General features: G+C 44.4%; 1 protein-coding gene and 2 long non-coding RNA genes across 4 annotated transcripts; 1 reads left to right on the top strand and 2 right to left on the bottom strand.

Moving 5' to 3' along the window:
- Positions 1–12,241: 12,241 nt before the first annotated feature.
- Positions 12,242–49,248, bottom strand: PKDCC (protein kinase domain containing, cytoplasmic). Its single transcript, XM_075089008.1, has 7 exons — positions 48,217–49,248; positions 34,310–34,432; positions 30,998–31,269; positions 27,283–27,362; positions 26,466–26,573; positions 16,311–16,484; positions 12,242–13,504 (listed from the first exon to the last, which is right to left on the bottom strand). The coding sequence occupies exons 1-7, from the start codon at positions 48,862–48,864 to the stop codon at positions 13,419–13,421; spliced, it is 1,491 nt and encodes a 496-aa protein (XP_074945109.1). The 5' UTR covers positions 48,865–49,248; the 3' UTR covers positions 12,242–13,418.
- A 357-nt stretch (positions 49,249–49,605) lies between these two features.
- LOC142055269 (uncharacterized) lies at positions 49,606–55,496 on the top strand. Its single transcript, XR_012659861.1, has 3 exons — positions 49,606–49,952; positions 51,033–51,105; positions 51,667–55,496. It is a non-coding gene; the product is annotated as an uncharacterized LOC142055269 (long non-coding RNA).
- LOC142055268 (uncharacterized) lies at positions 53,341–71,150 on the bottom strand. Of its 2 annotated transcripts, none has more exons than XR_012659860.1 (4): positions 70,999–71,150; positions 57,684–57,839; positions 55,230–57,462; positions 53,341–53,425 (listed from the first exon to the last, which is right to left on the bottom strand). It is a non-coding gene; the product is annotated as an uncharacterized LOC142055268 (long non-coding RNA). The 2 variants fall into 2 exon arrangements; XR_012659859.1 differs by lacking the exon at positions 53,341–53,425 and adding an exon at positions 54,487–54,566.
- Positions 71,151–72,089: the final 939 nt, after the last annotated feature.

Below are 72,089 nucleotides of genomic sequence, written 5' to 3'. Positions count from 1 at the left end.
CTTCAGCCTTAGTCAGGGTTGCAGCAAGTCCATAAGAGTGAGTTTGATGAAATTTGCCTTTTTTCTCAATACATGCAAGTCGGTCACAACTCAGTCCACTTATTCAGATACACTTTTAAATTTTGGCTGGAGTCACCGATAAGTGCATTTGAGTTGTGCTGCTTAGAGGAGATTGGCCAAAAGGCCTCGGATCTATTTGGCTCTGTTTCTGCACCAAATGTGTGAACAAATACATCCGGAAAGAATCACTTCATGTTTACGTTGAAATGTGTTTCCTCAAGTTTCCCAGTAATCCACTTTCTGCAAATATTTGAGCCAGTAAAGTCTGATCACACAAACATTTTGGAAAGCAACCACCAAACAGCTGTGAGCCAAATAAATTAATTTAAAATCTGGGGAGGACATTTGCAGAATTCAACTGATACCATTATATATAGCTCCCGAGAAAAAGAAATCTCAGTTCCTCTTGCTCAATGTGTGCTATTATTCTGTGTAATTAACTAAGAAGTTGATGGATCAAGGATTTGAGCCCCAAGGCTGGGATATGCTGTAAGGGGTGAGTAGTGAGGAATATTTCTGTCTACTTAAGCTTGGGCTTAGCCTGCAGTGCAACTGTAGTCTCACAGGGCTTTTGTGTGTAGGCGCTGTGCTGAATCTAGAGTGAGCAATTATAAAAATATCATTATACAATCATTTAAATGTGGGTAATTTAAACTAGGCCTCCTGCATTTGGTGGTTCCTACACTTTTCCCTTTCTTTTTTTAATTTTATCGATTTAGTTATTTTCTATTAGAATTCTGGAATGTAATCAGCTGGAAAACCAGGCACACAGAAAACAGTGTTGTGGGGCTTCCAGCCAGGTCCGGCGCTGCCCCAGGAAGCACTGGGGCGCCTTGACTTTGCCTGGTATCACGAGGCACTCAGCACCTAGCATGACTGGCCAATGTAAATGAATGCTGGCAGGAGACTGATACACTGGGATTAAAGGTGATACACAATTAGTCCATATGACTTTTTTCGATAATAGGTGCAGGTAACTGACTGCATTCTGCTAATCCAAATGACTATCACTGTGCGCTGAGGGCACATGTTATCTGCAAAGGTTTCATATTTCATTTCAAACACGGATAGCCATTAATAAAACAGAGAGCGATTGATTACATTAATGTGCTCTCTGCCAAGATTGCCTAGCAAAACACACGCGGAGCTTTTTGCCTGTTCTTCCCTGCTGAGCAGCACTGCCCCTGCGTCTCCCCGCTGCAGCACAGTCAGGCACAGGAGGGCTCCCAGGGAATGGTAGAAACGCCTGAGTAATTCACTGCACGGAAACGCAACAAGTAAATACTTGAGCTGTGTTATCCAGTGAAAAGGAAACAAGACCATCTTGCGGTGGGAGAAGGGGCATGAAAAGATGTTAATCGCATGAGCGGTAATCTCTGCGGCTGTTCACTGTGCCACACTTGGGCTTTGTTTGCCTTGACTTATCTGGCTTACTTATCCCAATCTGTGTGATCATGGAGGTGGTGGAGGGCCTCTTTAAGTGTGCACGAGATCAGCTACTGCAGAAGGGCAATGAAACGTTAAGGAGAAAAGGTGGTATCATTAAAAAAAGCAACCTTCAAGGCCACCTATCTAGACAAAAGGGCTCAGACAGGCAATAAAAGCAGAAAATCATTGAGACGGCAATGAATTATGAAGGCTACTAAAACCCACAACTGAATTTACAGAATCAGCTTCCCCTGATGTATTATAAAAATGCTTTTCCCCAGGAATTGGAGATACCAAAATTCGTATTGCAGATTAATTACGGCTTTATTTAGCAGAACCGGGGAGGGGGACTTCAGCTCAGTCAAAATAGCATGGAAATATTAATAGTGTTAAACTTTCTGAATCTCAAATACTGCCAGGAAATCATTAACATTACATTTAACAAATTCAGGTACTTCTGGTTTTGAACTCCAATTTTATTATTTATGGAATCTTGATTGCAGAAAAAAACGTACCCAGCTCTTGTATTTAGATTCTGTTTACAAAGGAGCTCTGTGTTCTCCCTGGAACTTGCATAAGAACAGAAAAGTAGATTATGTGGTTTCTTAATAGCTCTTCACAAAGAGTCTTCTGTTTCTGACAAATGGTTTATGCAAATGTATTCTCTGCACTGCTTCAAGCAGTGCTCATGGAAAAATGACATTTTGCAATAGTGAACAATGAATATTCAATGTGTCATTTCTTAGGTGAGCTAATGGACGGCTTGTATTCCATGGCCGCTGCCATTCTCTAATTTTGAAATTTTGACAGAGGGCAGGGAAGTGTCAACTGGCAGTGGGAAATGAAAAGCGCTGGCTTTCAGGCCTTCCAACGGTATTCCAAGAAAGGCAGTTTGGGACTTTAGCTTGCAGACTGGAAGAAAAATTTAAGTTTCTGCATAATAAACTAAAGGGCTGATTTACAAAAGGGCAGTACAGATAAAATGTAGCTGCAACCTTGAAGTCACAGCTACTGCTGGACTGTGGAAGGGCAAGAGGGTGAAGGCTTCAACAAAAGCCTCCCACAGATATTAACCCCTGGTGTGAATGGCACAAAAAGGAGGCGATTTGGAATGTACAGGCCCTATCTTACAGGTCTTATTCATACAAGCAGGCACACTGAAGTCAATGGCTTTGTTTGTATTGGGGTAGGAGTAGCCTGAGAGCAAAGGCTGCATGAGGAGCACCCATTTTGCAGTCCAGTTCAGAAAGGATGGCTTGGCAATGGGAATCTGACCTTTTTATGACAAAATAGACTTAGCCTTCAGTTCACATACAACTGTTATATATGAATGATAGTGTAACATGACAGATAGCAAGAAACCAAAAGGAGTAAGAAAGGCAAGTTAAAGTAGCTATAATGTAAATGGTTTAAGCTGCCTTTCCCTCTCATGCACCTCACTTGACAGCTTTAAACTTTTTGAGTTGAGTCCCATGAGTGACCATAACAGTTTAGGGAAAATGGACAGGCTTCACTCTCTCCTCCTCTCTGTTCTGCACTCCTGCAGTCTTTTGCAAACATTTTTCTGGTTATAGGAGATAGGACACGAGATATTCTCAAGAGTAAGGGAATCTCAGCTTTTCCAATTCCTTAGCCATTTGTATTTTGTTCTTAGTAGTCCTCTACAGTTACCAGAAAGCTGGATAACTATATCTTTGAAACTTAGACATTTGGAGATAAAGAGTCATTCATAAAATCTTCATGCAGATTGAAGAGGATCAGATCTCTTATGTTCATTTACAGCAAAGGTATTCAATGTATGAAACAGAGTAATTAATATCTTTGATCACTGGGCTTTTCAAGTTTATCACATTAAGTGCAACTGGAGACTGGAAAACAATTTCATGCATATAAATGTCTCCTATTAAGTACATTTGATTAACAGGTGACCTCAAAAGAGAGATTTTGGACATGCTTTAAAACTTGCATTCCAAGCAGTGAATTTAACAGCAGTGTTGTAAAAAAATAGAGACATTAGATATTTCATGTCCACACAGTCATCTGAAGTTAATAGCCCAAACTCAGTGTTCAGTTACCTAACCACAATTCCTGAATTAGTTCAACCTATAATCCATACATTCAACAAGGTAACTGTGGACCAGAACCCAGCAACGGAGATTGGAGATCCTGCACTGCAGGATCAGATAACACTGAATCTGCCTCAGTTGTTTTCACAAACTATATCCAGAAAAAAAGAGAAACTTATTGTTTAGGCCAGATCTATGTAATAGTAATATATGTCAAAAAGAATGCAGTATTGCATATTTTTAGTTCCATCAGCAGAGGTACTTTAAGAAACTTCCCTAACTGTTCAAGTGGTGAGGAACAAAAAAGTCCAATCTACACCAAGCAATATAATCCGCTCCTAGAGGTATACATTAATTTTCAAGGATGGTGAAAAGCTCTACCTTCTTTGTGGAGTGGAGGTTTTGTTAAATATGTGTTTTTAATGGCCTTACGTGGACTGGATGTGCTAATATCAAGATTCTAAGTTAAGCATTGTTTCTAACTTCCCTTGGACCACATTTCTGGCTGATGAACAAACAAAAATGGAAAGTAATTCACAGAGGAAAAAAATTCCTGAAAACACCAAAGACACGTTCCATTTGTAGATTTAATTAAGATATCATGTCAATAGAAAAGCACTCAGTAACAAAATAACGATTTCCTGCTGCTGTATATGCACCAAGCCAAAGCTGAGGAAGTTAGTTTCAGAGTAGGAGATACTGGTTCTGCCACAGTTGCCAAGACAAGTGATATGACACTCTTATAGATAATGGCTGGAGTTGGTTTAATAATTTAACCTCATGGAAATCCTGAACTGCTACGTGACAGAGAGGAGGACAGTGTCAGAAGAAGGGTCAGGTCTGTACTTTTTCCCTTGGGGCCAGTTGCTTGCCACTGTAAGACATCGCAGCCAGGGTGACTGGCTTTTTGGTCAGACCCATCAGGGTCGTTTTGGAGCAGATGAAAGTTGCCTGGGTGACAGACTCTATGTGTGACCACAGTTTTGGGTACCTAACTTTACATGATCCTTTGAAAGCCAGCAGGGCCTTTTGAAAGCTAATGGCTGCTTAGTGTGGGGGAAGGTACAGGAGTTTATGTCATCTGCCCAGTTTGCTTACCTGGCACCATTCAGGAGATGTCCAACCTACCTCCAAATATAATTTGCATGGTGAAGCCGGGGCGTTCTCACAATATATAAAACCATGGCCAAGAAGCTGCACCGCTTGCTATGGGTCACAGCTGGGAAAAAGAGGAAATTAGAGAGGTTGGATCACTCCAAAAACCTCCCAGGCACCTACAGTCTTCCGAGATCTCTACAGAGCCCTAACAGGTAAGGAAGGCCTTTTGCAACATGTAGATAGGGCCAGACCAAAACAGAGATTCAGGATGCCAAATCCAGACCTGGTCACTCTTTCCCTCACTGGCGCATTCAGCTCAGGCTATGCACAGCAGAGGCTTTAGAGCAGCTAATCTGTTTTGAGCAAGTCAAAGGCAAGCTAGCTTATTTTCAGCAAATAAAATTTCCGGGGACTATTCCTTTCTGATGAATAAAGAAATAGGTATGCATGCATCTTAAGCACTAAACAAAAGCCCTCAGTTTGCCCAAATTATTGCATGTCACATTGCAGCTAAAAAGGCAGTATCCTCATCTCTCCATCAGGCTACTTGATTTGTTATAAATCAAACCTTGATGCAGACAAAGCCAAAAAACACTGTGTCCCGATAACTTTCCCCAGGCAGGCACAAATAGGTATTATTAAATTTGCAAATCATATTTCTGACACTGAGCCTAACATAAAGAGAAAATGGCTTAAAACTTGACCAGAATCAATACCAAGACTGTAACAGAAATTGGAGTGTAAACTCAGGCTCCTATTATTGCAACCTCAAATTTTCTCTCAAATTCCTTCTTGGAAGTCATGCTTGCCCTTCTTAGAAAGATACTAAAATACTTGCATAACTGCCTATGAAAAGCTGTACATAGGAAATAAACTACTGAGCTGGCATTATTTTCATTTTATTCCAGTGTTCTGCAGTATGACATATTTTACATTAGCTCCACTGCATAAGTTCTTCTATCAACTTAGAGAGAAAAGTTTCACGTTAAATTTATTTCTTGGATAATATACTGGATGCTTCTGAAGCCTACACTGAAGCATGAAGTGATAGTGTCTGTTGAAGCCATCAGTTCTTATTGACAAGTCTGGTTAAATTATCAGGTTGTATGTAATTTTATTTGAGTGTAGGAAAATGAAGGTTATAGCCAAGAGCTTGGTGGGGTTTTCTTTCCTGAGATGATGATTTATTCATTTTGGCTTCAATAGCTACGGTGTCAGGCGTATTTTATATTTTTCCAACTTTGACACTTCAAACATTTGATTTCCCTTTGCAACTTCCAACCTAAAACATGTTTCCCATTATAGATATTCAAGTGACTGCCTTGCACACACTGACTCATGAGGCTGGTTTTTATTTTCACAAAATATATAACCCTATTTGAATAAAATACAGATGGTGTCCAATACATTAAACACAGCAAATTTGCCATTCCCTCCTTCATCCCTTCTGTGTTCCGTTTCCCAGATTTTCTGTGGCTGTATGAAATCTTATCAGCCTCAACAGCTCCAAGGGGACATGGCAACAGAAATTTGATGCCATTCATATTTGGTTTGCTACAATAAATTAAGTGCAGTTCTTTTAATTATTAGTATTTTTCTGTAGGACTCTGCATTCAGAACTCTGCTTTAAAGTGAGATGCATGTCCCTTGGAAGGTACTAAATAGCCAGCTTCACATGGTTCTGTGGTAGAGTTTGAGTTAAGGGCATTCATCATGGAATATGGCACCAAATAACTTTCCTTCCCAGGTGACAGCTGGAGCAGATTCAATGGCCTCTTACATTGCCAAACAATTCGGAAGGAACAAAAATGCAATATACTAATAGTATAGTAAATGAACTGATTAAATTAGCAAAAACTGCTGAAATCAGTTGAAGAAAAAGTCTTCTGGGTTTTCTATGAAAGCATAAGGATCGTAGTATACACACGCATAAAAGTTACTTGGAATGCATAAGATTCAGGTTTTTGAATAAGATTCTATAAGTATCACTAGATGGCATTGGAGGGTGTTTTATCTCATCATACAAGAAAGGTAACTTTTGTCAGCAGTCCACAGTAATTTTTACTAGGAACACTAGCAGTTAAGGAATTTATTCCAAGCAAGCTGAAGGCATGGTCTATGCAACTTTGGTGGGGGAGTTGCAACACGAAGCAAGAACCAAGGCTGGCTGAGCAGTCACTGCAGTGCTGCAATTTCCTCCTGTTACACACAAGGAGTACACCATCTCTGAGCTAGAACTGGAAGACTGAAATTTGGGCAGAAATAAATTGCAGAGAGTACTGAAGAAACTGAGAATTGATATTACACGTGCTGGTGACTTCAGAGAGGTAAGAGTTAATCTGTTCCTGAGATTTTGGGTGAAATTTTTGGTACTGCATATTTCTTTTCCCCCCACAGCAAATTATACAAAATAATTATAACGTAACTGGTATCTCTGCTTTTCTTACACCTTTTTAACTGTATAGTTCTCACATCCCTTTCCTATTACTTTTAGAATGAAATACGTTTGCCATCCTGCATTGTTTTTGTTTAGCATCAACATCCGCTTTGGAATTACTGCTAACTTTCATCATCTACTCTTGCCCATTGATTGGTACTGCAAAGAAGCTATGCAGAATCAGTTGCACCACAACTACAGTGGTTTCTGAATTGCAAGATTATTATTATTACACTTATAGAATTCTCTTTCATTCATATTCTTCAGTAGTTGGCAAAAGAAGGAAAGAGGAGTTTGTTCCCATATAAACACATGATTCTAGAACTGTGTATCAGAATAATTATAGGTCACAGAACATATGTTGCAACATAAGGCAGCAAAATGGTGATTTCTTTTCAAATCTGCCACCTTGACCCACAGTCTAAGTCATTAAACTTTTCAATTTTCCAGATACTCTGTGTAGAGTCTGTTTGCAAATTCATTGCCTATACGACAAAATGGGCATTATTTTTTGCCTCTGTAATATTCACTCTGCTTGAGAGCTGTCTTTTACCTAAATTCTGTAATGAATCATAAATCAGAGCCATATACAGGTGAAAACCTGACGTTTAGTTGAAGTGTTCCCATTCTTCAAACAGGCTTTAGGTTGGTCTGAACTAACTAGAGGACAGGATGGTAAAACATGCAGAAATAGTAGTGTTCATGGTGGTCAACCGCTTGTGTCAAAGAATGAGGTAGGACCTGCTAGTAAGTCATATAAGGTTTTTAATAGGCCATGAACTTGCATAAAGCCAAGGTCTTGTACAAAACATTAAGTACACCCTCTTCTAAAAGTGCCACTGTGTCCCTGGTCATCCATTTGCCTGACTGGCTGCTCACGTTCCTTCTAGTGTATTTATAGAAAGATGCAATGTGTAAATACCAATTTGTACCATTATCTTCATACAGGCCAGGTACCTGTAATATTGAAAACTGGATATTGCTCTTAGGGCATACCTGAAGTCAGCAGAAGAATGATAAATAAGAATGGTATTATACCTGTTAAACAGTAAGTAAGTTCAGATTCTGGCTTTATCATTTCAAGTAGCCACCGGATAGTTTAGTTTTCCTTCTTAGCCTCACAGTCATTTGCTGAAAAACTGTGGTTAGCAGGGATATTTTGTTTACAAGCCACAATTTCTAATAAATGTGGTGTTTGCCCCCTGGCTTGACATCAAAGACAGTTTCATAACGAGGGTGGCTCCTACTGAATTATATCTCCCTTCAGTTTGCATGGGGAAGTGGAGCACCTACTACACAAAGGCAACTGTTGACTGCATGCAGCTACAAAGGAAGGAGATACTACCTTTTGTTGCCTTTGTATTTTTAAAATGCAGCTCTTAAAAGTATCCATAGCAACATAAAAAGAAAAAAAGCCTTGTACTTACTTGTAAAAAACTTACTCATTATAGTTAACATGCCAAGGTCCATGTCTGTGCTGAAGGATGGATACAGACCCTACATGCCCTGGGAGCTCTCAGAGGCAGTCAGCCTGAGTCAGCCCAATGTGTCTTGCTCCTGCTTAAAACTCAGAGAAAGAAAAAAAAGTTTTCTTTAAAAAAGGATCAAATGAATACATCTCAAAAATCATTACGCAGAGTATGATTGTAAAGTCTTTATATACCGCCTGCTTTTCTCAAATCTTCCTCTTCTTCTCTGAGCCATATTTTCTTCTTTCTGCAGTCGATTGATGAAAACTTCACTTGTGTCTTTTCAACCCAAATCTGTTTGACTTCTTTTAACAATGTTTCACATTTTGACCAAAAGGTTAGGGATATATTTTCCTGGAAAAACTTGTGAACAGTCATGCCACTCCATTTTTCCTTTTTTCTTTTTTTTTCTCCTGGTAGTAGGTTTTAGTTAGTCTTCAAAGAATTTAGTGCTAAGGAATACAAGGCTCTCCCTACCAAAGTTTGAACATCCCTGTATTCATATATCTCTTTCTGACAGGCAACATAACACGATCTCTGGATGTTCACTATCACCTTCCATACGCTTTGAATTACAAGTCCTCTAAATCATTTGCTTAATCTAAATTATTATCAACAAGAGTGTCTTTTTCTCTAAATAGCAACAGCACATGAAGGCACAGGGACTCATAAACATTAATAAGGTCAGCACCCCGCATCCACCAGTAGAAGTGGAATAACGATATACATTTTCCCTCTCTCTAGTTCTCCTTGTAACTCATGTCTCCCTCATGTCCCCAGGTGTCTGTTCCAGCAGGCTGTGGGAAAGCGGCCGGGCAGGGCAGTCCCACGGGGAGCTGCTGGGGCTCTGCTCTCCAAAACCATGGCAGAGAGAGCCCACGTGGGTAGCTATGTTTTTCAGGATGCTTGTCTCTGATTGACTGAGCAGTCAATAACTTTTCCTTTGCTCACCTGGTATGAACACAAGGTTGCATTGACTTATCATGAGCTGTGGTACAAGTCGTTACGGTGAATTTCAGAGGCAGGGACAAGGTCTTCACTATGCACTGTGCACCCACCATGGTCAGGTCTTGCTCCAGGACAATGATCCCCAGCAGTTACCACACCACATATAGTAACTGGTAACAGGAAGACCTGCCTTCACTCCGAGCTGTTGTCCTCCCTGCACCCCACTCTGCCACCTTTCTCACAAATCTTATGGGAAACTTGGTGGTCATGGCTGACAGAGCTACTGAGAAAAATGCCTCAGCGAAGCAGGGAGAAGCAGGGCAAAGCACATTAGGAATAGCAGTACTTACACGTAACTTCTTTACCTCACGTTGAAAGAACTTCTGTCTGAAATTCTTCACCAGTGTCTCACTGCCCGTCCAACCCCCTTCACTCTCTGTACAAACTTACCTGAGCTCCTCAGCTGGCAACAGGGCCCACTTGTTTTCAGGCTTTCTCTCAGGGCGATGAATGCTTATGGCGATATCACTAATTTCACCACAGCTTTCTTTTAGATGTGATGTGAGTTGTACAACCTGTCCCTGGAGCTGAATGCACGAGACCTCAGCTTTCCACTTAAAAAGACACATCAAAGTTGGGTAAAAAGCTTTGAAAAATGACCAGAGAGAAAACAGTAGGCTCACACAAGATACAGAAAAAACAGAAGAACCCATTTTTATTTTGGTCTAAGCAAAGACCAAAGCTCTCAGCATGTCTCCACTACATCCCTGGGGGTGTCGTGCCAGAGGTGATGCTGAGCAGTGCCCACTTCATTGCCTGGCACCTGTTCCCAGCGGTGGGGCTGGTGTCACCCCTTCACCAAAGAGTCATGGAGACAGAGGGTGGCTCTTGGAGGTGCTCTGAGGCGCAGCCCAGTCAGGGCCGTCGTGGCGCTGGTCGGGTCCGAACACTCAGCACAGTCCCTTGCAGAGCTGCAGCACCCGCTGCTTCACACAGCTCTCACTTCTCCAGATGAACTCAACATCCTGTTTAGCACTTCATTTTGTGCACAGCCAATTGGTTTTTCACTGAGGAAATAAGCTCTCCCTGTTCAGCGTGACACATACATAAATATATATACACATACACACACGTGCATGCGCGCACGCAGACGTCAGTTGTTTAAAGCCCTGTGGGTGTCTTCTTTCACATTTCTACCTTGTGGCTTGAGGAAGCCAGGAAATGTAAAAAGCAGTCAAAATGTTAGGGTGAAAAAAACAGATAGAAATGCCTTTTCCACAGAAAACGTGGAGCAGCTCCTAAGGTGACTGGCCCAGACCTGCCAGCTCACTTTGTGCCTTTCTTTCTTCTCCTCCTCCTCCTCCTCCTCCTCGTCTGCGGCTTCTCAGGGGTTTCCGTGCCACAAGCGCCAGGCAGGGACTTTGCTGAATCAGGCCCACTGCTGCCAAAGACATTTTCTCTCCGTAAATTCAGACTTTTGCCAGTGCTTATTACAGCTATTAAGTTAACTTATTGTAATATCACACCTCTCTTATTAAGATTTTAATCAGCATTTCCATTCGAAAGCCTTAGTCTCAAAGAGTTATAAAACTGCCTGTATAAAGTTGATTACAGCTGATATTTAGAATCCAGCTTATTGGCTCACGGCTACGTTTCTTTCTTGCTTACTTGATCTCTGTTTGCAAAAGCTGATGTAAATTCGTTTGGCAAGTTTGTTTAATGGCAGGGATAAACAATTCCTGACTTAAGAGGCATTTTTTCACAGTGTATGGAAAGTGATGGAATGAAATTATCCTAAGTTACCTGCCTACAACATTAAAGAATTACCTTGGCTATCTTTTTTTTTTTTTTTTTTAATTTAAATGGTGATATTTTTTCCCAAGGAATACAACTAAAGAATTTAAACATTCACATTGTTTTTACATGCTGAGTATTTTTCGAGCGGTGTACAGTGCTTAATGGTAAGGCAATCACAGGATGTTAAAGACTTTCAAAATACCTACCAGCACCTCAGTGCCAACAACCCATATCACTTCAATGAACTGTGCAGTATGTGTTGGCATGATTTATGTAGCAATTTAAAAAGAATCTGTAGTGTTTGTTTATTACCACAGCATGATTGATGGGTTTCTAAGTGCAGGGCGACACAATCAGCCGAGCTATTACGGCTGGAGTTTGATAATTTGTGAGTTACAGCCGTTATAGCATGTCATTTCAGTCAATTGCCAGAAGTCGTTAGGGTATCAGTGACCTCAGAGAAACCGCGGTGAGTCGAGATCCGCTGCCGGTGGTGTCACCGTCTCTCCTGTGTAGTTACACAGGCTATGAGCACTTCTGTCCAGCTTCCCTGGCTCTCCTGCTCTCCTTCTCAGACCCTCCTTGGTAAAGCCCGGTAAGAAAATCTACCATTTAGCCCAATGAATAATTCCTTCAGGTTCTCCGCTCATCCTCACCTTTTCCAAATGTTAAAAGACTGGTACTGTTGTGACTCAAACTACAGAGAAAGAAAGGCTGCTCGAGCCTTGTCTTCTACCAGTCACTTGCTTTGCAACAGGCAACCACACAGACAAAGCCACTGCACACACCCAGAAACACATCCCTTACTGGGAGCCACTGGAACAACCTCAGTTCCTAGCTGGAAAAAATATTCCAGACTTAAGTTTACATACAATACATTATGTCTAAGTCTTGGGATGTAGGCATTTATTTGCAACACAAAAAAATTGAGTATGAAAGAAATTGTTATTTATCTTTTATTTTTTTTTACAAAAATAAACAATTTGAGAAACAAAAGCACATTTTTTTTTTCCTGACTGTACAAACTACAAAACAGTATGACATTGGTCACTTTAGCATTTACTTTATTGCTTTCACTGAAAGCAAATTCTCTAGACACACCATGCCTGTAAAATGCATTTTATATAGAATTAAGGCTAGCATTCATTTGCCGTTATTAAGGTCATTTACTTCATTCATTCTAAGAATTAGCAAGCGGTGCCTTAGAAAGCTGAGGATTTGATGATAAAAAATACGAATAACTGCAAGATAGTCATTAAACTAGTACTGTTCCACCAGCTGGATTGCTTTGCCAGTCTGTCAAAGATGTGGCTTCCTGAACAATTCAAACTCGATTCAACAAAAGTCTTAAGCACAGGCTTAATTGTAAGCATATGCTTAGGCCTATCCCTATTCAACAAAGCACTCGGCACTTGGGTAAGTCCCTACCCTTTCAGTGGGACTATTCATATGCTTATGTGATTTGCTAGACCCACAAAATGGCTCTTTTAAATTAAAAATGAAACTTTATGATAACATTGGAAGCAAAAATGAAAATTAGCTACAGTCTTGCAATTCTAAACATAACCAATTCCTTCCTTTTGACAAATACACTGGCATTGCATATTTGATAGCTTTAACACAAATGCTGATTGTCTTCAGAAACGTTTGCTATTCGGCTTACAAACTGATATGCTTCAGTTACTCTGTTGTGATTGTACGTGCCCAAATAAATATCAGCGCAGAGGATACAGACTTTCCATAGAAATGATCAACTTTCATCCCTGTGCACACATGCACGGGTCAGAAACATTATGCTAACCTTGGTTAGAAAAGCCAGGGCTGACTTACAACCAAAATTATACCCTAACAGTGTATCATATCTTGTATTTTGCTTTGCTGGTTTTTTTTTTGGTTTTTTTTTTTTTAAATCACATTTTCAAAATGTTGGTTTATTGCACATTCATCCTGGTCATGCAGGTTATTTCTTTAAAGTTTTGTTTAGCACTCTATAGATTAGAATGAGTAATAGTGCAATTATCTCTCCAGCCACAGCCACCTTATACCTAACAGCTGCCTATATTTATACAGAAACAGCTCTTGTCACTCACATGTCAGACTGAGCCACTTTAGGTGTCAGTCTGTCACCTTCACATATGTTATCTTGTCAGGATCAGGCATGATATGATTTGAGGCCATCTTGAAGAAGACAAGCTGCCGACCTGCACCGAATAGGAAAAGGGAGGAGGAAAGTTTAAAAAAATACTTAAACATGGTGAGCAAAAGGTTGCAAACTTTAAAATATTGACATTTCATATTCTTCTTCAATTTATGCATTCTTTGGGCAATCCAAGAGTGAACTCTTTCTTAACTTCACCTGGTATAAAACTGAAACGCTTTCATCTAAAATGACACTGAATCTCCCCAGCTTTCAGTAGGTTTACTTTTATCTAATTATGGTCAAGAGACGGCTGTGCACAGCTACCACAGTAAATAAGGGAAAGGTCTGAAGAGTTTAATAAAAATTTCACATGACCTTTAAAAAACGTATTGAAAGACTCTCCCACTGATAAAAACAGGTCAGGTTCAGGGCATTCGATTGTACGGCAGCAGAATCATCTTTGCATGCTTGAATCTTTGCAAAACTCATCAGTGCAATGCATGTTAAACATGACTTTCTCTGAAATAGTGCTGGGTGATCACTTCGTAGCTTCGGGTTTTAAACAAGCTGGAACAAGGTTTCTACTCCTTATACAAAAAGCACCAGCAAGTGCTAACAGCCTGGGCAGTGTAAAGCACAAACCACATACACCTCCGAGGCCAGTAGGGACTGAATTTGGTGAAGTTTCACCCAGAACTATTCGTGCGAGCCGCAGCTCATTTCTTGTATCTCCCCATGCATACTGACCTGGCACCTTATTCACATCCCTGCCTCTCGATGACTACCTGTCATCCCATGGACCCGCACTGTCGTTGCCTTTCCTTGGAGCAGAGGTCATGGAGAGATCTTCCACAGCTATTCAACCTCTGCCTTCCCTCTCTCTAAATTTCAGAAAACCAAACGCTATTTACTTCCAGCCTGCTTGTCTACGGGGCTCCCATAACACTATTTTCTTAAAAAGTATCACATGGCAACTGGGATGCCTGAGCAAATTTCCATTCTGCAGATTTCAGGGACTCGAGAGCTCACGCATCAGGAACGGCACAGTAAAGGGAATGATAAGACTAGAAACACTGCTACTATGTCTCATTTGCTTTTATTATTATAATCTGAGACAGAAGCTGCTCTAAAATTCCTATGAATTTCCCTGTGCTATGATAGTTACTTTTTTAGTATGTTAATTAACTTCAATAGTCTGACTATAAATAGTCTGACATGATGACCCAGTAGTCACTGGTTAGCCACAGGCAAGGTTAATATAGTCTTTTCTAGGTTCCATGGAAGTCTCTGTTCAAACCCCCCAGAAGCACAAGAAATGCAGAAAGCCATAGCATTACACTGCCTAAAACACTCTGAAACGTATGAACTCTCTAAAGTTTCTACTTATTTGTGATGCTTTCAGAGCTGGGGACCTGCTAGCAATGCATATAAGCCTGGTTTATGGTGTGTATTTATGTTGCTCAACTAAGCACATCTAAAGCACCTGACTACACACAGGGTAAATTTTGACTTTAGGGTTAAGACATATTGTGATCGCAGATATACAGACAGAAAGCTGAGCCTCAGAGCCTAAATAACTTGCTACACTAAAGTCTGTGGCAGAGCAAGGACTTAAATCAGCTTTTGCTGGGTTTGGCTAGCATCAGCCACCCTTCCTCTCAAGAGACAGGAACAGGGGAGCCAACCCAGCCCTAGCAGAAAATCGCAGTTGCAGGCAGGAAAACAGCCCCGTTAGTGTGGAGATGACACACAGAAGAAAAACTCACCCCAACTTTCAGGGGGTGTTTTATCTCAGGGGAAGATTACAAAAGAACATGGATTTGGTCCGCTGCACGTTATAGGCACAAACATGTCTTTTCTCCTTACCCTTCAAGGGGTGCAGCGTGCTCAGGGGAACACTGCATGCTGAGCTGGCCGGGGCCAGCCATGGGGACAGGCAGCTCTCCTGGGCACGCACAGAAGGGGTGCGGGAGCCGCCGGCGGCATTCATGTTTTTGAAACCCTCAGCCACTCCAGAACTGCAGCTACCAGAGGTTTTTAGCAGAGACTTGTAACATTTTTGTTTCTCGGATTGCTCTGGAGTTGCCTGAAATTGGCACAAGTGTGGTGCAGAAGCAGTGAGCCAGGGCCAGTTCTCCACTTGATGTCAATAGGCACTGACTGCCTGCCTTCAGGGGAACCACATGGGGACTGCCAGGCCCACAGACCTTTGGAAATGCACTTCTCTTTTCAACAACTGTATTCCGTTAGACAGAAAACGAGTTGTGGTAGCAAATGGGATTATCCCCTGGAAATTCTACTTCTACTTCTACCTGGTTCTAAACCCTCCCTCCTCACTGTCCTTTAGCCAAAGCCCTATTGCTCGAAGCACAGTGCTCCCACCAGCAGCAGGGCATCTCTGACACCAGTCAGGAAGTCCCAGCTAGATGCATGGGAGAACCTGTTTGGTTTTGTGTCAAACTGCAACCACCATATGGATTGGAAAGATGTATTTAAATCCAGATGTTGGACCATGTCCTGCACATTAAACTGTGAAAACAGGTCACAGGTTGTTGTTGTTTCTGCTGCTGTGTTTTAAAATAAAGTTTTCAGACTCCGTGGTTTGGAGACCTATGGTCCATGTGCTGCAGCCCTCTGGTGCCAGCTCCTCTGAGCCTGCCCACAGGTTCCTGCTCCCCTAACAGCAGACAAAGGGAAGCCCCACCAAAAAATCAAACCACCCCAGCTGGAGCTTCAGTAACTCCTAGCTGATGCTGGTGGCTCCCACAGCTTGGCACAGGACACTCCCCAAACTGCATTAAAACACTTAAAGCTGCCAGAATATGTGACTCAGATGCTGTTTCTGCTCAGCAGCATCCACGACCTACCTGTCCAAGTTGTCTGGTTAGTTAAGACGAAGGCTTTGCACTGGGAGTAGCTGTCACATATCTCAATGGCTTCGTTGACGTCAAACACAGAGAGAAGGCAGCCCTTATGATGGTAAGATGGCCAGCATCTGTAGTTCTCATCAGGAATAAAAGCTTCAGGCACCCGTCTGTACTCTGCAAATAACCACAGCAAAGCAATCGTTTTGAAAGCTCCAGCAAACTTCTTGTTTTTAACAGGCAAGGTTTATTATAACAGCTTAGGAGCAGGATATATGATGGAAAAGGTGACAGGCTAGACTGTACCAGTCCCAGTTTACTCCCAAACGTGTTTATAGCTCTGCACCTTACTTTCCTTTTCCTTTCCTCCTTTCTTCTTCTCACCTTTTTTTCCAGAAAGTCTGTAAATAAACAGTCTGGGCACAAAACCCTTTCCCCTTCCCCACTGCGTAGGCAAGGCTTTGGTTTTATTAGGAGTTTTACTGGAAGAATGTCCCATTGAATAAACAGCATCCACTTGAATGAACTGACTCACTGTCCTACTTCTTAACAGTGAGCAGGATTGTCGGGGTGAGACCCGACCAGGCGTTCCCAGCCCTCCCTCTCCCTCAGAAGAGCATGGTATTTTCCTCCGGCCCCTTTAGAGAAGGAAGAAAAGAGAGGCTTTTAATTAAGCAAACTTTTTTTTGCTTGCTCAGATTAGCACAAAAGAGGAGTTGCTTGATAGGCCTCCGAAAAGAAGGGAAAAAAAAAATGTAGCGGGAGCACGTCAGCGTGGTCCTCGCCCAGCGCCTCCGCGCTGCCCTGCCGATTACTCCTCTCCCTTGGCTGCCGTTCAGTCTCACTTGCCTTTATGAGCTGCCTCTTGTTCTCTGTTCACAGCTCCTCTCACTTTCCCAGCCACTGACGGGGGTTTCTCTAATGAATGCATCAGCAAATTCAACTAATCATTTATAAACATTTCTATTTAGAGTCCAGACACACAAATTGACAGTTCCCCCCGTCTCTTCCCCCCACATCCTATTCAAAAAAATAAATAACATTCTGTATTTCTTCTAATTGTATCTATTATGGAAACCAGAGCTGCTGGCCCTGACTCACAGCCTATTCTTAAGTCACTTTGGTTCAGGCACTTTCTGCCTGACATTGCAGATTCAGCCTGCTAATATTTCAGGCAGCACATTGTACGAACACCAGCAAGTCAGAGGTGAGGGCGTCTACTACTCTAAACTGCCAGTATTTCAACTGGGAAAAGAAGTATACATCCACAAGTGCTCATTCACACCACACAGTCTGAAATAGTGGGAAACAAATGCAGTAAATGCATTCTTTTTTTAAGCCTAGCTCACTGAACGTATCATAAGAAACACTCACAAACAAAAAGCAAAATCGGAGTTCATCATATCCCACATAAAGGCAAAAAAGTTTTCATTAATTCAGAAAATGCAGGCTCATGCACATGAAGAAAAAAAAAAACAAATCAAAACATACTTACACATTACAAATGGTCATTTCTCCAGCAAACACATATATATATATTTCTTCTGAAGAAAAGTCAAGAGCATAAATCAAAATGCTACTGGCTGTATAAGTCAAGTCCCTTTTTTTCAAATTTCTGTATCAACTGCACAGTGTAACAATAATTATTACATTCAATTGAATGTAACTGAGTGATATTCTCTTATGGGTATGGGTAACTGCTAAGTATTGATTTGTACCTAACAGGCAAGGTAAAATAGTGTGTGCAAATGAGATGCAAAAAAATCAATTCACCATTGTTGGCACCATATACAACTATCTGTATCAGTCTGCGTGCCATGCTGACTGGATATAAAATGGGCACGGATACAGAAGTGCCACCTAGCACTGCACTGTGCCAAATCTCATGCCACAGAGGACATTCACAGAATGATGCCACTTGCTGCAACAGCAGGAGATGAAGCGTCTGCCTGACTCTCTGTGTCAGCAGGGAGCGTGCCCCAGCCCTTCCCACGGGCGCTCTTGGAGCCTGCCAGGCTCCGTGCCGGAGCTGGGAAGGAGCTGCAGCATTTCTCTGCACGCCATCAGGGCACTAAGCAGAGCAGCCCCGTCACTTTATGTATTTTTCTCCACGCAAGGCAGGAGCCCATCTGGAAGACCCTTATTTTGAATTATTATTCAATATTTAAACTCTTCTGTGCACAGATATGCCTCTTAATATGCCTATAGCGCTTTTTTTCTTCTCAGCACTGTTCCTGGTACAGCTGTCAGGGGTTAGGCTCTTGGCTGACGTAAACAGATTTTGAAAAAGCAGCAGTGATTTACGTGACCTAAGGCTCTGTCAGAGGTAGGAGATAAAGTTCTCCCTTTCCATTGACTTTTTCAAGGTGACCAAACCTGGTAAATCATTCGGGCAGCTTGGACACATTAATCGACAGAGTTGGGCCAGCAATAACTGCGATGGTGATGGCGAGGTCCTGGCTTGTGGGTGCAAGAGAGGATGGAAATCTCCACGCCAGTAGTTGGGGTGGTCTCACCAGGCAGCAGAGCCCTGTGGCTATCCCTTCTCTCCTTGCTGCTCCTCACCAGTTCCTACACAAGGGCAGCCACTACCGTCTGCAACTCATGGGAACAGGGCAGTGTAACAGGTACACAGCAGCGTGATCTGCGTGCAAAGAGCATTTTCCTTGGCTGGGAGATCATCAAGCACCAGACAGGTGAAAATAAAGCCACTAGAGTCTAAGTGAAAGCAGATTCACCAAGGCTCCACAGAGGCAGCTTCTGGCAGCTCCCCCAAACTGGCACAGACTGCTGAATGCCTACAGTTTGGGGATCTGAGCCCCCTGTCTGTGGGGAGGGGAGCGGGATGCAGTGAGAGGGAAAGGCAGGAAGGCAGCCCCTCTCCCCGTTTGCATGGCAGGCTGCAAGGGTGGCTGCCCAAGAGCACCTTATCTCCAGAGCATCCCGATGAGAGGGTGGCCACAAGGAGGAGAGTGCGGGACACGCAACGGCCCTGCACCCTGGCTCGTGCTCCCAAACCAGCCAGGCACTCCCGCCGTCCTGGGAAGCCAACACAGGATCTCCTCTTAAACTACTAGTGTCAGAACTGATCAGAAATTCATTGCAACCTCAACCAAGCGCTGGTCTGAGGAAAACCGCATTTCTCTCTAAAACTTACTTTATCTCAAGCAGAGCAAGATAGCTGCCTTCTTCGTTTGCATGGCAAAGGCAAATATGCCTGGAATCTCTTGTTTACACACCGACAAATTAGGGAGCTGACCCCTTAGCCCTTATTTGTACGAGTTGTAAAGAAATGCACTCCTCTCACATGAACTAGAAGGACACTCCTGAAGGATGCCCCTCCATCGAGATGTGCCACATCATCCCCAGCCCACAGGAGAGCTGGGCTTCCCCTACACCTTTAGATGATAATGTTGGTTACTACAGTGCAGTTATTTGCTCAATTAAGCAATGCTCCACCAGTTTAAAGACAGCTCCGGCTCAGGTTTTTGTCCTGCCAAGACCTGAAACTTGCTTAAATGGAGTCCATGGAATTTGAAGGCTCACGGCAGTAAATCACATCATAAAAAGGTCAAAGTTCTGGTCAATTTCCAGACTAATGGTGTTTAAAACCAATAAATACTTGCCTAATACTATAAATGCAGCCATAAATTTACACTTTTGCGTACATACACGTAGCTTGGCACAGAGTACATAAAGTCTATCAAGGTAACGGCAAGGAATAGATCAGAGAAATGCAAGATGCTGCTGCTGGTATCACAAGGGAAAAAGAATCCTTTTCTCATTCTACTGATTTGGTGAGGAATGAAGCAAATGTAATGCAGTAAGCCTGATCTTGATGTCATTTATGACAGATTTACTCCAGCTTAACCTATGGGAGCTGATTTGCTGCTCACAGTTACACAAATCCCACTAGGAAACACCTTTCCTGCCCCATAAACATTTTGAAACTTCAAAATATCTTGCTATGCTGGGCAATCCTCAGAAGTTTTGTTTTGCAATATTTTTAATAGTTTTAAAATATTTTTACAGGTTTGTCCTTGTCAATCAAAATATGCTCTTTCAATTGGGCCAAAAGCTTCTTAGAAGTTTCTTAGGGTGCTAGCCAGCCCCCACAGCAATTTTCAACGTAAGCATCTTTTTGTGACAGGTAAGAGAGCCATCTTTAAAAGCGACCTGCAGCATCACTGACCAGGACAAGGGCTACAAAAGAAAGTCAATGCTTTAAAATCTTGTTCTAAAACTTTTCCACCAAAAATCACCTGCGCTGTCCCAAAGCCAACTACAATCTAAACATACTCATTTTGACTGTACTAGACTGAATCATATAAAGAACTCCACAAGTATATAATAAACCATGTGAATGCGCCTGTGGTTTCCCCCTTTTAGCTTGCTTGAGTCACCCTAAATCTGACTTTAATCAGTCCTAATGACCACTTATTTCAGCCACAGCAGACAGATTGCGTTTTTTACTACCAACTACAGCTACTCGTTGGAAATTTGCCCAGTTCCCTTTTCTAGTTATCACCTGCCAATACACCATGGGTCAATGACAAAGATGCAGTAACGTTCATCCTTGAGAGAGAAATCATGTTGCTCCTTTTCCTCCCTCCTCTTTTCCCCCACTCTCGAGAGGAACACTGGCAGTCGACTCTGGATTTGCTTTTAATTGCTCTGCTTACAAGTAAGCAGAAAGAGCCTGATCTTGCCAATCTCAGCAAAAAGTGGTATTGAGCCATGTTTTCCTCTACAAACAGGGAGCTTATGGAGAACAGAATCAGATCCTAAATAGACAATAATACAATTATGTTTTTAGTACGCTTCATTTTATGCTGAAATTTTCCTCATGCTTCAATACCTCACATTTAAACATGCTTCTGACAATGAGCCTCGCAAAGCCGTATGCACAGTTGTGCTAAGGAAAGCTATTTTTTGGTGCGTCTGAGAAAAGGACACGCTAGGCGTATCCCGCCTGTCTCTGCTTTCAATCATTTCTGACGAATCCCAACTGTTTGGAAGGACAGACAGGCCTGGCAGGACACTGGTTTGCCGTCAGACCGGGAGATAGCCCTGCTTCTCTGGTGAGTATTTCCGTCCCTTGGCTGTTTCCCGCGTGCAGGCTGGAAGCGAAGTAAGCTTGCCTCTTTTTATATGCTTCTATTGTGCTTACAGTAGAGCCATATTTAAATCGGTATGCAGGCTGTCACCGAAACACAAATAAATAAGAAGAACGACATGTTCCCTTACATTTTATTCCTGTTAACATGATACAGCTGGAGTGGTTTTCCTGCCTCGTGCCCCACATCCCAGGGCCACTCACCGGGCTGCGGAACTGCTCTGCACCCACGGCCACCTCTGCGGTGCACACAGATTTACTGAAAGCAACTAGCCCAAACTAGTGCCACAGATGCTTGTAAGCTGCATCTGGTCCACTTGCTCATAAAAACAATGACGCTGATGATGGACAAGCCAAAAGGTGTCTAGGGTCACATGTGTGGGGTATTTAAGCTTAAAGACAGACGCCTGCGGGATTTGTAAAAGATACTTGGCGACCTCTTTAGCGTTCTTGAAAGGAACTGAGGACCTAACTCATCAGCAGAAAGCATTGTGCTGTACGCTGCCAAGTTGGACCTAGAGAAGTTTAGCAATAGCAGAACATGTTGCTCGGTGAATAGGGCATATGGTTTGCACAATGGTGGAGATACGATTGAGCAGCAACCAACAGTCTCTGCAGCCCCACCGTATTTCCAGTGCTGTGCAAAAGGAACCTGCTCCTGTATTCCTCTGTGTGCTGGGATGGCCCGGCTGCTGATGCAAAAGCGCTCTGTGCACAGCAGGGTGCAGAGGAAGACCTTCTGCCTGTGCTTGCAGCCCTATGCACCTTTCCCCCTCAGCTGGCCGCAAAGCAGCCTTGACGTCCCTGGGAAAGAAACACCAAATGCACAAGTGCCAGATAAAACAGGAATCTGGGCTGCAAGGATTGGGTCGCAGTATGTTCCCAGCTGAGCCTTCAAGTGCGCCTTCAGCAGCCTACTTTAGCCTTTGCATTGTGGCCTGCCGTAATATATACAAACTGCCTCCAACAATATTCCAGCAACCTTGCAAAATGTCTCTCTTGCACATACACATGTGCACAAACACACAACCCCCGCCCCCTTGATTTCAATAATTCTTGGGTGGATTTACAATTTCCTAAGCAGGTTGCTATAGTGACCCTGCAGAGTATTTTTTCAAAACACTGTTGTACTGTAAATGTTTACATACAGCATAATCCTGCCAAATTGTCTTAAGACAAAGGAAAACATGAAGTGTCTTTGCTTTATGTCCAGCCTTCCAGCTTTTTTAGCATTGAGAATGTACTTTCAACTAACAGCGGCAGCTAATTATGCCTTTCTGTGGGCTTGCACACCCTCAGGCCTAATAATGGGTCATCTATTAGCTTTAATGAATAACAAAGCTATTGGATTTACTAGTGTTAGCTGATTTCATGCATTTCTCAGTAAATTCTGAGTTAACTGAGGGGCTGGGGCTTAGCTCAAGGGCCGGACACCCAGTTGGTACAAATCAGTGTCACTCGACTGAAGTAATAAAAATGTTGATACTGGGGCAGGACTTTACTGATGAACATCAGTAGATTTTTTTATAGTCTTCTTAATCTGGATAATTAAGGGAGAGATTTAATAATTTTTAGATAACATATGTCAGAAAAAAAAATACATGGTTTCTGTTTTAATTCACATTTTTCTGGATTCCAGCAAGACAGACCAACAGTCAATGGAATATAAAAAGTATTTGCTCATGGTGATGTTTTAAACACTGTAATGTTCCTATATCAACATTAACAGTAGTGTGATTTATGATTACAGAACACATACATAGCTATCGAATGTCTCCCGCGCCTCTACTCTGTTTCTAAGATACTAATGCAAAGTCCAGAGCATAATATAATTTACAGCACTATAAAATCTTTTACAGCTGAAGCACAGTGAAAGCTTAATATCCAAGACCTTCTGTAATATGACTATGTCAACTTGTTAAACTTTATTTGTGGGAACACTAGGCTTGACAAGAACTTTCTTTATGTCACTTCCCCACTGATTATCAATATCACCTTTCTCACTTCATGGTGTTCATATAGGAGGAGGTCTTCCTTTCAAAACCATAGGTTCAGATAGATAACAGACTGTTTCCTCAAAGTCTGTTTTACTTATGGCCTCAGATCACTTGCCCAAGATCATGAGATCATGATGTCTTCTTTCCTAGTATTAATTTACAACGCTATATCCAAGACAACAGATAATTCAAAGCATTTAGACCCAAGTCAAATTCTGAAGCACCATTACCTGAACTTTCTGTGGTTTCTTTTAGGAAAAAAAAAAATAATACAAAAATCTTGCAATTCTTGGATCTGAATTATCCTCCACTTCTGCTTTTAGGATTTCAAAACAGATCATACACCAGAAAGGCCTTATTTTGTTACAACTCTTTAAATGCCAGAAGAGACTGGCATGGTTAATTCTTGTCATTTCTACTGTTTGAGAAAGCGAAAATCTTGGGAGCCCATCACCTTGTGAGACTTCCCTCAGCTGGAGCAGAATCAATGTGAGCTTGTGCACTGTTCACTGCACTTGTGCCTGCTCGATCTTGGCGCAAAGGCGTACGAATGCAAAGCTCTGATTAACTCCAATCTGGCCTGTGAACCAAACCATCATCTCGAGTTGTTTTCCAAGTTGTTTTCTAGCACTGAGTTGGAAAACACTCTCCTTGAACTTTCATTATGCTGCAGTGCAAAGCAGAAAAGTTCTAAAAAAACCCGACAACCTTAAAAATATTATTTCTTTGATTTCAGAGAGTAACATAGTGTCCTCGTAGACCTCAAATAGGGCCAAAGCAAGACCTCAGCTGACAGCTTGGGAAAGTATCACAGTTGTCCCTTTTCACACCCCATCTCTCCCTCCACCACCCATCAGGAGTTAGGAACATTATTCAGCCTGCTCAGCGTTTCAGCCCTGGTTTCACTGGTCAGGACACCAGCTCAGCTGGGAACGTCCTGGCAGAGGGAAGAGGTTGATCACTTGACCGGTCCTTTCCAGCACCACTGTCACACTCTCCTGCACCTTCACCATACTTGAGGAGAATTTCTCATTCCATAATCTCTGGATAATATCTAATTAATAGTTTCTAATTCCATAATCTCTGGATTGAGAATACTAAAAATTATTCTAGCATGGTGTTACCAACCAAATACTGGTTGAGAAAGGAATGTGTTCAGAATAAGACTGATATGATTTAGTAGGTAGGTATATTTTCACCCTCATGTTACAACTTCTTCATACTTTTCTGGCAAGGAAAGGAAGCCTTAAAATAGAAATAAATTACAACCCCTTTTCTGTTTGGTTAAAGTAGCCTTAGAACAAACAAGAAACAGGCCTGCATATCTTAGAGGCATGGCAGCTAAGTCTGAAAACACATCTCATCTAAGTGTAATTTCCACTAAGATATCTGAATTCTCAGGCTTGCCATTGGTTGAGAACGTTTTCCTATCAAGGAATTCAATATTACACTTGTGGACTTTAGTGTAGACTGGCCAAATATGTTACACAAAGCATCTATGGATTTTCAAGATCTTTGCTCACACTGCAGAGTGGCTACGTCTACGAGCAGTGCCCTACAAGTAAAAAGGGCTCCTTGCACAGAAGGGCATTGCTAACCATGAACACAGGTTGCAGATTCTATGTTACGTTATCCAGGACTCTATGGAATTAAACTAACACAAAAATGTGTAATTATTACAGTAGCCAAATACACACGAAGCTGTGCTCCGTATTAGTAGAAAATTCTACTATTACATTTACTACCGCTGTCCTAAGCTTCAGTCCCCGAGATTCTTTATAAACATGACAGCCATCTAAAATTCAAAACTGCCCGATATGGCAGTTAAATCTGGAATCAACCAGCATCACAGAAAAACTTCAGCCCTCCTGGCACTTCTTCAACAAAGGACGTGTTTGTACTATTGACTGTACTGCTGAAAATAATTTTGCTGTGTTGACAGGCCTCACTCAGCACAGATTGTGATGAAAAGCTGAAAATTAGAAAGTTAAATGAACACCTGTAACAATTTTCCTGCCAATTTTACAACAAAATAAATATTGAATTATTCTGATAAGTGGGTCAAATTCATCCTTGGTGTCATGGCCCTTTGAGGTTAACAGTTCTACGACAGGCATGAATTTGGCTCCTGTGTGTCTTCCACAGAGCAAACGGTTCACTGAACTTTTCAAACCCCCTGTGCCAACATTCATCTTCATTTAGAACCCATCCTTCCCTCTTTACTGAGCTTTTGCAGCAAAGCCATAATTTTCCTATCAACTTGCAGTCAATTATATTGACAGTTTGACATGAATATTGTACGTACACAAAAATAATTTGCAAAACAGCTTTTTCAATTGTTAGACTTAAGTCATTTCCATCATACATAATCTTCTTTGATGTGTATAATCCCACAAGCTATCCTTCCAGGAAGAATATACATCCCTCCATATCATAGCTGATGAACAGCATTTTACAATACCTTTATATTTTACATACCTGTGGTGCTGCAGAGATTTTATGAAAAAGATACTATGATGCAGCTTTGTTTTCATCCCGTCCTTTTTTTGTGTTTTATTCTATTGCTAGCAGAAGCTGAAGGACACATTCTTTTTCTCTTGCAAAGCAAGCAAAAATTTTATTCTTCCAGCCTACAAGCACTTATGTGGCAAGAAATTCCTGCAAGTCCCAGGAAAACCACAGAGGGTTACAGCATCTTGATTAGATTCCTCTCAACTTGTGTTTGGGCAAGTTCTGATACTCCAACAGCAGGGAAGCATGTGGATGTGATGAAAAACATTTTCCACAGATCTGCTATGGAGAGCAACACTCTCTTGGATTTCCTTATCCCCATTGCAGCCTGCTCACACCTACGGGTGTCCAGCTACCTCATGTAGTAAGAAGGGCTTCAGAAGGCACACAGGAAGCAAAAAGCAGGCAACAGATTATCATGTGCACGATTTCAAGGGCCATTAAGTCCCGTTTTCTGCACATTTGCCCTTTCAAACCTCAAATAACACACGAAGCAGAGTCTCTGATCTTAGGTTTCAGGAAAGACTACTTTACCAGCTTTTGGCATCCGTGTTGTGTTCTGTAGATACTCTCCACTCTTATACAGATTCAAAACTCTCTCTAGCTGAGCAGCCGTCTCATCTATTCCCCAGTGAAGTTCTCCTTTAGAAGCACAGACAAAGAATGAGTTAGATGAGAAGCAACCGGCACAGGACAAAATGAGGTTGCATTCGAATAAACTGCATTAGAGCCCAGTGGCGCTGTGATGTGGACATGAAGTCCATGAGTTACTACAAATTGGGTTTCATACGTGACATGAGCTAGGCATGTAAAAGGCTGGTTCATCCAGCTGGGAACCCCAGGCCTGCGGACAGAAGACACTGTGGTGAGCTCCCCATGAGGGACGAACTTTAGCCAATATAGGGAACTCCGAAGGCTTTGCTTGTTAATTAGCTATAGCCCAGCATCATTAACTTCCCCGTTGAATACACACAGGACAAGATACAAAACCCCTAGAGCAACACACCGACAACCCTCAAATCAGATTTGCAGGCACATGCAACTACTCTTGTCCCAAAGGCACTGTGTTGGTAATTAGTAAAGATCTATGGTAATGTCACTTGCCTCTGGCATCTGAGGTATAGAAGCACCACTGGTATTGTTGGCAATGGGGAAGTATCCTGTTTTTATCATTAAAATTCCCCTTGCCAGAGACAGGGGCTCCTCCAGATCGAACAAGGAACTGCATTCTGATGCAGTTCACCCCGGTGAACTATTGCAGAGAACATAAAAGCAGCATTCCCCGCATCCCAAATGTGATAGTCACACTGAAAAAGGAAATACTTGGCATTACCATGTTTATTGAGATTACCTGTTGCATTGACTATCTTATCCAGTAATGGTCTCAGTGAGGATGGAGCACTGTGTGGAAGAAGATACGTAAAAAAAAACCTGCAATGGAAAAGTAACCCATATTGAAAAATTAAGGAAAACAAAATATGTTTACAAACATCTGGTAACTACCGAACAACATAAGGAATAAAATTCCTATTGCTTATAAGCTGCTGACCTATTCAGGAAATATAATAATATTCTATAGTCAAACAAATATATAGCTAAGACTATTCGCACAGCTGTCTGACCACGCTGTTACATACAAGGCTGCCTTGTAACTACGTGTAAATGTTGCATTAATACAGAAATTTGCTATGAAGCCTCGTGGACTGTGACTATTTGCAAAACTGCCTGTACTTTAACAAACTAAAAGGATGCCATCGACTCAGAAGTCTTGGGATTTTTTCGAACCTTGAAAGCACATAAACCAAATTTCTGCTCATTTCAAATAACTATTATTTTCTTTTCTACAGTTTTCTTAGACTTCCAAGTGAATTGCCAGGAGAAAGCCTTCTTCTATTGTTTTAATGCCACTGCAATTCAGCACGTGTTCCCTGTTCCCATCATTTATCTAAATTCAAGATGCATTCGTGTAGGTATTCATCGATGGATGTATAGTCTCCATTTTAACACTTTTAATTACAAAAGAAAAACCAATATGCCTTTACGATCACTTGAAGTACAATTAATTTTCACGTTGTTCCTTTAAATTCCTATTACTCTGCCAACATGACTACCCACTGCAAACTCAGCATCACAGGAACCTAACATGGAGATGGACTGTTAAGGATCTGACAATATAAATAGAACTACCCCACATAAATATTAGGTAATGAGCAGAACGGGAACACAATTGGGAAATTGCCCTGCTTTACATCTAACCTGCAAAGCAAAGTAAATGCTTTTTCATATACAGAGACCACATTGTCAAACAGAAACCTCCAGAAACTTGTGCTCAGGAAGGAGACTAGCAGAAGTCTCACATAAGCACGAATTAAAAAATTAAGTTACTGACAGCAAAAATTGATCATAGACACAGGTATTATTGAGCTGACATACTCCACTTACACAATTAATATTTCCTTGAGATTTTAACTCCCTTTCTGATCCCTTGCAAAAACAGTACTTATGATTTTCCCAAGCAGGATTATTCCCAGGTAGGTTTTCTAGCGATGAGTATGTAACAGTCAATGTAACTACATATAAAAATCTAAAGAGCAGCATAACATTTGCAATGAATAATTTGTCTGGTAAATTTTACCTCACTTTTTTTGCTTAGAGATGATCTATAAAGCAGAGTCTGACTGACTGTAAATAGTTCTTTGCAAAAATTCAGTAACTAAATGCTGGATGGATGCGAGTCACAGAGGTTATTCTTTTGCATGCCCATAGAAATATACGACTTGTTCTAATACAAACATGCACATGTGAAATTCTGACATGTAGAGACACTGGCGCCTGCACAACTTAATTGCGGGAACATTTGTTATTCATCGATTGCAGGGCCAGTGGCATCCCTTGTGATGTGCATAACAGAGATTGTCAGATCCTTTCACCTTTGTTCCTACGGCCTTTTTTTCCCCTTTCTTTTTTCTTTTTAAGTACTATCTGATCTTAATTTAAGAATTGTCAGTGGTGGAGGATTCATCTCAGCCATTGGTTAATAGTTCAAAATATTAATTATCCTTACTTTTAAAACTGTCCAGTGCTTTGAAAATTGTTCCTCCAAACATTTGGAGGAAAACCCACTGAGACACATTTGTGACAGAAGGTAACCATCTGAAAGTCAAAACGGGCCAGTCCTTGCACAGTAGAGTTTTCTCCAAAATGTCTTCTCTCCTTTAATTATTTACCTCATAAAGAAACCAGCTAGATAGACTAATTATGCTTTCAAGGCTAGGGCCTGCTATATGTTAAAATTACAAGACGTTTATGCACTGTTTGACATATTGCTGCTTTTGACTTCTACCTAACAGCACCAGCAACCCTTTCCTGAGGGCAATCTCTAACCCTACAGCAACAGAGCGCATCCATGAAAATACGAAATTTAGTAGCCTATACCTAATGAACTGAAGATTTAGCCTTCCAAGACAAGTCCAGAGTTTCTTGCTTATACCCTAGCATGGGTGGTCGCAGCCTACTACAGCATGAATCTGCTGTTGAACAAAAACCCACTGTGTCTATCGAATTAAGCAAAAGCAGGGGCTGAAAACACTGGGGCACTGTGCGTGTGCTACACGCTAGTAAGTGGTTCAAAGGCAATATTAAGAACTGTAATAGAAAATGACTGCTTCCTTCAGCGAGACCAGCAACCTGCCACAAGCCCACCACACCGCAGACATATCCCCACTTATGCCCGAGATGGATGGGTGCCTATTAAAGGTTTCTTAGCCAGACCAGTAAAACAGTCTTAACCAAAAGCTAGCAAGCTAAGCAAGATCTTTAAGCCAAGCAAATGGAAATGGAAAATTTTGCAGGACATACTAAAAACTGTGCTGCACAACTGCAGATGGCTGTCATGTGGTGCAGCCCATTTCAGTGTGGTCAGCTAATCCAACACACATGCTGCTGAGCACCCTGGGACCAAAGCAGAAGACTCTCTTTGGAGCAGCCTCTCCTCGCTGTGGTCTGGCAGGCAGTGAATGGCACGATACTTGAAAGGGAAGTCTAAGAAATGAGCACACCATTATGGCATTGCTTTGAGATCCTCCATCCTCTATCTGGATCAGACAAGGCAGCCGCCCGCCCCAGCAGCGCCTGTCAGCTGGAGCGGCCATGGCAGGAGTGCAGCACTGAGCATCGGCTATCGGAAGCAGCAACACGGCTCCCCCAGCATCTGGCACAGCCCTCCAAAGGGAGCAATGGTGGATGGGGCAGAGCCAAGACCACAAGCATAAAGCCATCACCCAGAAGGACTCCACTGTAAATGTGAAGAAACCCTTAAAAACAAATTTGGAGACAGACGCATCAGCTGAACGCATTGTTCAGCGTGGCCAACTGGTCTGGTGTGACCCATCACCTCTGTGTCCCCCGTCGCGGGCATGGCGCTGCCGTGGAGCAGGCACAGCACCGGGAGCCAGTCCCCCAGCGCCTGCCCATGCAAAGACCAGGGGCACCGCTTGCTTTCAAAGGTTCAGGATTACGCCCCAGATCATCAGCAACTGAGGAGCTCGGCGGCCCCGCGGCTGCACCAGGGACTGTTATCACCCTACCGAGTCAGGCTCCAGTGAGGCAAGGGGCACTGAGCCAGAGCACCGGATAAGAGCTGAGCTCTAACTCTGCCTCTGAAGCCAGCCCTTCCCTCAGCCAGTGGTGGAGAACATGTGATGACCCCTCTTAACGCATACTGAAGAAGAGCTGCCTGAATTGGCTCACCACAGAGCTAATGGGCCCCCATCTCCATAGGCACCTCCATTTACTTCTATGAAAATCTCTACTCGTGTGAAGAATTCAGTGGAATGAAACCAATGTAAAATTAGACTAAAAGTGGTGAATCACACTCCAAGTATGCAAAACATTTCCAAACTTATAAATGCTATGTATTTTCACAAACGAAACAATTATTCATGGTTTCACTTACTCTTGGGCAATGGTTCTGAGACAATACATACTCATTGATGAGAATAACTATAGAGGATGCTGGAGACTTCTGGTCCACTCTTAATTCTCTTTTACCTTATCCAATCATGTACCTGTAGGCATTGTAGAGATTCCTCTTTTCATTCATACTCTGACACCGTCCCTCCACAGAACAGGGCAGGGTGAAGTTCCTCGCAGGGAATTCCATAAAGCAGTCGCTGTTACTGGTGCAGGAGCTCTCCTCGATGCTGGCATCGTCCAGATCTGTCACCTTCAGTTCCCCATCCACAATCACAAACTGCCGAGGGCGAAAATCCAATAATGTCACGGAGCCAAGAGGAGAATGAGCCAAATAATGCAGAAGCCGAGCTAAGCTGAGACATATCTGAAATGCAAAACGTGGGTACCTTGCGTTATTTTCTCAGTACAAAGTCTATAAACGAAACCACTTCAGCTGAAAATATATTCATAAATATGTGACTTAATATAAGCATTATAACTTATCCTCAAAACTGAATGTTGCAATTAAGGTATTTTTCAAAGGATTAACATAGTTGATTGTAAAACCCTTAGAGACTTGAAACAAAAATAAGCTTCTTTACCAGTGCTTTCCCACACTATTCTTGAAGCAGAGCTCATTGTTGCTATTCTTACTTTTAACAGAAATAAAAGCATTAACTTTTAATAACACATTACGCACAGGCCCTGACCACGCAGCCCGATTCTGCTCTTTTACAAACTCCAGGTCTGGAAGTTTTGGCTGGACGGCCCTGCACCCATGCCTGGAGCTCCAACTGCAGACGGTGTCTGTATTCCCTCTGCACTGATCCCACCTTTTGACCGCCTTTATAATTTTTTTCCACTGATTCCTCTTATGTTTGCCTTTTTCCAGGGGAGAAGGAAGCAAATTCCCAGAAAGAGGAGCTTCACAGCTCCTCCGTAACTCTTCACTGTGCCTCAGGGTAAGCATGTATATCGGTCTACCTTGGTGAACCCTCATGTGCCACGCTGAGGCTGGGGTGGGAGCTCTGTGCTGATGCTGCACTTTTCAATTGCACGTTAGAAACCTGAGTAACTATTTCTAGACAGCAAGCTCGATGAATGTGGAACTCAGCCCCCTTACCAAAGTACTGTTTTCAATTCATGCATTCCTTTAAAGTCCACTATGTAACATATGAATGCAAACGTAGCATTAATATGAATGCAGTTAAATACTGGAATTTTTATTCTATGTATTAAATTAATAACAGGTCTTACTCAGTCTAACAAGCTTTTTATTGTTTACATATAATCTTTGTTTTCTGTTAAAATACACTGTTAAGGCCACGTGCATTGAAGTAGTTAAATCCAAATTCAATCCCAGGGCATAAACACTATACTCAGGGGAACACCTAAATGTGTCCTTCGTAAGAAAGCTGAGTGTGTCTGAACGGATCCCTCACAGACTCTTCAGCCGTGGGATGTTAGGACTATCTCACGCTTCTATAATCATTCTCCTGCTTGACCAGACCAGAACATTTTTATCCTACTTACAGGATGACACAGCTCACATGGAGATGCCTGTAGGTGTAGATGAACACAGGCCTAGTTATGGGATGCCAGACTTGACCACCCTTTCCACCCTCTGGAAGGACATGGGATTCATGTATGTGCCATCCTACAATATGCCATATATAAAAGCCACATCCAGCCCAAACTAACCCATAATACACATGTCTTCAATTGCCAAGCAATCCAGAATTTAGCCTGCATCAAAACACAGGTTGTCATCTGAAATGATTGCCTTCTCTCAAATGCCAAAAAGCCCCTGCTCCTGCACTGGCAGTCTCTGTGACCAGGCTGAGCCCCGATGAGCTGTTGCCCTGCGTACCTGCTGCCAGGCTGGGACTGCAAATGCCCCTGTATGACAAGCTTTAAGCGCACAAATGAAGGCTTTGCTCAGTATCACGCATCTCTGCCGAACGCAGAGGTGCTGATCTGGGGAGCAAGCTTACTTCAACACCTGGTAAGGTCAAATATTTATGCAGCTGCTTTCAGGACTGGACTACAAAGAAGTCCCATCTATCAAGAAGATATGGTTTCATTTCCTCCTTCTTCTCTTCATTAGTTGCATCCTAGACAAGCTAATGAGCATGACATTATCTAAGATGTCTTTACAGTGGTCACAGGAATGTTTAATCTGTAATTCCACCTCTGAGAATCAACTCAGCACCTTCATCTAATTCTCCTTCATCTGCCTTTGCAATTGCCCACTCAGAAATATCCATGCTGGAAGGAAACTTCCCTGTTTATTACCCATAATATCTCTTGGTCATTTACTCTGTACATAGTTGCCACCACAGTCTGTTATTTGCATTCCCTGGATCAGATGAGCCAAAGGCAGGTCCTGTATTTCCAGAGCTGTGACAAGTACCTCTACCACTTAAGACCATACTTCTTTCAGGAAAAGGGAGCTGAAGCTTAGCACAGGGAACAAATTTGCTCCATCTATATTAGTAAAACAAACTCTGCCAGGGAACATTCCTGGGCACAGAATCTTAATCCCACATGCACCCTTGCTAGCACGGTCTCTGGCCCAGGTCTGACCAGGACCAAGGCTGCTCTCCCACACAGTCCCCAGACACGATCCAGAAGGCAGCACAGCCCAGGGACCGTTTCCAACAGGCATCCTGCATGCAGCCACCCGGCCTCCAGAGTGTCCAAGAATTCAGTGGTAAAGACGTGGGCTGCACCTTGCTGGTTCATCTCCACGATCAGACAGGCATGCTTTTAGTTTTCTGGCACAGAGTAGCCACGCAATCCAAAGCGTTTCAGATGAGGACTGCTGCTGCCTTGCAATGTCTTGGGGAGTTACCCTCAGCAGACAGCACATCCCAATACACACTGAGCGAGACAGCACTGTCTTGATCAAAGCATTTTTGGACAAACTAAGTGGGACCTTCGTGCTCCTGGTAAATTGCCAACGTGGTGGACAACCCAGGTTTGAGATTTGCGTATGTTTATTTCACTCTTCCCCCAGTAAAAGATGAACAGAGCAGGAAGCAGTAGAAAACAATTATAAAACCAACCTATGATAAGGATCAAGACAGAAATGTAACATCCTTCTATTGTTTAAATCCGTTGCAAAGCATAATGCTCAGCGCCAAAAATCCTGGGCCTCGAGTAAGAAATGTTTGAAGATATTATGTAGAAAGCGTATAACGGGCTACAATTAGATAACATCAACAGACAAATAGCACAGTATCTCAAACACTGCAGAAAGGGAGTGCTAGATGTTGTTTCTAAATCAAGACACAATCATAAGCAAAGCAAGCATTTAATAAATGTGAATTGCACTGCATAGTACAAAAGAACCTGTTTCGTGCTCAATGGTATTTTGTATTAATCGCTCTCTTAAAAGTCCTTTTAAAACTGTTGTTACTCACTCGAAATCTGTCTTCCCAGGAAGTCTGTAAAAGCTGAATCATCTCTAAAGGTGAGCCTAGTTCAGTGATGGTCGTCAGCGTGTCTGGGATGTCATTGCTATCTTGGTAACAATAGCCGTAGAGCTGGAAGAAATCACAACCAGGCAATATCAGTGTAACGTATCTTGGCACGCTTTTACGTTTCTCCATGGATGAGGTACAAAGTGAGCATTTCTTACAAGGCTCTGAGCTCTACACTTTGTATTGCCTTCAAGTCCCCCCACTAGCTTTTGTATCCTCTCATTTGAGTGACTCCCAAATTAGCCTGCAGAGTCTCTGTGGGCATCATAGAGCACAAGGCCAGTGAAGTGCCCCATGCATACCCCTCTGCACGGGACCTTATACCAATGAATGTTTAAAAGAAAAAAAATTACAATATCCATGAATGCAGAAACAGAATTATATCTGAGGAAAGGTAGTTCAGCCTATGTAATACTTGGCTAAGTAAGACCGATCTTCTGCTTAAAAGGCATCTCAAAATAGCTTTTAATGGCATTTCCCATAGGACTACTGTTTGTGCATTGAGTGGCAATGTGTATTTCAATGACACAACAGCTTGAAAAGCAATTGAAATGCCAAAACTTATCTTTTCCCAGCCAGAAATTGCCTCTCGCTATGCTTGATGGACTTTTGTGTGCAGTATCATTAAAGAATGGCAAATACTTCAAAATATTATCTGCCAGTAGCTTCCTCAATTGAAAAGTATTTAAATGGCAATTTCGGCCATGCTCCAGCTCCTTCTTGTATTTTCTTTCCAAGGGCATTTGAATGATTAATTTTCATTTGCACAAATAATTGCACAAGAAGAATATTTAAAGACTGTGGAGAAGAGACGTCTTGCTTTATATGGAGTGGGACAATGTCTGACAGGGCTGGGGGACAGGCTTCTACAAACTCCCTGCCAAACCCTGGCAGAGAGGCAGTTAAATGAGCCTGATAAGGATCTGACTGCAACTTTCCAGCCAGAACAGCATGCACATGAAATAAAATTAAACGTAATCTCTGCCCCCAGTCAAATAAATCATACAGTAAAAGGCTCTCTGTGAAAATGCAGCGTTAAAAAATGCCCTGTTGCTATTCCTCTACTGCCTTGCCCCAAGTCATTTGACTTTTCAAACCTTTTTTAGTTTTGAAAAGCTCAGAGAAGATGATGGGAGTCTCCGCTGAACAGAGGGGACTCAGATACGGCCCTGCAGAAGAAGCCAGGCTCATGCAGACCAGGACGGGGACCGACCATGCTTCACCAGCAAAGCAGAGAGCCAGGCTAGCGAGTGCCATCGCTGGAGGGAGCGGCATGAGGCTGAACACAACTGCTGCAAGCAGATTCGAGTATCAAGCACGTTCTTACGGCTTGTGACCCTCCCAGACAGAAAAGCAAAGACCAGGCTAAAGTCAGCAAATACAGGATGTGTTATGAAACGTTCTGCTCGCTCTGACTGTAGCTGTCTACTTTTAAAGGGAAAAAGGGTGCCGAAAAATGTAAAAGAAGTAAACAATTTTTCTTTTTGGTGTAAAAATGGCGCTGTATTTCAAAACAGCTGCTTAAACACGGACATTAACCTAAACAAAAAAAGAGCTAGAAGATTGTATTTTAAAACATGCCGAAAAGATTTTGGCATCGATGCACAACAGAGAATTTGTGATAGATGCCCATATGAACATTTGAAAGAGGAAAAGGGACCTTTCTCTTTGCTGCCACAACCATGACAGAGATTGCAACAGCAATCACTTCTTAATCTACAGCCATTCAGACCAGGCTTGTGTTTGTTCCTTATCATCTGTGACTCCATTTTTGTGCAGCTTATGGACAGCACACAAATCTTCATGTGCTGCGAAACTATCTTAGAGGATCACATCAGCACAATTCTGTTTAAGCCTTCTGAACTAACAAAAAATGAAATTAAATTAAAATATTTAATACAATAGATATGTTTTCTCAGAGGCAAGCTGGATTCTGCAGTTCTTACTAGGTATTTCACATCCCTCTTGTGTGTGGGCAGACTAAAAAGGCAGGATGAGGGTCGGTAGGTTTGAAAACCCTGACTTCTGAGTGTCAAAATCAAACATCTGTTTCTGTATCATCTGCAGAGCTCAGCACTTGTCTTTAGCATAGTAATACTATCCGCTGAGGGAAAAGCCATAGGGAAATTAGCAAGCAATCCAGACTGGGAAATGACAGTATCACAATAACTCGGTTCACAATAAAACTGAATACAAAAAAGATACCAGTCTTCATGAGACATTCTCAGCATTTGTGAAAACCATCCCAGGAATAGAAATACGGAAGACAAACAACAATTATATATTCATTTGATTATAAAAACGTAAGACATACAGATCTGTACACACAAAATATTGATAAATTAGACTTACTATCTATTTATGTGCATATGAACACATAAGTAGAAATTAATTACAGTATTTATTTGTGTCTATTTTATCTCAATCCGTGAATGCCAATAGTAATAGTAATGATTTAGGTTTGTTCTCACAGAGCTGGAACTTTGCTCGTAAGTAATTCTTTCATTTTAGTATCCAATTTGTACCTTGGCAAAAGCCTTCACTGCCTGGGTATCTGAGTACTTGGTGTATATTTTACTATATTAATACTCATTTAATCACTTGAGTCTTTGTGGAAGCTTAAATGACCTGATCCAGTTTTGGTTTCATATTAAATTGCTCTTTATTCTCACAAGAAAATTTTCTTGCATGAGCACTGCTGAACTTGACGAATCTTAGAAGCTGAAAAACACAGCACTGAGCAACCTAGTGTAGGTCTAACTCAAAAAAAAAAAAAAAAAATCTAACCTGAGTTCTTTATTGCTTTTACTTTAGTGAAACCTCTCCAGATGCAGTGTTATTACATAATTATATAGAGTTATAAAAGCACCGAAGTCTGAGATATAAAGGATTTATTGGGCTGCATTTATGCTTTTCTAAATGAACTCCTGAAACTAAATGCAAAAATGCACATGTAATTACATGGCCATATTTGTATGTGCAATTACCATGATTACAAACTGGGCAAGTCCCAACAGCCAGTTAAGCATCTAAAATGGTTACATTCATCCCCTCCTGATGAACCACCACCCAGCATACAGATGTTACGAAATACAGAACATATATATAGAGATGCAATATATTCCAAGACAGTAATTCTTAAGCCTTTTGTTTAAGAAGCTGACTTATTAAGACACAGAAACAAGTACAGAGGTGCTACTCAAAACACTTTTTTTTCCCCTTCCCTTCCTTTTGTTTTTGTCCAATCCATTTTAAGGTCTGAAATGAAACAAAACGGTTTGTATTCCCAGACGGTGAAGAAAGAAACAGATAGCTGGATGCATCCAATAACAAGAAAAATAACAACATGGGGAAACTGAGTATAGCTGGAAGCAGAAGATGAGCCAAAATATCTCTTCCATCTGAAGTTCTATTAGGTTGGACATCATTCTCAGCATCGCAAAGCTACACTTTAGATATATTCAAGAGCGTGGGTTTCATACGCCTTTTCAGCATGGTTCCAATTAAATGAATGGAAAGAAATACAATCCCACATCTTTTTGCTATCTCGAGTCACTGCATTTAAATGCCACCCCAATATATTTTTGTGTAGAATATAATAGCAAACAGTCACACTGCTGGGATGCCTTTCTGTCTGTTTAGGAAAACGTATGCCAGATATGAAATGTTGACCTGTTCTCACATCATTTGCCGTAATTCATTTCCAGTAGCCCTGTTTACCGAATCCTTCCCTCGCTGTTTGGATTTTCTCAGTCATAAAGGCTTGGTCCTGCATCAGCCTTTAAGCACCCAAAACTCCCACTGACTTCAATAGTCTTTAGGCATGCTGGGCACACAGGGTCAGCTCCTGCGTAAGTTATACTGCTTTGTAGTAGCCCATGTCCCTACAGCCAGTCAGTTCACCTCCCTTTATAATTCCCTTTTACTACAAATTATGGGGACAGAGGCACCCCTTTCAGAGGAGCTGGGGCGGGGGGAGAGGGCAAAAGCAGAGGTCAGCCACTACACAAAAGCTGACAAGCTTACTGAATAAAAACACAAAATAAAGGAGCTTATTAAGCTGTCATCAGGAGGGTAAGACTGTGCAAACAACGGGCCCTCCTCCATTAGCGTAGACACCCTAGCTGGATTTTCAGAAAAATAAATGTCAAGCCAGAACCTCCGCCAAAGTGTTACATTTCATTTACAGAGGTTGCTCAGTCGGGAACGGTAGGACCGGCCACCTTCCCCAACCCGGGCTCTGTCCGGCTGCGGCAGAATCGCTGCCACGGCTACAGGAGGGCAAAATTCCCCTGTACAGATCACGCTATTTCCCTAAAAAAATCACAACACATGGAGAATCTTTTTCTTTGTCTTGCTAGTTTTTAGCCCTCAATGTTCATAACCTTTAGATTTTCTCTACAAGCAAAAAAGCTGAAAATTTCCCCCTTTTTTCTTTAATGAACATGAGATTTCCGTGACTCCAGGAACAGGAACTTCAAGAACACTATTTCCAGCTGTAATATAAGTGACACACTCAAACACATTACACCAGAAGTAATTTCTAGAAACCTAATTCTCTTTTCATTTGGACTTGCCCACACTAACTACCGTAAGGCCTAACTGCTGCCCCACAAGAGAAAAGTGCAATTGAAGAAAATATCACTTTTATGAAGAACAACAGTAGTCAACACTTGCCACAGTCTTGAATTTCAAAAATACATAGACACAGGGTTACTTAATCAAAGCTGGTTTTGTCAAGATGGTATTTTGTAGTGACTTGGTGCCCAGGGGAAATAAAAAGCTCCCACTGACATTGCTAGCCGTTTGATGAGCCATTCGTTTGAGCTGCTACTGGTCAAAGCCAGAACAGCACGTTTTAGAAGCTCTTGCCACTTTATTGCTACCAAAGTGAATTTAATATTTTTTATGCAATGAATTCTTGGATTCATCTTCCATTCCTGGAGCACTGGGACAACCCCTGTGAAAGCGGGAACATACAGCACTGCCTGATACAGCTATGATTTACCAATACATGATCTGAGACATTTATGTCACTCTAAGATCTAGTTATCCCTCGGGTTTTAAATATTTCCCTTCATTGCTGATAGTATATACATTTATAAATACACACTCATATACACACAAGCACATATACGCAAATATTTGTGTATATATGACATATCATAGAATCATAGAATTGTTAAGGTTGGGAAAGACCCTTAAGATCATCGAGTCCAACTGCCAATCTATCACTGCCAAGTCCACCACCAAACCATATCCTCAAGCACCATTTGGTGTATGTGTGTTTCTATATATAATACATGCACATAATATTTGTATCTATAATTTTAATAGGTTTTTATATTAAATAGATATTAATTTTTTTTTAATATTGCCACACCTACTCTGCTCAAAAGCAACTGCAAACCTGTAACATGCATCTCCCTGGAAAAAGGATGGGTTCCCTGAAAGGCCTAATCTTTTAGGGGACCTGAAAGGCCTCCTCTTTAATAAAGGTCAATCCAACACCACCATTCCTGCTACAGGATATATAGAGAAGATGCCTAAGAACTGAATTGATTTTCCTCATTGCAATCTAGCAATCAAGCCCTGCCAAGTGCTGAGCTTCGCTGGAAAATTACTTTCCTACAGGGCATCCCCAGCACCACACAGAACCTTTTAAAAGTGGGACCAAAACTGTGTGCTGACAGCTGTGAGGCAGGATTTCCTATGCTGCTGGATACTCGAATCAAGAGCAAACAGTGGGTAATTCAAATATTAAACTCTAAATTCACGGTTCTCCCTCGGCTTTTATTTATAAATGTATTATTATGATTAGCACTAAACTCCAGAAGAGCTAGAAGGTACAAGAATCTCATACCTGGCACTGTCACTACACATGGAAGTTCATGAATAGAAAAATTTGAATGTATTATTTAAAAACACACACATATGTGTATCTAACCATATCTGTCAGTATATCCACAAAGGTCCACAGATATCTCCATATATTTTATATGTATGTGCGTGTATACATATCCATATATACCTGCTGTTCTGACACACATTAAGTTGGCTATAATCTTATGATTTAGTAATGTTATCTCCCTTTTACTCTCTCTGCTTTCCTTACACTCTGAAGCGGAAAATTCTTCTATTAAAAACATTTACAGCACGTTGAATTTGCATTGCACTGCACAAGCTCAAGGCCCAACCCTGCAAATATTTAGTCACACAAGTAGCCTACTCTTGTAAAGCTTTCCAGTGAAGACAAATAGATCACTCATACAACCGTGATTTCAATGGAAACAGGCTGATATGAGTGGAGGCGCCATTCATTATCTCGTAAATAGCCAGACCAGAAGCTCCCGACCTTCATCCACAGGACTGCATTCAGTTCCACTGCCAGATTAACCCTTCTTTATGACATGATTCTGCACTACAAAACTATCAACCTCTGTGCATCGCATGTTTGGAAAAGCTTGACTTGGATTCATTAGACCCAGCTGTATAATTCTCCTTTTTTAGGTGTCTGAGCCGTATCACTGTGTACTTTATCATGGTGAGCTTTAAAATAAGCTTGGAAGCCTATCAGCAGCTACATAGTCCAAGAAAAAAGCAACCCTTTCCAAACTATGTCGTTCCAAATTTGGCCTACAACAATATAAACCATCCGTGTTTGGTGTCTACTACCTAAGCTGAGTGGTTCAGCTGAGTGTGATAAAAAATAACATCTCCTTTAAAATCAGTCTTGAGTCAATATTAGTATTAGCACAGCGCCTGTGAGAACTAGTTCTTGTCAAGTTTTTCATGGCCATCACAGAAATCAAAAACTGCAATGGCAGTTAGATGCCACAAGGCTCTGATCTGAACCATCAGATGACTGTGTTGGCACAAAAATCCAGGAGAAAAGACCTTTAAAAACCCCAGCTTGTATATCTGACACAGACACTCCATAAACCAGGGCTCCAACACTCCTAAGTGTGGGCCAGCTCACACCTGAGCCCACCAACGCGCTCTGTGTCTGTGCAGTGAGCAGAGGACCAGAGGAACATTGCTCTGCCAGCCCTGTTGTGCCCTTCCAGGGGTCATCTCCTGCTTCCTTGGCTGACCACCACAGCCCTACCAGCCTTTCCCAAAATATGGCTGCAACGAGAAGGCAAAGCACGTACAAAAGGACCACAACCATCCGTTGCAAGATTTACCTAGGCACCCCATATTTGGGGGGCCAGGGGAGTGAAAAGAGAACCTCTAAAATACATGTGCTTTCCCTTGCACTTCTGCCCTGATCGTAAGTAATTTCCAGGCGAGGATGGTCACAGGGTGGAGTGGCCTTGTTCACTCATTTTTGCTCCAATGAAAAAAGGCAAGGAGCAAGGGAGAGCTTGATCGTACCCACAGCATCCTGTGGTGACCAGTAATCTCCCGGAGCCGCTGCACAGAAGGAGCAGTGCTGGGCTTCCCTGAAGGAAACTGGATGAGGTTGCAAGTCATCAGCTCCCATAAAGGAGGCAGAAATTCAAACCAGAGTCTTCTGGAATGATTTACATGGCACATAAAACTGAGAAGCAATCCTAGAAATCATTCAACAAATGACTGGGATTAGTTTTACGAATGCTGCTTTCAAAAGGACGGACGATGTAGCCCTTTTAACTTACGTGATGGCACGTGCCTTATGGAAAGCTGTTCCTGCCAACAGCTTTGCAAGTTGAACACCCTCTGCCATCCCATGCAATTCAATGGGGAAACCCATTACTTGGCGAGTTCAGCATCAAGATGTACAGCTTGCCCTCCAGTGACACAAACGGTTAGAGTTGGTTTGCAATTGTATCAGCTCTGCGCTTCCAGCAGCTCTGGAGTTCTTGTTAACAGATCCTTTCTTCACTCTTAAAAGTGCAGGATAACATCTGGGCCTTTTGGGAAGCAGTCTCATAATAAAGAAGCACTTTGTGTAATGCTTCTTTCCTCGCCAAACCGCATCTGTCTGCTCTCTCTGCCCTTCTCCACTCCACCCCGAGCTCCTTGGGGCTGTGGGGACATCTGTTAGCAGCAGCGAGCTGTCTCCACCGAGCCATCAGTAGGTGGCACTGCCTGCTTTTTTTCTCTCCACCCACGTAAATGTCCAGTGCTGACACCCTATATCGACCATCACTAAAAATTTTGAAGGATGCCCAAGTGACTTGGACACCTCGAGTCCTGAAAGGTGCCCCTAAAAGCTTGCAATGTCAAGCTGAGGAGTGACTGGGAGGAAGCGGCAGTGGTGGCAGCTTTACCAGAGGAACAAGGTGGCAAGCGAGCAGTGCGAACCTCTCCTGCCACCTCACCAGGATTTGACAGGCTCATCTGCCCGTGGCCTGAAGTTCCTCTGACTCTAGTACCAGTTAAACAGATGCTGTCAGCCTGGTCTTGCACCGTGTGCAGTGGCCTCGTTCATCTTTAGCCAACCTGTCCCAAGAGCACCTTAACGGAGCTACTCTAGAAAAGCATTAGAGAAAATATCCCCATCTAAACCGACCCTCCTATTTGCAGAGACACCCTCCCAATGACTGCATGTGGAGCGTGTGGTCAGACCCCAGCAAGCCCCAGCCCCAGCCTGGAAGGTTAATTCTCATCAGGCATTTGGTTTTGAAAGGTTTGCTCCCAAGAGCTGCAAACCTCTGCTGCCCCATCCAAAATTCAGAATGACAAAGTCTCTATGTAGTCACCCACCAGCTGGTATCAGCAATCACAGCACTCTTCTCAGGCCAGCCATTCCCAAAGTTGTCATGGTTAAACCCCAGCCAACTGCAGATCAAGGCTTGTTGCTGGGAGTCCTGCGCCATTGCCGCCACAAAGAGGATTCAATGCCCACCCGCTGGCAACTAGGAAGAGGTCCCCGAGTAGCTGTTTCCACCATGGCTTGATCTCCCCTTCCCCCCTCCTTTCGTTGAAAACAACAGGGGATTCACACAAGGAGGATGGGGAAGGACCAGACGTCTAGAGTCCATACACTCCCTATGCAAATGTATTTGCACTGGAAATTAATTGTATATTGACTTTCTTCAGACTTGGAAAGACTGTCTACTTCCACTTAGAATAAGCAAACTGTATACAAAGCTTTACTATTTTAATTCTCACATTAAAATTAAAACTGCCCTATCCTGCTGGCTACACATACGTATAGGGAGACCATCAAGGTAAAATGTCTGTTAATTATCACATGTAAAGAAAATAAAATCTTACTTAAAAAACAGGTATTTAAAAATGTCATGACTGGCTAGCACATCTTAAGTCTACTGAACTTGTCAACAGCAAGTGATGTATTATTTTCAGTTCTTTTTTTCAGTGAATTTTCTAAGCGATAAATATTCTCACTTTAATCATGACCATTTAAAACACACCAGTAACAAACACACTAGAGCTAACTGAACCGATTCATATAGAACCTGCTTCGACACCATAACTTGGGTGGTGATTTTTTAGTGTTGATGCCACCTCAGTATTTCATCTCTGTGTTCTAACTTTACGCTAAAGCTAAATAAGCCAAATGAAACACCCTTGCCTGGGCACTTAGCAAACCAGTGGTCCTGTTAGCAGCTGCTGTCTTCCAGCAGCTTCAAAGCCAACCCTTTTTTCCTGAGCGTTTGTGTTTAAGAAAGTGGTAGCTCCTTCTTAAACGAATCGTTGTGAACTCACACTAGAAGTGCTGATAAATAGCTGTCACAGAAATAAGCTTGCACTTTTCCAAACGTCTCCACTTTCAAATCTACCCTCCCCTCTCTTCAGCTTCAGCAATGCAAAGGAAGAAAGAATTCCTCCAAAGAACCGTTTATGCCCATGAATGGCAACACCCTTAATTCTGATACTCCAGGGCTATAATTACATTATTACAGTAAATCAAACATTGCCTTTGTGTCTCTACAATCGCGCTCATTGTTTGAAATTAACTGCAAATGGTTTGATTTTCTTTTCTTCCTCAAATACGGGCAGGGAGGAATTAAAGCACACTAAATCATCTTCCCCATTAAAATGCACGGAAAGCCAGGATTCAGACAGCAGCATTTGAACTTTGCAAGAAAAGAAACCGCAGCACGGAGGGAAAGGAGGAGACCAGGCACCACATTTGACAGAGAGCGACTGCAAAGCAATTAGCGGGCGGCTAAATCCTCTGTTACAATAAATCAGCAACCCAGTTCCCCTTCTTCCCCAGTACCCTTCATTATAAAATCAACTTTAATGAACTACCCCTCACTTCCCCGCTCCAAAGCGAATACATTTCCACAGCAGTCGGCACCTGCCCTTCCAGCGGCCACTGTGCCAGGGAGCCTCGGGCAGCCCTGGCGAGCTGCAGCAGGCCTGGGGCTACCCCAGGCTGCAGGGGCACGGGGGGCCATGGCCCAGGGCTGGCACTTTGGTGGGCATACAAGCGACAGGCAGAGCATGGAAATAAAATTTGGAAGGCAAGCTGCCCTCGCCTCAGCCTTGGCTAATGCAAAACCACTCTCTTGCTGGTTTTCCACGTTTCTTTTGATAGGCTTGATTCGCTACATCTGCCGGAGCTGACACATCTGGCTCCTTCCCCAGGCAGAGGGCACAGTGGATGTGTCAACATGTTGTCTGAAGGCAGTGGTACTTTCTGGAAAGAGTTCTTTCCCCCTCTATCATATATTGTACAATAATCAAGTCTTTTAAAAGGATGGTTAAAAAAAAGAAAAAAAAAGCAAGCTGATTTTGACAAGAGACAGGCCAGAATGGGAACTGCTGAGACAGTATAGAACAAGCCTGTTATCTTACAAACTACACTTCAGGCTGTCAGCTGCCAGAGATTTACAGGAAAACCCCCTTTCCTAGGACTGAACCTACACGAAACCGTATTTCCAGCAAAAGGAACTCCGGAAGGCGCTCACCCCGAATAGCCCCTGACCGGGGCCGGGGATGCTGCGGGGCGCCCAGCAGGACGGGGCAGCCCGGGGGAGGAGGGGTGTGCTGCCGCCGCCGCTCCCCTGCCCACGGCGGTGCGTGGGGGCGTCGCGGGGTGCAGAGGAGGCCTCCCGCACCCCGCGGCGGGGACCGCCGGAGGAAGACCTCCCGCCTGCCTCAGGCCAGCCGCGGTTCGCCCGAGGTGGTGCCCGCAGGTGGCGGCGGGCGTGGGTCCTCGCTCCCCCCGTGGCGTGGGGTGGGGGGAAAGCATCGCTCCGCGCCTGAAACACCCCCTCCACCCCCCGGCACTCCCCTTTCAGCCCCCAGGCGGGGCTGCTACGGGTTGCCTGGCACCCCTGCCCTCCCCCGGGGTGGCAGGAGGGTGGCACGTCCTCCGAGATATTTATAGCAGCCGGGTCCTATTTGGGTATGCCGGGAGCCGCCGGGAGGGGCGGGGGGGGGAGGTTAGGAGCAAAAAAAGAGTCAAGGAGAAAAGGCAGAAAAGCTGCCGGCCTTTGCTGGCCCAGACGATGTTGTGCGGTGCAGGCAGCATGGGTCCTGCTGCTCCCCTGGAAGCCGAAGCGCCTGTCAAAAGCCAGAAGGGCGGGGAGGAGATTTTGAACCGATTTCCTCTCCCTCGGCCGCAAACCCTCGACAGCGATTTCTAAGCCCATGGCCAGCTTCTGCCGAAAACAAGCTAAAAATCAGTCTTGAGGTTGCTAGATCCTCTCCCCTTTCAGATTTTAATGGAGGCATAATCAATGAATTTCACGTTGCTCACCGGTGCCCATTTTCTCCACCGGTTTTACGACTCCAGCGTGACACCAGCGACCTATTCCTCGCCCAAACGGCTGCCCCCACCGGGCCTAGATAAAGCCTACCAGGTCGATTTTCATAGTTTCCTTTCAAGGCAACGTCTTATCAAACGTTTATCCCTCGCTCACACTGCAGCAACCTCGCCCCGTGTGTCCCTAGAATGAAATACTAGGAAAGGAAAAGGTCAGTGACATACAGGGGGCTCAAGGGCTCCCCTGAGCGCAGCCGGGCAGCTCGGCTGGGGGCTGATGGAGGGGGAAGGCAGACAAAAGAAAACGCCATGACAAAATCAGAACGAAGCTGAAAAAGATGTTTCTGATTTAAGTGTAATCTATTTTTAAATTGGGTGGCATGTAACTACGAAGCCCTAATTAACACGTGGGATTTCTGCCCATGAGAGCATTTTCCCAGCACAGGGGCTGAGCGTGATTCTCCTCCCGGCGCTTGTGGAAGCCCCTGCTCATCCTCCAGCCCCGGCCCTCCTCGCCAAGGGACACCCCACATCTCGCCTTCGCTTCCCCCTCCAGAGTCCACCTGACATCACGAAGCGGAGGAGTGAATTACTGGGGCTCCTCTGAGGTTTGCTGCCGGGGAAGCGGTGCTGCAGGCAGCTTCAGCAGCGCAGCCCGCGCTGCCAGCCCGCCGCCGGCCGGCCCGCTGCCCACCCACGCAGGAACACCGCGGCGGCTGCTGCTGCTGCTGCTGGGGACCCTTCACAGGCGGCTGAACGCAGCCCCCATTCCACTCTGTGAGGGGGAAAAGCGATTTACGAATTAATCCTTCCAGAGCAGAAAAACTACACACGAGTAACGTGGGGAATAAACACTAGCGCTCTCCTAGGTGAGGAATCCCTTCTGCGTTTACAACTGTAGGGTGTATTTCCCGCTGTCAAATCGATCGGTAAGGGCGGCTGCACCCAAGCACGCCTTTCCCAACAAGAATCCATCATAGCGACAGCGGAGCGAGTAACATCCTTACTAGGAGCACAGCTCTTTGTAACTTGCTAGATGTTGTCCTCCTTATGTATTACAGTGAGACCTGGCACCACCGAGGAAGGAATATAGACATAGGAAGGAAGGAGGGAAGGAATTTTAATATCTATTTTCTTGTCGTGGATAAATCATGACTACCCTTTCTTTGAACAGTATATGAAACCCGAGAGCTTTGATCGTTGGGATCTGAAGTTCTCGTGGGGGAGCTGGTACTCCTGCTGCTGCTGCTGCAGAAACACAAAACTCCTTTACTTGGTTCAGTTCAAAAAGCACCTACTGTGAGACCGTCTGGGCTAACGTTCATTTTTTATTCTACTGCAACGCTCATGCTATGCGAAACGCAATAGGAATTTCCATAGCAGCATTTACATCCAAATGGACCCGTTGAGATTCATGCTGATGTGTAACAGCCCTACTATGCAGCCCTTCTGGCAAGTGCGGCCGTGCCGGCGCGCTGACTAACAAGACTAAGCTCGGCCTCTCCGCGCCGGTCACTCACCCGTGGGCTGACCCGTGGGCCGGGGCGCTGCCAGGGCTGCCCCCTCCGCCTCCTCCACCTCCTCCTCCCCAGTGGTGCCCGGAGCAAGCGGCGCTTGCATCCGACGCGGCCTTTATTTCCTACATTTGGGGGATGGTTTTTAATCGCCGAGTCCTTCGTCAGCCCTCTCCCTCGCCCCCTTCCTCGTCTCAGCGTTCTGTACGGGGAAGGGCGATCCGAAAGCGAGCCGCAAGGCCGGCCGTGGCGGGAGGAGGCCGGCGAGGTTCGCCCCGCACCAGGCGGAAGGGGGAGAGGGAAGGCGCTGCATCCCGCACCTTTCCCTCGCCGCGCCCCGCCGGTGCGGGCCACCCGTCGGCGGGGGCTGGTGGTGCCCGGCTGCCGGCGGAGAGCGCCCATCGACGCGCCTCCTGCCTTCCCCGCCGCGGGCAGGGAAGGGAGGTGAGGAGCCGCCGTGCCCGCAAGGACCTCTGTGTCCGCACCGCCGGCCCCCGCCGCGCCTCTCGGGGGGCTCCGCGGCACGGCCCCGGCCCGCTCCCCGTGACGCTCCGCCGGCAGCACCGACAGGTTGCCCGCGGCGGGGGCCAGGAAAGCGGCAGCAAACCAGCGCGACCCTCCCGGCTCGGGGGGGCTTCGCGGCCGCCCGCGCAGGACCCGCGTACCTGCAGGACGTTGGCGTGGCGCAGCCGCTGCAGCAGGATCATCTCCTTGACGATCTTGTAGGCGGCCAGGCGGTAGCAGTCGCCCAGGGCGGAGAACTGCCGCACGCAGTGGGCGATGTCGTGCCCGCCGAAATCCACCGCCTTCAGCGCCACGGCCAGCGTGCGGTTGAGGACCGCCTTGTAGACCGCCTTGGTGTACCCCGAGCCCAAGTACTGCACGCCGCTGACATTGCGGATGTCGCGGCAGCCCAGCAGCGGCGGCTCCAGCGAGAGCTCGGCCGAGGGGGCGCCGGCCCGCGGCCCCGCCACCGCTCGGCCCCGCGGCCGCGGCTGCTCCGCCGAGGTGCGCGGCGGCGCCAGGTCCATCAGGCGCCGCTCCCGCGGCCGCAGCGGCCGCCGCCCCGCCGCCGCCCGGTGCTGCCGGTAGCGCAGCACCTCCTCGTAGCGCTCGCGGATCTGCCGGACCAGGGCGGCCCGGCCGCCGCCCTCCTCCTCCGGCGGGTCGAGGGGGGCGCCGGGCGGGGACGGGGGCGCCCCGTCGCGGGGCGGCGGGTGCTCGGAGCCGGGGATGAAGAGGAGGTTGAGCAGGGTGCCCAGGAGGAAGGCGAGGCAGCAGCCGGCCGCCACCGCCGTCTTCCTGCGCCTCATCGCCACTTCGCTGCCGGCTTGTCCAGCCTTTCGGGCTTCTCTCCTCACGCCCCTTGCCCGGGAACCAGCTCCGAGGCTTGCTTTTTTTTTTTTTTTCTTTTTTTTTCTGTTTCCCCCCCCTTTTTTTTTCCTCTCCGGGCTGTGCCGGCGGCAGAGCGGACCCGGGCGCTCAGCCGCAGCTCAGCCCCTTACGCCGTGCCCGCATGACACTTGCCTCCCTGCTTTTAAGCCTCTGAAGCACTTATTATTAGCGGGACGCGGAGGAGGGCGCGGGGGATCCCCGGCTCGCTACCCCCGCCGACGCGCAGTGATTGACAGTCCGGCCCTTCCCGCGGCCCGGCCGAGCAGCAGGGGGGCCTGGGAAACGTAGTCCCCCGCGGAAGCCCCACCGGCCTCCGGCGAGCCCGGGAGCCGGGACTACATCTCCCAGGCTCGGCCTAGACACCCCCCCCCCCATCGGCGGGGCCGGCACGGGGCGGGGCAAGGCGGAGCGGGCGGGCGGACCCCCCCCCCCGACAGGCACCCTGGCCCCGGGCGTGCGGGTGCCGCTGCCGGGGGGCTGCTGGTCAGGGCGGGCCCCGGGCGCTGCCGCCGGGCCAGGCGGGAGCTGCGGGGCTGTGCTCCTTCGCACGCGTGTCGCGCCGGCAGCGGTGCGTGCGGGATGTCCCGTCTCTGGCAGCGGCGGGGGGGCACGGCACGGGGGTGGCACAAGCACCCACGTACCCACAGAAAGGAGTGGGTTTCCGATGGCCTTTTCCGGCACGACACTGGGCAGGGGAGCGGAGGGATGGGCTTGGGTGCCTGTCACGCACACGAGGCTCCAGCCACAAATCACGGTCTCGGCATGGGGTAGCCCCTGCCCTGTTGGAAATGTGAATTGCAGGGGTGAGTGCTAATGACATGGTTATCCATCAAGCCCACATTACGATGCTGTTAGCAACTAATTAACAAATACAATCAGCCCGCCAAACTTCCACAAAGGAAAGCCTATCAACAAGAGAAAAGCCGTAAAGAGTCAGGCGAGGCAAAGTTCACCACAATGGAAGCGGGAAATCGTTTCCAATAAGGGAAAGGGACGAGCCGTTCAGGTAATACACATCGGACACACCAAAGGGGGGGAGGGGGGGGAGAAAGAGAAAAAAAAACAAAATAAAAAGGAAAAACACATGGGCGACGGCTGCCAGGGGCCAGCGTGCTGCGATGGCCAGCGTTTCCTCCAGAAAGCGGAGCTCGGGGAGGGTCAGTCCTGGGCCCCCGCGCCCGCCCGGTCCCGGGAAGGGATACGGGACACGCACCGCCGCTCCCAGCAGGCTCGCCTTTCCGTCGCTGCCTCCCGCGGGCCCTCCGCGGTCACCGGCGGCAGGGCCCACCCGCGCCCCGCACACGGGGGCTGGCAAAGGCGCGGGCAGCTGCCCGCTGGTGGGGCTCCCAGAGCCCGGCACTAAGAGCCGCATAAAAATAACGGGGTGGGGGGGTGCGGGCAGGGCGCGTAATCACAAATTAAAATAAAAATAACACGGGGGTGGCATGGGGTTTTTTTGTTGTCTGAGTTTTGGGGGATCTGGGGTTCCCCCTCCCCCCCAATTGCTTATACTCTTATCTAGCGGGAGCAGCGGGTTTTTTACCATTCAATGCCCGGGCAGCTTCGTTGCCGGTTTCCCGAGCCAGCCCGTTCCCGCTGCTCCCAGTGAGATTTCACGGGTGTAGAGGACAGGATTGCAGGCCGGGATAATTTTTTTTTCAAAGTAAATGAATTGCGTTTCCAAAGCTGTTGGGACACCTGCAGCCCTCCCCGTTTTGAGTGGGATCCCCCCACCCCCACAGGGGGGGATTGCCTTCCCCCGGTGGGTTTGGGAGATCAGAAGGTACCGGACCTCCTCCCCACCGGCGGGGCAGAGGGCTCCCGAGAAGACACCCCGCAATATTATCCAGCCGGTCACCTTAAATCGCACATTGCAGGAGAAGTCACGGCGGAAGGGTTCTGCAGTGCGCGCTTCCCGAGCCAAGAGCAGCCGCCGCGCAGCAGGCGCGCAGCAGGCGCGCAGCCCGCCGTCCTGAGAGCCCCCCGGGGAAATCACGGCGATCTGCCCGTGAGCACTTGAAACGTGCACGCTCGGCTGGATTTATAGCTTGGTTGATGTTAGCCAACACTTTCTGTTACTGCACAGATAGTCAGAATAAAGTCGGAGCGGTTGTGCAAGCCGAGAAAGGAGGAGGCGCTGGAAACGTTACCAGCAAGCGGTATGAGCTCAGCGGAATATTGCTTACAGCCCAAACCGGGGGCGACCCAAGGCCAAGAGCCTCCTGGAGAGAGGAGCCGGCTCCTCCGAGGGGCCGTGCCCCCCACGAAAGCGGGTTGTGGCGCGGGGGACGCAGGCGGCCCCGGGGGAGAGGCTATGGGGCCCTGGCAGGGCCAGCGCGGGCGGAAGGTGAGGCTGGCATTGCCGGGTACCTCGCAGGGCACCTGCACCCCTGGAGGCTCTGGGTGTGTTGGGGGAGGGGGTACATCTCCGCGGGGTGGAGGCAGTGCCCGCTCTTCTTGCAGGACGGGAAAGAGAGGGTCTGCAGCCGAAGGGGAGGGGTGTGGAGGGAATCGAGCTTTACTTGTCACCGCGAGGAGGCAGTGATTTAAGGAGAGCAGCCCTTCTGCATCTCCCTTCGCCTCTCCCCAGAAACGCGCCGCGGAGGCTGCGCGCCCGCGAAAGTTGCGCGCCCGCCGTGTTTGCGCAGTTTACGGGAACACAACCGGACTGCAAAACAGACACTCCGCAACCCATTAAAGTGGCCCACCTGTTTTTTCAGATCATGCCCCATATCAAAGCCGGTTTTCTTCATTATATCCTTCCCGACAGATACCATGAAATACATCACTCGTTTAGATATGGGAGCCGACCTCTGGAGGACGACTAGCGCGGAGCACTTTGATGTTGAGAGACAGATTTCAAATGACAGAAAGCCCCTTCCATGTTTCTAATCACCCCACGCCAGGGGCCTGCCGCTGATGCGGGGCGAGGCAGGCGGGATGCTCGGCCGGGCCAGGCGGGGCTGGCAGCCTCCTTAAGCCGCGCTGCCAGGAAAGCCAACACGGGCGCATAAACAGAGCTACAGACTAAAGTCAACAGCGAGCTGCAGCCACCAGCAAACAGCCCGCGCCGGCGTGGAAACGGAGCAAAAGCGTTTTCTGCATCCCCAGCTGCACCTCCGCCCCCCCACCCCCCTACCCCACCCCCCGACGAAGGAGGCTTAGGAGTAGCCGATACCTGCTCCCCCAGCCAAGGCTTTTTTGCAAGACGGTGCGCTGAAAGCATTACAGACCTTGCTAACACTTCTGCTCACGTGCAAGCCTTTTATCTCGGCAGCGCAGTTGGAAAAGCTGAATCACCACGGAGGGAGTGAGGACTGAAGGGTATTTTTTCATATGCAACAGGCTGCTCTTTATTTGATCTTCACAGTCCCTATTTCTATCAATATTCCTAAAGCTGAGGGATCAAACACGGAAAAATTAAAACCATGCTACCACGCTAAACAAGATTAAGATGGTGGCAATATATTGACTGCTCCTTGGGGAAATAACCTTGTTGCTGCAGGAGCCGAGGCTGTTCTGGAGGCAAAGGTTGTGTTTCAGGACCGGGCGACAGGAAAGAGGTTTGAGAGTCTGCATCCCAACCTGGCCAGCAGCAGCATCAAGCGCCCATGCTCCTGTCCCCCTCTGTGCTCCCAGCCCAGCAGGATGGGCATCGCTGGTCTATGGAGTCAATGAACTCTGCCAAGCTAAGCTCAACGATCCCTGCTTTTACATCCACAAGGAGGCATCTTCAAGTGAGTCCCACTGTTGGTCTCAAGGGATTTTGACTCCCAGCCTAAAAATGGAGTCCCACATTTTCAACCGTGGATAGCTTCGAGATCTCACTTAAAAACCACAACTGGAAATATGTCTGGGGGAGCTGGAATCCTTCAGAGCTTCTGCTGGGGAAGTTTGTTCCTCCAGAAGTGCTTTGCACTCACATTGCTCCCCCTTTGACACTTAAGAGTTAATTTTTTTTAAAGGACTTCATAACCTTTTGAATTCCTGGCCACCTGTTCTGGCTGCTTATGCAGAAGGAGAGCTTTTTTTGGAAAGCCCAGCCTCAGCCGTGAGGCCAGAAGTCCCTTGAAAACGCAAGTCCATGTCCTGCATGCCTTTCGCTGAGGGATCCTCCATATCCAACCTCTCCGTCATTCCTTGCTTTGCCAAGGTCTTGTCGGCTCTCAGGGCAGGGTGGAAAGCCTCTCTTTCCTCAGGGATGTGGGGCCAGTGACAGGCCACTGCACATGCATATTTTGGAGCCTTTTGTAAGTTTTCTTACGTGGCAAAATCTTTGTAGTGCTTTTTACTTTAAAGATCTCTTTTTTTGATGTTGTTTCTTCCTTTTCTCTCAGGAAACCCACTCCCTTGTACATCTGAAGCAGGCTGAGATGCAGCCAATTGTATTAGTTCTGGCTGGAGCAAAAATGCATAATGAAACACTGGATGTGTGGTGTGAGTCCAAAATAAATGGTCACTAGCAGAGCCAGCAAAAACCTGCAAGCACAGACAGGCTGCAAAAAGTAAAAAGCTTGGACTCTACCTGCGGTGCTCTACATTTTTGCAACGGGAAAAATGAACTCGGGGTTCAGAGAGCTTGCTTGGGAAGAGACACTGGGGTACCCTGCCTCTTTGATTATATGTGTGAATTGTGATGATTCTTGCATTTTTTTGTGAATACAGCATCTGTAAGTGGGAGAAGGTGTTTTATCTCCTAACCTGTATTCTCAAAGCACTGCAGTTTGGTTTTTATGTGCCAGATGTCAGCGTGCCCTGATTCTTCAGGCAGTTGGGATTAAAGCTTCCCTGTATCAGAGAGGTGTTACAAGGATAACCCCATTAACGCGTGTGGAAGTCTGGTCCTAAAGCGATAAAGACCCTGTCAATATTTACACAGACAGCTGAGCTCATGGAAATTTTGCCTTATTAGCCCCACCTCATTATAAGGAAGTCGTTGGGAAAGTCAGCAGTATATTACATTCTCTTTTATTTTTAATTAAACATCGACAACATATCTGGTGCTGCTTCACACCGCAAGATTCAGAGGGTCACTGGTCTAAATATTTCACAGTCTGCAGGGAAATATCAAGTCTCAAGCAAAGGAAAAAAGTAACATAGCTGCTACAAGAATAAATCTTGCCAGTCAGGCCTTTTATACTTTTAAGAGTTACTAAAATAGTGGGTAAAGAATAACCAGGGGATATAATTTATTTGGACATTCAAAAGCCTTTTGATAAACACACATACAAGAAACTGTTAAGGAAACCTGGTAACCACAAAGTGAGAGGTAAAGTGCTGTCATGGATTAAAATCTGGTTATAAATGGGTATGGAATAAATGGCCAATTCTAGTAGGGAAAGAGATTAATAATGAGGTGCCCTAGAGAGCAGGACTCAGACCAATATTGTTTAATGCTTTATTAATAACCTGGGGGTGAATAGTGATGTGGCAAAAATTGATGTCAGTAGAAAAGTACTTAGCTTAGGTCAGGAGCAACTTCAGAAGAGTTTAATAAATTGGCGGGACCGTGTGCAGAAGCATGAGGGCAGCTTGGAATACACCTTCAAAACCTACAGCAGTGCTCCTGCTCCTCCTGGCATGCGGGCACTGGCGAAAGGACAGGGCCTGTTCCACCTGTCTGCAAAAGTGAGGGTATTTAGCTGAGGGCAGGCAAATGCTTCCAAGCATCTCAAGTACTTTTTCATGCCTCCTGGTTGCTGCCCAGCTCCCCTAGTTAGTTATGCCAGGAGGAAAGACTGAGCTGCCATAGGGCAGGCCCCTCTATCAGCCTGTGACTAATAGCCCTGCAAGCTCCTCCAGTAATTGTTTAAAAAAGCTGCTGTGAGTTCCCATGGCTGATTCTTCCCTGCGGACATGCCAAAGGCTCTAGGTCACCTCTCACAAGCATTTCAAAAATTACGTGTTTGGTCTGATGAGAGTGACATGGCCGCAAGCCTCAAGCCCTCTTAGTCTAAGAATGCAAGCTCCTGGGTGCTGCCTGGCACCTGGAAAAGCAAAACCTGCCAGCACAGCTGGGGTGCAAAAAGCTATTTGCAAATAATAGTCACTTCATCTAGTGTGTAATGGGGTAAAGGCACAGGCAGCTGCCTGAACTTACTCCATGGAGTATTTAGGTGAGTTGTTTACGCTGTGGCTTTTTCTTCCTACTGACTTCACTCGCAGTGTAACTGTGTCTTGCCGTACCTTGTTGATGTGAACGGCAGCATCGTGACCTGGCGCAGGCCTGAATTTACATTGCAAGCTCTTTATTTGAGCCTGATACGTAGAGAAATGTACTTACCAGCAGTCTGGACAACATTTGGTGGTATCTTTGTAATCTCATTGCTGCCAGCCCTCTGTTCCAACTGTTCTGTCTTCTCCACAGTGCCATCCAAACTTGGCACAGGCTCCCATGGCTTTTGAAGGTAATGACATTCATGGAAATTCAAACGGCTGTTTTTCACAGGGATTTATTATTGTTTTGTTTTTACCCAGTGGGTCATTTCCAAGGATACTATTCTGGAAAAGAAAGCAACTCATAAAGAAAGATTTTTAAAAATCCTCTTGATATGACTTGTAAAGTATTTTGAAGTACCAGCCACAAAAGAAATTGTTTTTAAATCCCCTCTTTCATCTGATGATTTATATTACATTAGAAATGCCCCGCATCCCCAGCATCAGAGGACCCCAGAGTAGAGGGTGAGGTGCCAGTTCCCAAAAAGTCCCCTTTTCCCCCCAAAGCGAACCACTTCGGGTGGGAAGTGAGAAGTCCACATGCATGTGGGAAGTGATTTCTTGCTGATCCTGCAGCAGCCAGGAGACAACCCAGGGCTCCCTCTTCCCAGTGAATCACACCACCTTGCCTAGTCCCCACATTTGTGGTTCGATCCAAGCTCTTCCTGGCTTGTGGGCACTCCTGGAATTCTTCCTTTTACTTCTTTTTTTTTTTTCATAATCTGAAATGAAAAACCGTACATGCATGCACATAATATCCATTCAGCCTAATAAACAATAACCTAATACTTTAATGCAGGGGGAGGGGCTCCAGGTGTGAGTAGGCTTGATTTGTGGAGCATTATGAATGGAGATCAAATGAGGGCCTGCTCAGAAGTGAAAAAACAGCTTCAGCACCACAGGGTCTAAACACCCAGCATGTGTAACCAGGGGTTCTGCGAAGGATCAGGTCGGAAAGGAGAGATTTTGCAGGCCAGGGCTGTGTGCTGTATTTGCTGCTGAGCCTGAGGCGTGATTCTCTCTGGCTATGGTTCACTGAGTTATTATGGGAAGCAAAACATTCAGGCAACATCATGGTAACATTTGCAATAAGAACGATGCTACATGTCCGTAGTGCATAGTCTTGCAAACATGAAGGTCACGGAGTGGCTTGGGATTGATGGTTTAAAATTGGTACATTTTACCATTACCACCATCACTTTCTCCATAAGTACCATCCAAAAAAAAAAGCTCTGGGAGCTAGTTCTGAGGAATCAGGATAGGCCAGAGTCTAGGACAACCTGTGGCTCTGGGCAGCTGCAGCATTAAAGAAGAAAAGACTAAAACTCAAGTATTTGACTTCCAAATGCAAAGGCAGAACCCCGGCATTTCCCTGGAAGTGGCTGCCCTCTGCCTGCCTCACTGCCCTGGTGCGGTGGGAGGTACAGCTGCCTCCGCCAAGTCTTTAGTGCTCATCTCTCCAGGCTCCACTTATGGTCCTCTTGTCTTTCCCATCTTCACCACTGAGCCTGCTTCTCCCAGCACACCCCGTTTTCCCTCCATGCAGCAAGTCCCTCCAGCCATCCCTCCTGCTCCTTCCTCCTGCCAGCAGAGAAAATGGCGCCTTCTCAACCCTGTCCTCCTCCTCCTCTGGGCTTTTGAGGACCATGCTGATCAGCTGCAGCAATCTGAGCTACTTCCAGCAGGGCAATGCTGATTCCTTTCCTCCTGGCTCCCAGAACAATTAGAAAAGGCTGGCATTTTGTTAATCCAGGCATAATTAATCACCACCAATGGTTTTATTTTAATTTCTCTGTTTCCATAGTCTTGAAGAAATTTAGGAGCTGTGTGCTTTTATAAGTGGTTATAGAAGATAACCAATGCTGATATTTTGCCAGGCATAAAATCCTTTGTAGCAGTAGTATTTTTTTAGAGGGCCTAAACAATTTTGGATTAAAATCAGGACAGAGATACAAGGGCCAGTCTGGAGAGGTACAGAAAGAAGTTGTCTGATCTTAGTTCTTCCAGCAGCATAGAGCAATGGAAAGGATCAGGAGCAGAGTATTTTGTACTCAGAAGATGATTTCTTGCTGTCTACCAGTTCACAAAGGCATGGCAAAGAGGAAGGCCTGGATCTGTAGTTTATTCCTATGCCTTTGGTACATACCTCCAAGGATGCTGGCAGGATAATCGCAGCAGTGGTTCTTAGAGATGGCAATGTGGTAGTTTCTATGAGACTACTCAAGACTGCGTCCAGGAAAGATGTCAGGTCACTTTACAGCCTCTCGTTTGAATAGACAAGATGTTTGAATTGTTTCTCACTTAAAAAAAAAAAAAAGCATGTGAAAATGTCAGAGAATTTCCTCTTTCCCTTTCCCACCCAAATACAAAATCAAATAAAAGCAAACACATGGGACAAATACAAGAGCAGCCCCCTCTGCACGTATTCTCTGGGATACACAGGCTGTTTCCAGATGTATGAATTAGACCTCATCCAACTACTGCTTAAAGCTCAGCCTTAGCATATTGATTGAATACTCACCGCGCTGGAAACTTCTGGGAAAACTAATGCACTCGGTGGTCAGTCTCCCACTTTCTGCAGTGATACCGGTCGCTGCATCTATTCTGTGATCCTGTTGCCATCTCTTCATTCCAGTTAGACCATTTTCAAGCCTGCTAAAGTATAGATTTAAAGTCCCTGGAATGTAAGTAAAAATTAAAAATAAAAGACGGGATTTTTTTTCTTTTTTGCCTGAATATATTTTAATCAACTGTTGCTATAGTGTAGGAAATATATAGTCCTGACAGCATGAGCAGTGAAGTACACTCATGGTGAAAAAGCACAGCATCAACACTGCATCATGTATTTAAAAAACCAACTGCATCATGTGAAAAAAATACCAACAACCACAAATATTTAAAAGCACATCAGGATCTGCACTCAGAAACACTTCAGAATTTTCACATATCATGTGGATGAACATCTCACATAACTACTTTTGCTAATTGGATATCTGTGTGTGTAGTTGAAGACCCCAGATGAGAATTTTTCAGCAGTAATAGTAAGTACATGGTCAACAGGCCATCGCTGTACTTGTGCAGGGCTCATCCCCTGCATTTTTGGTCCCAGTTCTGATCCTAACCTGCTTCAGCACTGATCTTTCTGCTTCTGAGTGATATTGGTATGAACAAGGTTGGCATAACCAAGGTTCTGTGGCTATAGAAGTACAAGAGGCACCTCAGCTGTACAACAGCCAATTTTATGGTGCCATGTCACTCAGGATTTTTATCTTCATGTTGTGCACCAGCAATGCCTGGGCATCCCAAGAGAGATAACAGCCTATGAATTGGGGTCAGGAACACTGTCAGGCTGAGAAAAGAGCTGCTTAAGCTCATCAGCAAGTACAAAGTGCATTATAGGTGCCTGGCTTAAGGCTGAAAGGTGATGCTTCTGCACTTGTGATTCAGACACTGAAACACCTCATGGCAAGTGGCTGCTGTGAAAGACCAGACACTGAGGCTCTGTACTGCTACCCCATCCTGTAACCTAGTGGTTAGGAATTTCACCTGCCATCCAGCAGATGGACGTACCTGGATCCCTGTATTGCATGAACAGGGTTCATCCCCAATCCCTCATCTCTTGCTGGAGTACTCTGGCAGGAGAGTACAATAGGATTCCCTTCATCATGACTACTAAAGCTGGGCTGTGTACCTATGTGTAACTATGTCATAAGTTATTCTGTACTCTGGTGTTTTTTAACAGCTGCTGCGTAAGAGAATTGAGAGTCAGTCCCTAGTTAAATGATGAACAGAAGAAGCAGAGACACACAGCACACACATTTCTAGAAGTTGGGGCACATTTAACTCTAAACGCACAAAAAAAGGTGGACTTTAAGGCCAGTCTGCTGATGTCAGCTTTAGGAAAGTAAATTCTCTGACTCACAGATGCCCTGCGGTGCTCTGTGAGGCCGGCAGAGCCCTAAGGATGGCTGCAGGGTCAGGCCCTCCCTGTGTGTTCACACCTGCATGGCTTGGCGTGTGCCCAGCGGGAACGTGAGCACGCTGCAGCCTTGGCTGGCTGAGACTGACCTGCCAACGGGGTTTGGGCACCTCTGGGTTAAGGGTTGGAAGGATTTCTGAGGATATTTCAGGTGCTTTGAGAGGCAGCTAATGACTACATCTCTCTGTGGAGGTGTTTTTCTCACAACATTTTGCAGGTTCCTTATGGATGTACCCTCAGTCAAATGTGGTTGTGATTTGCACGGGGCTTTTTATTCCCACTTTTCTCTAAAGCGTAATTAATACCAGCCAATAAAGTGAGCAGCATTGTTTTGCAAGCAGAAAAACTATATACTTGTGTTAAAAAGTTCTTTATTATTCATAAAATATTCCTTGATAATTTGGCTGTATTTACCCTGAGAATTAAAAAAAAATATGCTGCTATTCAGGAAAAAAACAAATAAAAAATTGTTTTAATCCTCAAATCTAGGTCAAAGACTGGAGACACCTTTGAATCTAGCAAAATGACATAGATCTGAACTGCTTTTCCAGAAACGCTGAGAATTTTATATTCTTTGAGTACCCTGATAGGCTGAAAATACTCCTGAGTGATTAGTAGGCTCTCAGCTACTGCTCCAATTCATAGAAATTAAACCTTCCATCATCTGGTTTTTATATTTGGAAAATGTCAGCTATACTTCCTATCACATATATTGTTGCTTCAATGCACTGAGCCTTCTGTGAATTTCAAAACATATAACTCAGCTCTCAAGCATTTCTTTTGTAAATATTGATAATGGTTTCAAGTTCTTTATTAAATAACTTTTTAATGAGTTTGAGGACAAAGAACTATTTTTTCACAGTCTCAAGAAGATAAGAATCATAACATATCTTTCTGTACCATGGAACACATGGTTCTCAATACCTCATTGTGCAGCATAGGTTTTCCTCGCATTTAAAAAGTTTACTTAAACAAAAAAAGCCCACAATTATAAGAAATAAAATCTAAGCAGGCCATACTAAAATGTCCAAAATTGCATGCAAATGCTATGTGACAGCTTTGCAGGTCAGCACGTGCTGGCATTTGGAGCAGCACTAGAAAGCTCCCTTTACTTCTTTAATCCAACAGCAGGAACAACTACAAAATGCCACCATCGCTCCTTAGCAAGGTTCAGTGCATAGACCTCTCCTTGCTCAGTATTATTTATTGCCTGCGTTTTTACCAGAAAGGATCCCTGTGTATATGCTTAGGATCGAAGACAATAAAATATTATGGCGGGGTTCACCAGGGGAAGTTTCCAGGGAGAGGTTTTTTATCAGTTTACAGGCATGGTCAAAGTCCTGCAGGGGAGTTCCTCTTTGGAGCAGGCTGTGAACAATTTACATGGGATAGGTAAGAGGAAGTCTTTAGGGTGCCTTGAAAAATATTAAGTTATAGAAGTTCTGACCCCTGTCTTCCAGACCTGGCCCAGAGGACTGATGTTTACTAGCCAGCATGCGGCTCTCTAGGAAACTGCATACTGTCAGTGGAAGTAGGGTTATTTTTTTAATACTTTTCAATTAAAAGTTGGACTGGGTAGCAGTATACTAAAACAAACATGCTGTACAACTAATTTTCTCTATAAAAAACCAAATGTTTACTTTTGAACTTAAAAATGTTGCCTTCAGGCATATAGTATTCCAGCCAGCTGTAGTTTAAACGCATGGTGTAGGTTCTGTAGCTTGCTTCTTCATTCAACACTCAAAAACATTCATGTTTGCTAAGCGGAATTAAAAGCCAGCTAGGAACAGATTACTGGTCCCCTGATATTAGCCTTTCTTCTCACACATTCCCTTGAAGACTTTCAGGTCTAATAATAACATTTTCCTGTGCTGGTCCTATTGACAGCTTGAAACCTTAATGATGATCCATTTGAAATGTAAATACTTGGTCTTATTTGCATGTTTATTCAAGGGAATTTGTATTGAATAATCTAGCTGTGACTACAAACAGGTCAAGAGAAGAACAAGGAAGTTTAGGTAATTTTAGATGGCGTTTAGCCTGGCCCACAGCTGGACATGTTACCAAAATTGTGCCTTCCCAGAAGGCTGAGAGAGACATCTCAGCCTCTCCAGTCTCCACCTGTGCAATTTTTCTCTTTAAAATTAAATACAAAGGCTTGCATTTATACTGCTTGTTGGGTTTGGGTTTGGGTCTTCTTTCCCCCCCCCCTGCAGTCAGGATGGCAACAAAGCCACGGAAAATCTCTATTAAACATGTAACCAAAACATACGGGTTGGGAAAGGAGCTGTTGTTGATTACTGGCTAGCAGGTTCTTATTTGCTTCTATTATTTTAGTGATGCTGAGTCTTGGCTGCAGTGTTCAGGACATGTTAGGGCACCAAGAGCATTCCAAAGGTATCTTTTCAGCCGTTTCCAGTTAAGGAGTATATATTACTGAGTTGTGAATTAGAAGAACCATTCAGTCTTCCATCTTTGTCATTGTGCCAACACACGGGAAATAACCTCGTCCTAAAAGCTGAGCACCTGCAACTCTCATTAAGATCAATCTAATGTCACCCATTGCTTTTCAGAGTCCTAAAAGGGCCTCTTAAAATCTACCTGCTTCAAATTCCCCAATGATTTATTGGCACAGAACACAGATTACTTGTCTTGGTATCAGGGATTTCCTTTCTTTTGAACAGGAACATAAAAAAACAAAGGAAGTCTAAACTCAAGTAATGTGAAAATATTGTGTTTGATTCCAATCCATACATCCAAAGTTACAGCTGAATGTCTGGCTTTAACTTGAAATGCAATGCCTTGACTCTGCGTATGATCTTATGGTATATAAAATGTTTGGAAGCCTTTGAAAAAACAGAAATATTCTTGGCTTTGTTTGCACTCTTATTACTATGCATTCTTTAATGCATTTATAGTTGGCTCAATAGATCTTTACATTTATCAATCTTGGGTAGCAAGTTTCAGGACTCATGAAATCTGTGTCATTACTGATTGTAATTGTAGTACACTGTCAAGTCTGTTGGGCACTTTATAGATGATGTATCTTGAGGTAAGAGGATCCTCACACATAGATGGTGTAGTCCAAAAGCTTGATCCAAATCTTTCTGATCCTTTTCCATGCTATTTCAGTGACATGCAGCACTGAAATTTATTTCAATGTTACACAGGGCTAGAAGTTTGAAACGCTGAGTGCTCCTTTCTTAAGAGGTGAGCAGTAAAGTACAGGCACCTGCAACTGTACACTGCCCTGAAATTGCCCTACTTTTGCCCTTTTAAATTCAGACAAAGCAATAAAATTTAATGTATACATGCACTTACTGCATTAAAATTAATGGATTTGTTTACAGACTGATTACTGACCATGAGTTTAAATGAAATTAGTTCTCCTAGAAGATGGCTAAGTACCCTTAGAAGAGAATACTGGGTTTTAGACATAGTTAAAATGCAGCATAGAGAGCAATGAAAATTTCATGCTCAACATGCTCAAATACCTTAGTGATCTCAGGTTTTTTTTGCTACGTCCTGACAAGAAAAAATATCTGAGCTCCATTCAACAGCTCACTCAAGTTTGAGTTTAAAGCAAAAAAGTATCAGTCGTCTCGAAGGGTTTAAATATAATCCCTTCTATTGTACGCTCTTTTTTTCCATTGCTTTGTGTTCACTTTTAATCCTATCAGAAGTCTTCTGTAAGAACACCTAAGCAACTTTATACATGGCTTATTTTAAAGACTAGATCATACATTCATCAAGCACATTCAGCAATGTTCTCCCAGGGGTGATTTTTGTATTATGAGAGTAAAACTTTAAAGCACATAATTAATTAGCAGTCAGAGCTAGCTGGATGTGAATGGAAATGAAGAGCTTGCAATCAGACAAAATTAATACAGTCACGTAGTTTGCAGAGGCTGCAAGCCACACATCAGCCAGATGTGTGCCTCCTGGAAGGGGACAGTCCTTATCCCACAAGTCTGTTATTGAAAAGAAACCCTTTGCCATTCTGTGAAGCGATCCTCAAAGATTTTAAATGATCCAAAAGATGATATTGTTACCCATACAAGTACTGATCAGTGATTCACTCTTCAGTCAGTCAACTTGAAATGCATGGAATTCCTTCAAGGCTGGAGTACAAATCAAGGGAAATGAATGTGTTCCCAGGTAAGACTTTAATTGATGGGAAAAGGTATCTCTACTAGGAGATGACTGGAAAACAGTGTCAATTAACCTTGTACTGTAATTTCACTGGGACCCCATGAGCTCTGAAATCAAAGCTAGTTCCACTGAATGCTGTCTGTGCTCACAGTCCTGTTCAAAAGTTAGCAAAGTATTATCTTCACAGCTAGTCAAGGTGAACAGTTAAAGTACGATGGCATTGCATTTATGTCTGGACTGTTTATTATACTTGCAGCACTTTCTAATTTAGTAATCTTTCCTCAGTTTTGCATTCATTGCATGTGCTCATAATAGATGAGTGAAGTTGAGAAATGTGAGTTATGTATCAAACTTTGCAGAAACATCAAGAATATAGGGGGTCTCCCTGTGCATCTTCTAACATGTTAATAGACATACATGCAGGTGATATACTTAGCAATCAACATGTGAATTAGCATTCACAGTTTTAGCTATCAACACCTGGAAAGTTGGCAGAACCACGCTCAGGATTTGGGTTACAGCTTTTTTCACAAGGTGTGCAATTGTCCTAGGCAAATAAAGCCCTTAAGCCCCGTAAGAAGCTTTAGAGTTCGCAGTTACTTTAAAGGACACTGAAAGCCTCATAGCTTATGTGGCAAGACCTTCTGGCTCTTAACTGCCAAACTCAAACCAAAGATAACAGTTTGTCTCATGAGATAAAAAACCCATCCTGATAGATGTTCCTAGTCCTACACATGGTTAGCAGTTGGGGATCTCCGCATGGAAGGCTACAGGGATTTTTCTTTAGCTCCTTCTATTAGTTACCTGCCAGGGAAAAAAAAAGAGTTGTGCAGGTAACGCAATGTTCACCTTATTTTCGTCCTGAATATGAGCTCCCCAATGGTGCCAGAGAAAATAAGTAGCTTTATGTCATATTGCAACAGTGGACGAAGGGACATATTCCTGAACCTAATCACCATACGTAAGAAAGGCAGCATTGTAGCTAGGACGCAGAGGGAAGAAAGGTGTTCTTGTCTAAAGGATTCAAAAACGTTGCTGCTGAGCAGCTGATGCCTTATTTACTTTCCTGTTTTTGTCTGTCTTACAGAAAAGAAGACTACGGAAAAGGAGACTACGGAAAAGGAGACTTGAACACACTCACTCAGCGCTTCTCACCTCAGGCGATGAACCTAGCAATTTCATCTATCAGTTACACCAAACCACAGCACACTTTTCTAAGCTTAGCTTGTTATTGTCTTTCAGGCTGCAGAATAACCCAGGGCAATGGAACAGTTACTGGCACTATAAATGTTTTCAGACACTGAAGCTAGTAATATGCAACCTTATTTGAATTAAATTACCTCTTTAAGACAGTCTGAAACCGGATGACTTCATATAATTCATTATGTTTAAGAAGGCAGTTTAGTGTGGCAAGTTAAAACCCATTAAATTGCTCTGTAGTTTTCTTGGCTGTGGTTGTTTATCTTAAGTGAAAGTAATTAAACATAAATATTTACTAATATCCCAGGCTGTGAAATTCTATAGCCAGTAAGAGGAACAAGGAGAACTGACCCAGCGTTGGCTTCCTATGTTAATAACCCACGCTGGCCAAAAGGTTCTTGCTGACTTTTCCACAAACAGGGCTGGCCGATGCAGAGCTCTGGTGGGGAGTTCAGAAGCCAAGCAGTTGAATTTATTTAAACAAGGGGAGGAAACCACTACTCAGATATGACCTTTTTTTTATACACAGGATTAATGCAATGGCCATAAGACACCGCAAGTAAAATGTTTTTTTCCCTACTGATCCTGAATAAAGACCTACTCCAAAAACCTGTTGATGTCAATGGAAAAAGCCCCACTGAGTTGCATGGGTCGTGCATGACAACCCTACTTTCTCAAGCGCTGTAAATAAACACAGGCGAGCCCAGCCACAGAGGGAACACTGCCTTCTCCTGCCCTAGCCACCCCATCTCACTCCTGCTAAACCATCTCCCTCCGGCCAACACCAGTGTTGCTGTGGCCACACGGGGAACCGATACCAGCAAAAAGCAGGGTTGGGGCCACCAGCTTAGTTTAAGATTTCTGTTGCTGTAAAGCAAATGCTCCCCCTTTCCAAGCTACTGCTAAGCTGGTGAGATGGCAAACACTGGTAGAAGCAGCAAACTGTGTTAGTCTAAATAATATAAACTCCCAGTATGTATGTTATTGAAGGGCCTGTCAGGATACCAACGAATGGGTCCAGGCTGGCCCAACATGCCCAGTGAACATCTCAGGGTTAATACTCCAGCTGAGACCTCTTCAGATCTGATTTCCAGGGGCAGGTGTTTGGGAAATAGTACTCTTTATCTTTATATTCCATTTGAAACTAAGGGGCCTCTTGTAACTCTTTAGGGCTCCAAGGTAACAGAGTTAAGCAGAGTTGAATTATTTCTATGCTGTGGTACTTCACTAAGTTTATCTATGGACAGATTTTGCCCTTTATATACATACTGGGTCCACTTCATGCTTATAGTAAGACGTCTCTTCCCCAGCATCTGAGAAAAGGACTCTCATAAAAGACCCAAGTCCTTCTATGTTGTCAGAAAAATATGAATCTGCTTAGCTTGAAGAAGATATCGATTGCTGGCCCAGGGGCACTAATCCCAAAGTGAGGTACTGAGCACCGTGAAAAAGAGCAACAAAACCTTAAAGCAGATGGTGATTAGGGATGGACATATGCCTGCTCCTCCGCCTTCTCCATACCTGCTGCTTTCAGTTGCGTGTGTGTGGCAGGGCATGAGGGCAGCACCAGGCTGGGGCAGCACAGCCCCTGCAGAGCAGGGCGTGCAGGACTGTTTCCCAGCCCTGAGGGCAGGTGCTCAACCCTCTGCCCCCAGCACAGCACTTCCATCACCAGAGCCGCAGTGGGGTGCCCCGGGGCCACAGCAGCACCCCTCAACTGGAGGACTCGGTCAAGGAACATTATTAAAAATATGATGAAGCTCCAAACCCAAGCAGCTCAGATGGAGCAGGTGTCAGGCAGGGGGAAAGCTTGAACTACATAGGCAGGGGAGGTTTATTAGCAAACTCTTCTGTTGAGCTTTTACCCAAAGATCTCATTGCTGCATGTGTAATACTGCTGAAGTCACTGCTCTTTTTTAAGACGAATGAGGAACACTAAGTTGTCACATTCATATTTGTCATCCACTTCCACCCAGGACAGACTGTGGAAGGTTTGCCTGACAGGGTGCTCCGTGCACAGTCAGAGAAGAGGATTAGAACAAGAGTAATTAATTTGTGGAGTGGGTTTTTGGCGTGGGTGTGTTGGGGTTTTTTTATTTATTTTTTATTATTGTCCTGTGAAGTAACAGCCTTGTAAACTATCTTCCCTGTCCAGCAAGGAGATGTCACATGAAGAGTGATGCTGCACACTTCCCCCCTCCCCACTGAGCCCTCAGAAGACATTCTATGAGGGTTCAAGTCACCCCTGGACCAGTATTTCTTTGCACCTCCTGCGAAACAGGGGGGGCAGTTCATGCAAAGCATGCTGCTAAGACACATGATGTATTTCAGTCATGGTTAAGTCCAAAACTTTCTGCCAAGAACGAGCTTGTTAAAAGCTGCTTTAGTCAGAAAGATGAAATACTAAGCTGCCTGCCTTTACAAGACAATAGCTCATAGGAACCGAAATTCAGACATTTTCCCTTGGAATAAGCTGGCTGGACCATTTTAGTCTTTTGGGGGTATAAAGCTCAAAGAAACTGCCAAAATGATTTAAAAAATGAGTTATATATGTGGCTGGGAAGTAATCTGTGTGTTCTGCTGGAAAAGATTACCCAACGCGTGCTCCCAGCTCTGCACTGCCAGCCAGGTGCCTGCCTTCCTCCTCATCATGCTTCTCACAGGCCTTTCACTGATGTGCTGTGTTGGCTAATGGTGGGTAAAACATAGTTCAACACAGGATTCCCACTCTCTTTGGCAGCACTGTAGCAAGGGGCTAATTTTTCTGCTGATAAGGATTGACAGTGAAAGAGGATATCTGACAGTTGCTGAGGCTGTTGGACATATAGGGAAGAAAACTGTTAAAACTGCATTTATCGAATGAACAAGCCCTTATCTAATTTACAGATCAGTCAGCCAGAGTGGCCTTCAGCCATATTACCCCAGGCTGAATTTTTATCAGATTTTTTTCACCAAATCAGTAGGATTTTATTAGATTGATACCTTGAAGGCAAATTGCCAACAAAATTTCAAGTCCGAAAGTGATAATTTAGTAGATGGCATGTTTCTATCCAAACTATTGCTAAGCAAATACAAAGAGTTAGGCTTAGTACTTTTATCTGAAATTTGGAAGGCAGCTTTCCATAGTCTGAGAGTGTAGTCATCTCCTTTCTGCACACAGAGGACTCCTGGGGTCCAAGATGCTTCGTCTAGGAATATGCTCAAATCTTAAACCTTCCTGTTCATACAGTAAAAAGATACAAATGAAGCAACCTCTGGCTGGTTCTCAGACCCAGGGAGCCAGCCTGCAGTTGCCCTAACACTGTCAGTGAGCGTGGGAACAGGGCAAGCCTTGTGTGGAGCTGGGCTGGGTATCACTGGGCGCAGTATTGCTAAGCAAGCCCTGGCCTGCTGCGTGCTGGCTTGTAGGTGGCACTGAGAGCAGAAGCCCAGCCAGAGCCCCTGTGAACTGCTGTGGCATTGCTGGACAAAACAGAGATAAAATCTCTGCTAAGTTTGAGGCGGGGGGGGGCGGGGGGGAACCAAACCCAAACCCAAACCAACCACCTTTCATGCATTTATGCATGAAAGTCAATTTCGTTCCTAGTGCTGCCTAACAGAGAGCAAAGCTGCTTTTTTTTGCTTGTTTTGGTGTCCAAAGGCTCTAAGAAACCCTCACTAGATGTTGTAGCAAATCTGATGCCAGCAAATTTTATAATTTCTGTACCTTCAGGGATTCATCTACAAATTTATCCTTTTATTCTAATTACTGTGTGTGTTTTGCTGCACAATGTAATTCAACCGAGCAAATCAAGAAGAAAGATAAAAAGAATAAAAGTTTCTTTCCATTGCATTTAATTGGGAGTTTCCTCACAACCTGTGTGGCAATAATAGGCTTAGAGTCTTATTTGTACAGTAATGCTTGATTTACTTGTTTCTCCCCTTCTTCCTTTCTCTTCCCATGGTGGCACATTATTGTTTCAAACCGCTGGTCTTTGCTGTGGTCTCTTGTTTCCCACAACTCGCATTGCTGGGGTGTTTACTTCCTGGATTTAATTCTAATTTAGCTACTACACTAATCCTTAAATAAATCTTTTTCAGTTCAGCTCTTTCCCTTAACCCTATACACCAATGTTTACACTAATTTAAATAGGCAGGATATTAGATTAAAGTTAATTGAGGGAGTCAACATAGTAGTCCAGTTTCTACAGGTTTACACCCCTGAAGAAAATATTAAAAGCAGCCCTATAAATTCCCCTTTCTCATAGAGTGAGGGAGAATACATTTGGAGAGTGGCCCACTATTAGGTTTTGGAAACCCAAGTCATTTGTATCATATGTTTTTCAAATCATCAAACATAATGTAAGACAACACATGCAGCTAAGCTGAATTCTCCTGCATTCCCATTTCAGGGCTGACAGCTCAGGAAAGCCATCTGTACATAGCTGGAGAAACTACAGTTTTCCATGAGAGCAAATGACAACATATTATCAAAGTGTAACAATCCATATAGTATTTCCAAACAGTAAAACTAAAATGAAAAAAAAACCCCAAACCGTAGCAAAACCCAACAACTTGAATTACGTGTGTTGGATGTTATGGTTTTTTGAAAGAGGCAAAAGTGAGTTTTTAAAACAGCTAATCTAGTATTCCAACTTCTAGCTCACAAGTTATTTACACCAACATCTGTTGGTGCAAATTTTCACCTGTAATTATGTGCAAGCATGATCTAAAGCATATAGGCATCTAAAACCCAATATAATGACATCTACGTGATAAAAACATCATCAGATTTAATACAGACCAAAAAAACCAGAACACCACCCTAACATTTTGAAAATTCTGTTCCATAGCTTTTTTTGGTTCAACATTGGCACTGAGATAGCAACTTCAAGTAGTAATTTTATTGTGCGCTGTATTGCACAGGCATATAAGAAAATGACTTATGAGTATTACTGCAGCTGTGCATTTCATTTCTGTCTTTAAAAAAGTTACAAAAATGCCTAGCAATGGAGAGGATGCAGAACTACATATAAAATAAATAGTTAATTCTACTCTGCAAATCAATACCTATCAGTCTCCTTTTGAAAAATCTAAATCCACTTTTGACTGCAATGTTCTGGAATTCCCAGAGCTGAAAGCCACACAGAGTCACATCCCTCTCCTTTTAAACTGCAAACACCTACCTTTCTTTCATGTCCCCGTGTAACGAGTCTGGTGCTAACTTACACCAATTAATAACGTGACCCAGGGTGAAAAATAAGCAGCAAATGGCAGCAAATCAAATTCTGAACTCCTCCTATCAATCGCTTGTCCATAGCCTATGCACACATTTATGTAATAAATTCACTCACTGTACTACGCTGAATCCTGTTAAAACCTGAATGCTCTGGGGCAGAAGTTGTAGCTTTTCCCTGCCAGGTAGGTGTTTACGAGCCTGGTAGCACCAGAAGCGTTTCTGGAGCCCACAAACATAATTTAGCTGCAGTAATGTGAAATTACTGAGCCTGTCTCGTGCCGACATGTGTTACACGCAATTGTAAAAAGGAAAAAAAGTTTAACAGCTTAGCCACAAAGGAATGTTTATATCTGATTACACTAACTGCTAATTTAATGGTAGTTAATCAGTGGCATGTAATACAAGCCAAGCAGCCCAATGGATTTATTGATGAATGGCATTTAAAGTTGTTGTTAGAAAACTGGTGCAGTTGTTACATTAAACAAGCAGGCGCAGAGCCCTATCAAACAGTAGCGCGTTTGCTAAGGGCAGATTTCTGCTTCAGCTTACAGTGCTTCAAATCCTGAGTTGCTCCAAATTTACACTGAACCAATAGGCCAGCGCATAAGCTGCAGGCCCAATCCTGCACAGCACAGAAGCGATCCCCTGAGGTTGATACCAGTAAGCACCACATTGCTGGGATGGGCTCTGAGTTTCAGAGGAAAGCAGGCACCTTCCTGGAGCCTGTGGGCTGCTCCTACCTGCCTTCAGCCACTGGAGCAAAAATATACCGTGAACAGCAAGCCACCAAATCACTCGACGCTTAAATAGTGGAGTGAGATTTTTAGTCTTCTGTTTTCCTGTGTGCCTGTGCCGCTCCACACCAGCTATATGTATCTAAGGTGCAAGGAGAACATTTCTTCATCCCTGAAGTCAGCAGGGGCTGAGAAATGATGCAGCCCCAGTGCAAATGCAGTACTGGCAGCTGCACAACAGCATCACTCCCTAATCTGTGAGCCTGCCTATGTCTGGGATGTGGGGGGCTGATTTAGGGGAGAAGAAAAGAAAGGTGCAACTGCCTTATCCCCTCTGGCAAGTTTGATTTGCATGGATGCACACTCTTCACCTCCCCAAACCTGACCCATACAGCTGCCACGTACCACACAGCTTGTTTTCCTTAGCATGAAATATGAGCAAAGGGAGTCAGCGAAGCAGTGCTGGAAGCAGATTCCCACAGAGTGCATCCATGCCAGAGATTAAAAAGCAGAGAAAAACTTTTTAAAGATCAGAGTGAACCTTTTTACTCACGGAGGCTTCTCTGAGTGGCCACTGCTCCCTGCTCCTCCCTGAGTGCTGCAGCATCCAGCTATCCAGCCTCAGACCTCAACCCTTTGGCCAGCTGAAATCATTGGGAGTTTTTACTCCTGTCTTGGCTGGGATGAGGCCAGCTGCCAAGTTAGAGGCATCTGTAAAGGAGTAAAAAGTTGAAAATTATGTCAGTTATTTATTAATGGGAGACAGTTTACTGAATGCTGCCAAAATTCAAGAGCTTCTGTTTCTCTGCAAGTTTCAGTTCCTTCTTGTGCAACTGTCAGGAATGTGTCCAACGTTGCGTATTTCATGAACAGTTTTCTTTTATCATTGAACTGGAAGATTTCAAAGGCACAAGATGGTGAGTTTTCAGACTACTAGCCATGGCCAAAAGAAGAGCAGGTAAAGAAAAAAATACTGCACTTGAAGAGACTTGCCAAATGAGGTGCCTTGCAACCCAGCACTACAACAACGGGGCACTGGAGAAAGGCTCACATGAAACATAAAACCCAGTTAAAACCTTGACACTGTATTAAATTCACCCCAATGATATTATTGCAGGGAAAACAAAAACGAGGATCACAGTAATTTCTTGTTCAGAGCTAAGCGTAAGTCAACCCTTAGAGGAGGCAGTTCATTAAATCACGTCTCAGCTTGAAGACAAGTATGGGGAGCCCCAATGGGCTTCCAGTTCCTGATAGAAATAGTGAGCTATGCTAAACCAGTTGCAACCTCCTGGAGCAATTTATTTATTAATAAAATCTACCATTAACATTGTAACTCATGTTTGATCCTGCATGACACAGGTATAGAAATTAACATCTGAAAGTGAAAAAAAAACCCAAACACAGGACAGGAGGCACAGGGGAATTAGATCTGTCAGATAAGGGAGCTTGGCTGGGGAGTTTCCAGATGACCCTCCCGTGGTGACCGGATTGGGCACATGAAGTACTTGATGGACCTTATTAATGAGAAGGACTTGCAAATTCTGCATGCATCATCACAAAACTCATTTGCTACTGCCTTACTTGGTAGACCCAGTGAGGCTGGTACACGCAGGCACGTGGGCACTTCCAAAGGACTGGGAG

This window comes from Phalacrocorax aristotelis, chromosome 3 (genome assembly GCF_949628215.1).
Source record: "Phalacrocorax aristotelis chromosome 3, bGulAri2.1, whole genome shotgun sequence".
NCBI lineage: Eukaryota > Metazoa > Chordata > Aves > Suliformes > Phalacrocoracidae > Phalacrocorax > Phalacrocorax aristotelis.
Note: the sequence above shows the minus strand (reverse complement) of the source record. Positions and strands in the feature narration are given on the sequence as shown.

Coding starts and splice junctions, on each gene's coding strand:
- PKDCC (XM_075089008.1), bottom strand. CDS start 48,864: ATGAGGCGCAGGAAGACGGCGGTGGCGGCCGGCTGCTGCCTCGCCTTC. Junction 34,433..48,216: donor GCCACGCCAACGTCCTGCAG/GTACGCGGGTCC, acceptor GATTTCTTCCAG/CTCTACGGCTATTGTTACCA. Junction 27,363..30,997: donor AATCTCTACAATGCCTACAG/GTACATGATTGG, acceptor TTTCCATTGCAG/GTTTTTTTTTACGTATCTTC.